Source organism: Talpa occidentalis, unplaced genomic scaffold (genome assembly GCF_014898055.3).
Source record: "Talpa occidentalis isolate TD23 unplaced genomic scaffold, MPIMG_talOcc4v2.1 talOcc4.7, whole genome shotgun sequence".
Lineage (NCBI taxonomy): Eukaryota > Metazoa > Chordata > Mammalia > Eulipotyphla > Talpidae > Talpa > Talpa occidentalis.
Window position 1 is genome coordinate 135,750,517 of NW_023605083.1, and position 67,241 is coordinate 135,817,757.

At 70.9% G+C, this 67,241-nt stretch overlaps 1 protein-coding gene across 1 annotated transcript; it reads left to right on the top strand.

Moving 5' to 3' along the window:
* Positions 1 to 26,838: 26,838 nt before the first annotated feature.
* Positions 26,839 to 53,998, top strand: BAHCC1 (BAH domain and coiled-coil containing 1). The gene is given in 27 exon segments (XM_054689739.1): positions 26,839 to 27,268; positions 33,796 to 33,918; positions 35,612 to 36,025; positions 36,028 to 37,362; positions 37,523 to 37,631; positions 37,845 to 38,053; positions 38,131 to 38,289; positions 38,459 to 38,670; positions 38,753 to 39,083; positions 39,755 to 40,561; positions 43,151 to 43,350; positions 43,435 to 43,571; positions 43,917 to 44,045; positions 45,894 to 46,011; positions 46,458 to 46,744; positions 47,287 to 47,453; positions 47,533 to 47,831; positions 47,956 to 48,060; positions 48,135 to 48,273; positions 48,350 to 48,464; positions 48,539 to 48,614; positions 48,691 to 48,799; positions 49,224 to 49,343; positions 49,469 to 49,642; positions 49,733 to 50,895; positions 51,615 to 51,851; positions 52,139 to 53,998. Coding segments are annotated over 27 exon segments (7,647 nt in total). The 5' UTR covers positions 26,839 to 27,102; the 3' UTR covers positions 52,346 to 53,998.
* The last annotated feature ends 13,243 nt before the right edge of the window (positions 53,999 to 67,241 follow it).

Consider the following 67,241-nt stretch of genomic DNA (forward strand, 5'->3'; position numbering starts at 1 on the left):
GCTTCCCTCCGGCGCAGCCTCATCAGGGCCCTCTGTCCCCCGGGCGGGCTGACCAGGCAGCCACCGGAGGCACAGGCGGCGGGCGTGGGAGAGGCCCGGCGCGACTGCCCCAGAGACCAGTGGGGCCGGCGGCCTCACACCCACCCGTGTCTGCAGCTCTCGGCCGAGTGTCACCCCCACGGCGAGCGAACACCCGAAAGTCAATAAAAAAGGACAAATACCTTTTCTTACAAAGGACGGGCACTTCACAGGTCCGCAGGCACGCACGGCCATGGGCCACAGGCGGAGGGGTGGCCGGGAGGGGTCCCTGCGTCCACCTCTGGCCCTGCCCCAGGCTGTTAGAGTTGCCAGCCTGGGGGCACTGGCGAGTGGGGGGCCCTCCACGGGGCCTGGGGGGAGGGCCCAGTGCCCGGGGCCCGCGAGGGCATGTTCTGCGCTCACCCCATTGCAGGCCGCCCTGCCCCAGGAGCCGCTGTCCTGGCGCTGCCTACTGGCCAGGGCGTGGCGGGCGGGCGGCGCGGGGCTCTGGTGCGGGGTGGCGGCCTCAGCTGGGGGACCCCGGCCAGCTCCGTGGACGCCCCTTCCCGGACCTCAGTGCTCTTGGCCTTTCCTCATTGGGCTTTTGTTTTCCGGAGACGTCATTTGGGGCCTGCGGGGCCCGGGCGTGGCTGCGGGGAACCAGGAGCGCCCCACTGGCCCCTGCCTCCCGGGCCCTAGCAGGCACTGTCCCTCCCACGGCCGCACCCCACCAGCTTCTGGCTGGGGCAGGAGAGCGGCGGATGGGTAACCGGCCGGTGTGTGGCCTCTGCCGGGGAGGATGGAGGGACCAGACACTCCTCTGGAGCCCATCGCCCAGGGGACACTCAGGACTGACCGCTGGGATCGGAGGCCCCAGAGCAGTCGGGGAAGCCCCGCCCCACCCCCGCCTGCTGTGTGGCCCGTCACCCGCCTCCGGCCTGGACGCCACATCCTCCTCAGGGGCGGTCTCTTCACCCTGAGGGTGGCAGGAGTCCGGTCAGATGGCAGCTCTGGGAAGCCCCAAGCACCCCAGAAGAGTGGGGGCGGAAGGGCCCGTCAGGACCCCTGTGGGCACAGACAGGCCTGAACCAGCAGGGACACTGGGTGTGGGTCACACTGACCCACCACCGCAGGGGCCTGCCCAGCATCTGCCCTGAACATCCAAGGAGGGCGCTGCATAGAACACCGGTCAGTCAGGGAGGCCGTGTAGGGCCACGGCAGGCCAGGGTGACCCCGCTGCCCGGCGAGCCCCCAGCCCTGGCCTCCGACCCTGCTCTGCCTGTGGCTGCAGCTGGCAGGAGGCCCCAGGGTCTGGCACGGGCCAGGTGGGCTGTGGCCCCAGAGGGAGGCAGTGCCTGCCCCACACTCAGGCGTGGACAGTAGGAGAAAGGACGGGGCTCCTGGGCCTGCACCCAGATGCCCCACAGGCTGGCCCGCCTCCCTCAGCCCTGCCAGAGACACATCAAACTGGCCAGGACCCCGACCCAGGTCCTCCCACCTCAGCCCTGTCACCCGCTGGCCACCCCTTCCCTCCAGAGGGGGGCCCTGCATGCTCTCAGGAGGAGCTGCTCCCTGGCCAGGGCCAGCTCGGTGCCCAGGAGCTGCCCAGGGCCACACGCCTGGCACTGAAATAGCCCTCAACCCCAAGGCTCCACACAGTCTGCCCGGCCCTCAGACTGGTGCTCTGGGGCGTCCCCGGCCAATGCCCCCACTGCCGGCGTCCTGCCTCCCCCTTGGCTAAGGACAGGTGCTATGTATGGGGTTTGGGGTGCCCTGGCTGGCCCAGGATGGCTCCATCTTGAGATCCTGACCTCGGTTCCACCTGCAAAGACACTCCCAATAAAGAGGGCCCAGGCGGACATGTATTTTGAGGGGCCACAGCTGGGCCAGAGCTGCCGCTGGTCCCGGGGTCACAGCGGGGGTGGGGCTGAGAGCCTGAGAAGCCCTGGCTCCGCACTGACGCTGGCCCGGTGGGGCGGGGGGTAAGGAGGGGGGGCCCCGACCTGCCCCAGTACTTGGGACCGCCCCACCTCTGGGGATCTCCCACCAGCTCTCAGGACCCAGAGCACCCAGTCAGGAGCCGTGGCCCACAGATGCCCCGTGGGGGTTCGGGTCTGGCCCAGGCGGAGCCCTTGGCTGCTGGCCATGCTCGGACTGTCAAGGGGGAGCTGGCCACGCTTGGGCCAGCGGGGGGGGGGGGTCGCTGGGGGAAGTGGGTGCTGAGGGACAAACACCCATGGGCCGAGATTGTGGGGGGCTGGTTCAGGCCTGAGCAGCTCCCCGCTGGCGGGTGGAGGGAGCATACAGGCCCTGCCCATGGCCGATACCTGCTCGGACCTTCGCCCTCAACGTGGTTTATCGATGATGTGAATCACCAGACAGGAGGAACAGCAGGGAGGGGCAGCCTGCTCCCCAGTGCTATGCCCCCATCCGCCCCCTGGGGCTGGGCCCCACTAGGTGGAGGCGAGTCCCCAGGTGAGGACAGTGTGGGCGGCAAGAGCATAGCCTCACCTGGGCCAGGTGCCCTGGAGCACCTCCCACCCATCCCTGTCCCCAGGCCTGAGGCGCTTCAGGGCCACAGGGAGGGGTGCAAGACTCAGCGCCCCAGAAATACTGCACAGGTTACCGTGAGGGCGGTAGCCAGAGCTGAGCTGGGCCCTCAGGTGTGTTGGGGCTCAGGTGTCTTTGAAGGGTCAGCCTGTGGTGCCCAGCGGGAGGCTGCAGGGTGGACCCCAGGCTGAGCTCTAGACCCTCACTTCCTCTGACTCTTGGGGGGCCATCTTCTGGCACTCCCTGGGTGCACAGGGGCCTGGGCCTGTTCAGGCCATACCACCCAGGACTCTCGGTCCGCATCCCCTCACCCGCAGGGTCCCCAACCCTGTGGCTCTGGGTACTCAGGCCAGGAGGGGGCGGGAACAGCCCAGCCTCATGGGAGGAGCCCACCAGCGCCCATGCTGGCCACCCCATCCTCAGAGTCCACTCACCCTGCCTGTGGGGAGGTTGGTGTCAACCCAAAGACTGAGCCCCAACGCCCCCCACCCCAGGGTGCCCTGCAGGCCTCTCAGGACAGGGCCTGGCCATAGCGCTCGCCTCAGGGAGGCCACAGGAGGCTGCCACGCAGCTTGGGGGTGCGCAGACATGAGCTGGTGGCCTTGTGAAGCCTGGGGAGGCTGGGGCTCCTCCGGGGGTCCGTGGCTGGGGTGGAGTGGAGAGGGCTCTGGAACAGGTGAATTCACAGCACAGCAGGGCCCTGGGCTCCCCACGGCATGGCTGGATGGGGGCCTCTGGGCCTGGAGAGTTTGGGGGTGCTCACTGGTTTTGTTTTCTCTGATTACATGATGAATCCTTTTCAATAAGGAAAACTGGAAAATACAAAAAAGTATAAAGAAAAGCTCATGCCGCCACCTGGGTGGCCTCCCAGCCTCCAAGGCCACCTGCCTATTGGCCACAGCAGGGCACAGTACGGGACCCTCTGTACCCCCCAGTGACTGAGAGGAACCGCCGACTCAAAGGGAGGCCTCCACTTCCTAGAGGCAGCTCACACGACCAGGTCTGCAACCCCCCTCTCCTCCACCTCCTCCAGGAAGCACTCCCGGACTGACCCAGACTGCTCGGAAGTCACTGCGAGTCTGGCTTGAGAAGCCCCACAGGTGCCCCCTCTCTGTGTGAGGTCCTCGGGCCTCCCCGTGGGGGCCAATCCATGCCCAGTAAGGGCCCTGCTCTGGAGGACTCCCCAGCTGCAGGTGCAGGGATGGCTGCTGTCCCCGCCGGGCTGAGCGTGGGAAGGCCCAGTGTGTGTGGGAGTTCCCTGCCGGGGCCACTGGAGCCCCACTGGCACCACCCCAACACTGCAGCCATTTGACAGAAAAAAATGGGGTCTAGTGAAGCTGTTCAGACCTTGGGACCTAACACTGACTTGTATGCTTCTCCAGCATGCCCTGGGCCCCAGAGACAGCAGCCGGGAGAGACTGGCCCGAGGCCCACTGAAGGGCTCACGGAGGCCAGAGGCAGCCTCTGTCCTCGGCCCCGGCGGCACCGAGTGTGGGTGCACACAAGGCTGCGTTCATCAGCTTCGGCCCGATGAGAGCCGCACAAGGACCCCATTCTCTGCTGTCCCCAGCTGTGTCCCCTCCCCCAGAGGTCCCGGGAGGCCCGAGGGCGCAGGCTCAGCTGCTGGGGCTCCTGCAAATGCACAAGGGGCCTTTGCTGCGCTTCTGCCTGGAGGTGCGGACAGCTGTGCTGCCCGGGCCCGTGGGCGAGGCGCCTGCGCGGCCACAGCTGGTTTTGAACCTAGAAGTGGGCGTTCACAGCCAGCGGTGAAGGTGCCTCGCTGGTGATGGGGTCAGCCCAATGTGCCCGCTCAGCGCCTGGCTCTGGCTCCGCCATCTTGGTCTCTCCCCAGACACCCTGACTGCCTCCGGGACAGGGCAGCAGCTGGGCCTCGGAGGGGCCTCCCAGGAGGGGCCCCGCGTCCTTGGGGGCCCATGGGCTCTGGGTCTGCCGGGACAAGTGCTTGTGGGAATCGGGCTGCTGCAAGTGCGTCCAGCCTCAGGGCTGTGGGCCCCACACACCGTCCTGGTTGTGCAGAAGAGTGGGGTGCACTGGGCCCATCCCCACAGCTCACCTGTGACAAGGCCTGCCCCCCAGGACATCATGCCCTGCCCGGGGCCCTGGGCATCTGGATGGCATCTGGCAGGCAGACGCCCACGCTGCAATCCCTGGCCTGGCCCTGGGGCCCGTCTGGCCCAGCAGCTGCCCCTGACCCCTGAGCTGGGGCCGCCTGCCAGGGTGGTTGGTGGGGTGGGTGCGTGTCTGGGTGTCCTCCCCCACCACAGGGTGCTCCCATTCATGCTCTCCCCAGTCCCACTGGCGGACATGGCCTTTGGCCCAGCTGTGCACCCCAGCAGGACAAAGCTTGAGGGGCCACATGCACTTGTGGAGGGGTCTGCTGGAGCCAGGCTGCCTCCAGGCCAGCAGACTGGGGGAGGCCAGGCGGGATTTTGCTGGGGTGGGGGGTGGGGGTAGAGGGGTGAAAGAGGCGCCCTCTGCGCCCCCCCCCACCGCCCCCTCCCCCTGGCGTGAACTTCTCAGCTGAGCGGACAAAGGCCAGCAGGGCAGGCGGCGCCTTTAAGAACTCAGCACGGCAGGTTCGCTGCCAGGAGGCGCGGGTGCGCCCCAGGGGTTCATCACGTGGAGAGATCAGGCACTGGGAGCCAGTGGAGCACCCAGTGTCAGCCACACCAGGCGCTCTGGCCCCACTTGCTGGAGGGAGGGCGGCCGCGGTGGGGGTGGCCTGGGTGGCAAACCCCCTCTCCCCGACCCCAAGGGCAGCTCCGCATCAGAAGGTGGGCTCCGCCGAGTTGGGGCGCCGAGCAAGTGCACCCCCTCCCGCGACCTGCCGGCCCAGCCCCTCCCGAGGGCGAGGGCGAGCCGCGCGGCCAGAGGGGCGTCCTCTCCGACCAGCAGTTCTCTCCTTCCTGTCGCGGCCCATTGTGGGAGGGGAGCGCCGCCCCGGCCAGACATCCGCGGCGGGGGCGCCTCGGCCGCCTCCCGGTTCCAGGGGCCGCTGCCCGGGCCGCGGAGCCGCCGGCGGGGGCTGCGCCTTCCCCGGCGCGGGGCCTCCCGGCGGCCTTTGTCTCGGCTGGGCCGGCGCTTTGCTCCCCGGCGCGGGCGGCGGGATGCGAGAGACACACCGAGCCGCGCCCGCTTCTGGAGACAACCGCCTCCCCGGGCACCGGCACCGGCGCCGGCCCGAGAAAGGGGCCCCGCGGGGCGCACACGGTGCGGGGGGGCTGGGAGGCCTCCAAAGGCGGGAGGGAGCCGTGGCCCAGGCCCACCCTCAGGCTGCTCTGCCACCCTGGCCCGTCGCTGGAAGAGGGACTTTCCTGAAGAGTCGCCTTTGGAGCCGCGCTCCCAGGACTGCGTCCTCGGCGCCTGCAGGGCCGGCCTCCGGGGCTGGGCGCAGCGCGTGCGGTCAGGGAAGAGAAGGGGCTGGGATGGCTGCTCGCTGAATGGACTGTCCTCAACAAAAGAGGCCGTGGCCAGCCCCGGCTGGCGCTGGGGGTGTGGGCAGCCGGCGGCCCGAGCCTCTGGGGGCTGGGGGCACAGGCCTCTGTGCTGTCTGGACTTTGATGCCACCGTGATTTCTGGTCTACAGATGTGCAGGTAACAGGTGAGGACGCCAGCTCCCCCGGACGCAGGGAGCGCCCCGGCCTGCCTGCCTTCCCTGCCCTGTGCCTTTCCCAAAGGAAGCCTGGGAGCCAGCCCTCTCACCCCCCCCCAGCAGAGATGTGGGGGCTGCGGGACAGGAGGGGGAACCGGTGGGCCACCCGCCCCCAGGAGCCAGGCGTGGGGCACCGGGAAGCTCTCGAAGCGGGCGCAGGGCAGCCAGGCCCGGCGGGGTGGGCCAACGAGGGAGGGTCTGGCAGGCGCTGGGGCTCCAGGTCTGGGGAGGGGAGGACAGTCAGCAGGGAATCAGCTTTGAGACCCCAGACGCCCGCCCCCTGGATGGAGTGGGGGCAGATGCCACGCGGCCCCCAGCTCTGGAATTGGCGCTTAGACTGGGCCTGGGTGCCAGCCCCTGCCTCTGGTGGCTGCCCCAGACCTGCCCACTGCAGCTCCGCAGAGCTGGGTAGGGTCAGGGGAGGCCTGACACCAGCCCGCACCCCTCAGGGCCGCCTACCATGATGGGGGTGGGCAGACAATCCCTGACGGCAGCACCCGGGGAGGACAAGCGGGGGTCTGCTGAGTCAGCACTTCTCGGCTGGGCTATGGGGCTGAAGGCAGGTGCCTGGGGGGCTGCCAGGCTCCATCTGCACCCCCCTCGCTACTCCCACCCATCCCTGGCCCCCCCAGGAGAGCGGCTCTGGCCTGGAGGCTGTTACCCATTGCCGCAGCTGCTCAGGCTGAGGTATTAGCAGGGCCCTCTTCACGAGGCTGGAAGTCTGAGGACTCAGTTTTGGAGTCAGTCTCCTGCAAGGCGAACCCCTAAATCACATCCCCCTTGTTTGAGCCTAGATCCCCAGGGAACCTGCTTCCTCTCCCTCTGCCCTCACACATACACCCCAGACAGAGCAGAACAGGCTTCCTGTGGGGAAGCACGATGGTCTTGGGGGGCCTGGTGCAATTTCTCTGAGGCGCCCCTGCCTTTCTCCAGCTTTCCTGAGAGTGACCAGGAGGCTGGGCAGCCAGGCGGAAGGGGGGCCTGTGGGGAAGCTCCTCCCTGGGGTCCCTGTGCCCCCTCCTTTATTTCAATGCTTTGACAGTAAAAACAATCATATTATTGTTCATAAAAAGGGGAGCCTGGTGAGGGGCCCGCTCTTGCCCGGCCGTGGGAACCCCACGGTCGCCCTCTACGCTGCGCTCCAGCACCTGAATTAAACCTTCTGTGTGAACACACCGGGTTATATTTAGGCACAAATTACACCGCGCTCCACAAACACCTTCCAGGTCGGGAGGGGTCCAGCCGGCACAGCACCACTCATGAGGGGGCAGGCCCTGCCGGCTGCATCCGAGCCGCCCCCGCCGCTCTTGCTGCATCTTTGAACTCCGGCACCCCCAAATCTGTCTCAGAGCATATGGCCAGCAGGTGCAGCTGTGCCTCCGAGGAGCCTGAGCCCCGGCCTTCTTGGGAAGGACCAGGCCTGGGGTGCAGGGCCCAGGCGAGCCAAAGGGAGGCCCCTGGGGGGCACGTGACCCCTGGCCTCTGGGCCAGCTGCACGGCTGAGACTGGGGCTTCGCTGTCCTGGGGCGGCCCCCTTTGCGCTGGGGTCCTGGCAATTGCCTTCACCCCTCACAACAGGTCTGCCCCGTAAGCGTCACCTGGGGAGACAGCACAGCGAGGACCAGCCAGCAGGTCTAGGCGCCAGCCCTGCAGCATCTGGGGGTGCCCGGGGGGCTGGCCTCCTGATCTGATGCCCACAGCAGGGCAGGGCCCCTGGGAAGCTAAGGGCCCAGGCAGGTGGTGACTGGGAGCCTGGGATGGGGGCTCCTTGGACGCAGGCTGGCTGGGGTGGTGGCTGCTGACCCCAGAGAGCGCCCCACAGCTGGCCCAGAGGCCAAGGGGGAGGCTGACCCTCTCACCAGCCCAGGAAGGATGTGAAGCCCCCACGCCCCGCTCCGTTTCCTTTGGAAGTGCTGGGCAGCCAGACAGGAGGGGCACGTGATGCTCCCTCCTACTGGAGGCCGTGGGTGGGGTGTGGCACCTCAGCTCCCCTGCGGCCTGGCCTGCATGTGTCCTGCAAGCCCGGTGGCCGGCGTGGCGCGGGTCCCCAGGTGCAGGGGCCGCGTTCTGTGGGCTTGTCCCTGGCCCCTTCAGAAGAATTAAGTCAGTTTTTGTCAAGAAATTGTTTCTAATTTGCCTTTTGACTGCCGGCCTGGGAACAATGGAGACGGCCGCAGGCAGGCCCAAGCAGGCGCTCACCCAGGCAGTGGCTGAGGCCCCATTCTATGTAACTCACCTGACCCCCCACCGTGTGAAAGGACAGTTTGTCACGACTCTGAGCGCCGGATCACGGTCTTGGGGAGCAGGAGCCCCAGATCTGTGCCACTCTGGGGAGCAATGTCCGGCGGCGGTGGGGCTCCAAGTGCATGCACTGTGCCTGGACGCATCCCTAGTGCGTGCGGTGGCGGTGCCACGCGTGCGGTGCTGGTGGGTGCCGGGGCGTGGGTGCGTGCGTGCACAGAGAACCCGTGCATGCCCAGGTGCCAGGGCCAGCTGGCTGTGGGGGTGCCCTTCTCCCAGGCCAGGGCAGCACTGGCAGCAGTGCCTGGGGCTTGTAGCGCTCGGCTCCGGCTGCGGCTGCCCTGGCGCGCCTCCAGCTGGGTGTGTGGGCCCAGCCCGCTGGGAGTCCACCGGCTTGGAAACTGTAGGCCTGGCCGAGGCGGGACCCTCCCGTCACCCCTGACCTCCTCGCTGCCCCTCTCGGGCAGTCCCAGCCCGCCCTGGGCGGGAGTCTGCAGGGCCTACTCCCTGCCCCTCCAAAATTAAAAGCGTTTGTTAGCTCTGGACAGCAGGGAGAGTAAAAAAGGAAACGGGAGGTTCCCTCGGAGGCGAGCGCCGGCCCGCAGGAGCCTCTGCCGCAGGCCGCGAGGGCCGGGGAGCTTATTTTGGGACTCGGGAGCCAGCCGCGAGGCCGAGGCTGGGCAGCTGCCAGCCCCCGCCGCATCCAGCAGCCCGGCCGCAGCTATTTGCTGGAACAACTGTTTTGAAACGGAGTGGAGACAGGGCCGCGCGGCTTGTTTTGAGTGACGCCGGGGAAGGAGGCACGTGGGGGAGGCGGGAGGCGGGGCGGGGGCTGCGCGGCGGCCGGAGGCGGCCCGGGACCCCCGAGCTGGGCCGTGGGCGCGTCTCAGCCCGGCTCTGGCCGCGGCTGCCCGGGGACGGGGCCCCCCGAGTTCTCGCCCCGGGGCAGGGGCAGGGCCAGGCTGCGGGCCCTCGACTCTCCTGCCGGGGCGGGGCAGCGTGGGGCCTGGGGAGCCCCCGGCGGACCCTCCGCGCGCGCAGGGAGCGGGGCCGGGCGGGGGGCGCGGCCGGGGCGGGGCGGGGCGGGGGCCGGGGCGATCTCGCGCCCGCGGCTCCGTCTCTTTATTCCAAATGGAGTTTTTGAAAGCGAATCTTAAAAAGAGGCTCCCGGGCGGGAAACCAGCTCCCCGAGGAAGGCGGGGGCTCCGCGCCCAGACCCCGGCGGCGGGCGGCGCGCGGGGCGGGGGCGCAGGCCGGGGTCCCCCGGGGGCCGCGCGCGCGTGGATAGCGGGCGCCCCGCGCCCGGCCTCGCCCGCCCCCGCCCGCCCGCCCGGCCGGCCGGGGGAGCCGCGCCCAGGGGTGTCCCGCCCCGCTCCCGGGCCGGCGCGCCGAGCCCCCTTACCTGCGCCCGCCCGGCCCTCCGGAGCCCCCCGCCGCCCGCGCGCGCCCGCTCCCCCGCGCCGCGATCCCTTTGATCCGCGCGCTCGCCGCGGCGCCTCGGCCCCGGGCGCCCGGCCGGCCGCGGGGGTCCTGGAAACGGCCCCGCCCGGCGCCTTTCATCCGCGGCGCGGGCGCCTGGAAACCGCCGGGCCCGTAATTGCTTTTTTCCAGGAGGCCGGTGCGGACTGGCCCGCAGCCAATCAGCGCCTTGTTTACACTCGGTGACTGACAGCCCGCGGGCGCGGCGCCCACCAATCCGGGCGGCCCTGCGGGGCGGGGCGGGGCGGGGCGGGGCGAGGCGGCCGCCGGGTTAACCCCTTCCCCGCCGCGGCGCGGAGGGCGGCCGGGGCTCCGGGGCGCGCCGGCCCGGGGCGGCGGGATCGCGCGGCCGCCGCCACCAGGCCGCCCCGGACGCCCGGGCAGGAGCGCCGCGCCGGGGGCCCGCGGCCGCCGACAGCGGGGGCCGGCCTGGAAGGCTCCACCTGCGCGCGACGGCGGCGCCGGCTCTTCTGCACCCGCGCGGGCTCGGCGGGCCCCGGCGGCTCCGGGGCGCGGCGCGGCTCTCACGTCGCGCACGTCCAGGCGGCGCCCACGGCCGGCCGCAGGGGGAGAGCGGCCGGGCCCGGCCCGGGCCCCGCGCGGGGCTGGCGGAGCGGGGGGCGGGAGGCCGGGGCGCGCGCCCCTGAGCCCGGGCCGGCCGGCGGGGCGCGCACGGCCCGGAGCCCCCGGGGGCCCCGCTGGCCGCCCCGCGCGCGGGCGGCGTCACCTGCCAGGTAGGTGCCGGGAGCCGGGAAGGCTGCCCGGGGGCGTCGGGGGCTCCGCCGCGGCTTCTGCGCAGGACGGCGGACCCGCCGGGGATTGTATAAGCCCGCGCCGCCCCCCGCGCCCCCCGCGCCCCCGCCCCGGCCGCCCCCCGCGCCCCCCCGCCCCCCCGCGCGCTCTCCCATTCAGCGGCCGACCTGCGCAGAGCGGCTGCGCAGTGGCCGGGCTTGAATTCGGCGCCACCGCGCGCCGTAGTGGCCCCGCGGCCCCCTGATTGGCAGCTCCCTGGCGCGGCGCCAGCCTATGGGGACGCCTGTTTACGCCGAGCGAGTGGCACGAGCGCCCGGCCGCGGCGCGCCGCGCGGCCAATCAGCGCGCCGCCTGCCCGGGCCGCCCGCACGCGCTTATTAGTATGCAGGGCCCGCGCGCGCCGCGCCGGCTGCGGGGCTGTAGCCGCTCCGGATGGGCTCGCCCGAGCCGCCGCCGCGCGAGCGCCGCCTGCACCGCGCCCCGGCCGGCGCCCCGCGCGCCCCGCCAGCGGCCCCGCGCAAGGTCACGCCGTCGGGGCCCGCCGCGCCGCGCCCCTTTGTGTCCGGGCCGCAGCCCCCGGTGAGTACGAGCCCGGCCTCCGCCCGCGGCCGCTCGCCTCTCGCCCCGGCCCGCCGCGCGCGCGTCTGCGGCCGGGCGACGGGGCGGCGGGGCGGCCGGGCGACGGGGCGGCGGGGCGGCGGGGCGACGGGGCGGCGGGCGGTCGGGCGGCGGGGCGGCCGGGCGGCGGGGCGGCGGGGCGGCGGGGCGGCCGGGAGGCGGGCGGGCGCCGGGCCGCGGAGGCCGGCCGGCGGGGAGCGGGTGCTGCCCTCGAGGGCCGGTGCCGACCGGCCGGGCCCCCGCGGCGCGTCCCTCCCCGCCCGCCGCGCGGCCGCCGGCACCGCGGGGTAAACCGGCCGCACCGGGCCGGGCCGGGGCCGGGGCCGGCGGCGCGCGCGGGCCCGGCGGGCAGCGGCGCGCCCGGCTCTGGCGCTCCCCGCCCCGGCTCGTGCGCCCCTCCCGGCTGCCGGGCCGGCCTCGCCGGGGCGCCGCGGCGCAGGGAACCGGGCCGCCCGCGAAGGCCGCGCGCGCCGAGGGACTTCGGGGCCGGCGGGGCGCGGGCCCCGAGCGGGGGAGGCGGTGGCGGGTTTTCGGGTTTCGCTCTGCGAAGCCTCGTTCGCTTCGCGGCGCTCGAGCTCGCTCCGGGGCGGGGGCGCCGGGGGCGCCGGGCCTGGGCGCTCTCGGGCGGCGCGCGGCGCGGGCCACGGCTCCCGGGCGGGCCGGGCCGGGGCGCCGGGGCGCGGGAGGCCGCGAGTCGCGGGCCGGGCCTCGCGGCGGGGGTGGCGGGCGCGGCCGTTTCGCCGGGAGCGGGTTCCGCGGCGGCGCCGGAGCAGCGCGCGCCGCGTGTGCGCCCGGCCCGGCCCGGCCCGGCCGGCGGGCGCCGCGGAGCCCGTGCGGGAGGCGGGCGCGGCGCGCCGGGGGCTCCTGCCCGAGGGAGACAAAAGCGAAGCCGCGGGAGGGGCCCCGCCTCCCGGAGCGGCGGGCGCGCGGCGGCCCTGGGCCCGGGGCGCCGCCGGGGTCGGCTCCTTCCGAGCGCCTTTGTCGGCGCCTCCCCGGCCCTGCGAGGCCCTGCCCGCCCGCGGCGCTTGTTCCTCGCTCGGCTCTGCCCCACGCGGGCTGCGGCGCGGTCCTCGGCGGCGCCTCCTGGGGCGGGGGGGCGCGGAGCCCCGCGGCTGGCGGAGCCCGGGCTCGGGGCTCGGGGCCCGGCCGCGGCGACCGCGCGCACCCCCGTCCGGCGCGGCTTCCGCGGGCCCCGCGCGGCCTCTCCCCGGGAGCCGAGAACACAAAGGGGCCCCTCCGGGCCGGCGGGCGTCGCCGCGACACCGCCCGCCCGGGACGGCCGTGGCCCCGCCAGAGCCCAGAGCGAGCGCCGCGGGCCGGCGGGCGAGGCCGGAGCCCGGGCCGCGCGAGACGGGGGAGCCGCCGCGCCCGGGCCCGCGTCGCGAGAACCGCGAGCAGCTCGCGGGGCGCCGGAGGACGCGCTCGCAACCAGAGCGGAGCCCCTCGACCTCCCGGCCGCGGGCCCCGCTCCCCGCTCCCCGGCCGGCCCGCCGCGCCCCCGAAGCCGGGGGCTGCGACCTCCGCGCCCGCTCCCCCTTTGTCCCGCGCCCGCCGCCCCAGCCCCCCCCGCCCGGCCCCCCGCCCCCCCCCCCGCCCGCCCCCCGCCCCGCGCGCCCCCCCCCCCCCCCGCGGCCCCCGTCCCCCGTCCCCGCCCCGCAGGCCCGAGCGGGCGCGTTTGCAGGACCCGGGAGAGCGCGCGGCCCCTCTGGCGTGAAGGCGGAGACAAAGGACGGGCCGCGCGGACCCGGGTTTCACGGTGGCGGGAACGTGGGCGGCGCTGGTCCCCCGGCGGGCCCGCGGCCACCGCGCCCCCCGCTGCCCCGCGGGCCCCGCGCGCAAAGCGCCTGCGCCCGGGCCGCGGCCCAGTCGGCTCCGTCCCGGCGGCCGGGAACCCGGGTCCTGCGGCGGCCGGCGCCCCGCGGTGCTGCGGGCCGGGCCGGGCGGCGGCTCCGGGGCCCCGCGCGGAAGCCCAGCCGGCGCGGGGGGGGGGGGGGCGGGGGGCCGGGGTCCCGGCCGGGCCGGGGGGCATCCGGGGCCGATCGGGGCGCGGGGAGGCCGCGATTTCTGCCCGGAACGCACCCCCGCCCGCCCCGCCGGGGGGAGCCCGGCGGATTTGGGGGCGCGGGGTGGGGCGGCCGGGGCCTGGCTGGGTGCTGGGTGCTGGGGGGGCGCGGGGCGGCTGGGGGGGCGGCAGGGGCGGGTCTGGAAACCTCCGGAGTCTCCGGCGGCGAAATTGCCCGCGTAGTGGGCGGCGCGGGCGCGGGCGGGCCGGGCCGGGCCGGGGCGGGCGGGCGGCGGCGGGGCTCGGGCTCCGGCGCGGGCCGAGGGGACACGCGGGGGCCGGCGCGGCGGCCGCAGTCACCATGTCCTGTGCTTGCCTCCGCAGACCATGGACGCGCCCGGCGGCCGCCGGCCCCGCGCTCGGCCGCCCGCCCAGGAGCCCCGCCCGCCCGCGTGCTGACCGCCCCGCCGCCCGCCCCGCGCCGCGCGCCCCGCCGCCCCCGGGCCCCGGCCCTGCTGCTCCCCGGGGGCGGCGGCGGGGGCCCGGGGCCGGCGCCCGGCATGGATGGCCGCGACTTCGCGCCGCCGCCGCATCTGCTGCCGGAGCGCGCGGGCCTGGGCCACCGCGGTGCCGCCGCGCGCCTCGCCCCGGCCGGGCCCGCCGCGCCGCCCCCCGCGCCCTTCCCGTCCGGAAAGTTCTTCGCGCCGCCGCCGCTGCCCGTGGCGCCGCACGCAGGTCAGTGCCGGGGGGGGGGGGGGTCGGGGGGCTCCGCTCTCGGGTCCGCGCGGCCCGGCCGGCATCCGCCGCAGCCCCGCGCCCGCCCCAGCGCCTCCGCCCCGGCCTCCTTGGGCGCCGGGCCGGCGGGCGGGGAGGCGCGGCCGGGCGCGGGGCGGTGCCGCGGGGCGCGTCGGACGAGCGAACCCCGCTTCTGTGCAAAGCCCGGGGCGGCGGGGACGCTGGGGCGGGTGGCCGCGAGGGTGCGGGCCGGGCCGGGCCGGGCCGGGGCCTGCGGTCAGGTCGGCCGCGGCGAGCGCCGCCCAGGCGGGCCCTTTTGTTTACGCTGGTCCCGGCAGCAGAAACCTTGTTTGCCGCTTTTTTTTTTTGTTTGTTAATTTGGCAGTAACAGTGACTATTGCGCGCGTGATGAACTGTGAATACTAATAAAATTATATCTGCTTTAATGGGATCACAATTAGCGCGTGGATGAAAACGGATGCGGAGCACTCGGCGGGGTGGGGGCAGCGGGGAAGGAAACGTAAATTTCCTCAAAAGAAAAAAACATGAGAACCGGCCTGAAGGGGTGGGCTGCTGGCGCTCAGCGCGCCCCGGCCCGGCCCCCGGCCCTGCGCCCCCCCAGCCCGGGCGCTCTGGCCCTCGCCTAGATTTATAACTCGCAGGAGGAAAAGCCCTTGCCTGGGCAGTTGGCGACGAACCGCTGTCCTGGCCGTCCCTGCCGTGTCTTCCTGTCCCGCCCACCCAGCTCGGCCCACGCGCGGCTGCAGGTGGGGCCCGCGGCTGTCCACCCGCCCGCTCCTGCCTCCGGCCAGGCCCAGGCGAGCGGAGCCGGGAGCAGCGGGGGCGCCAGCGCTCACGCCCAGGCCGGGGCCTGCAGCCCGCAGGTAACAGCCCCGCAGAGGGCTTGCCATGGGCCCCTGCACGGAGGCTCTCCCCGCTGTGCCAGGCCAGCTGCCCCCCTCCGCCCCCCAGATGCCGCCTCCCAGTCCCCATTCACTGCCCACAGCCCCGCTGGGCCTGGTAGGCCGCCGCCACCTTCCTGCCACTGTTTCCAGATCTGGGGAACGCAGTGGGGTGACCCACCATTGTCTCCCTGGTCCAAGTCTGAGCACGCGGCTCTGGGAGTGGAGGCCCCCGGGGTTGGAGACTGGGGCTGGGCTCCCGGCCGGCTGTGCCCTTGACCCAGGCCCTTCCCCAGGGGCAGGGGGCTCCAGAGGGCGCTGGAGGGCCACGTGTCCCCTGCTCCCTGACCGCCCCTTCCCGGGGGACCAGAGAGCCTCGCTGTGCTTGGGGTGCTCTGCCTTGGTGAGAGGGAGCCAGGCCAGTGAGAAACAATGGCCTGGAGCCTCTGCAGGTGACCCAAAGCCAGAGGTTGCACTGGCTCTTAAAATGCTGCAGTGTCAGATTTTTAGAGAGGAATTATCCCGAGGCCGCGCTGCCCGTGGGGACGCGCCTCTGGTCCGGAGAGAGCTGGGGATTAAGTCTCCACTCCCCCGACGGCGGCGCAAAGGGCTCCCCGGCCTCCCCACCCACGTGCCGCCCCCGCTGCCCCCACTGTGCTCTGCCCGGTGTCCCTCCGGACCTGCCTCCATTGTTTTCTAAAAATGAAAGTGCCGCAGCGTTGGGAGCGGCAGGGGCTGCGTGTGGAGCTGCTCCAGTAACCTTGTCACCAAAAGGTGCAATTAAAATGTTTGGAATCATTATTTTTAGTGCAGCGTTAGGTTTTGCCTCCAATGCAGATGGTCCGGAGGCAAAGCTGTGAAATCTGGGAGGGGGCAAGAAGAATCAGCACAGCCACCCCAGATTTCCCCTAGTCCTGCCGCGCGGGGAGCCCCGCCTGGGGAGAAGCCTGCCCGCCCCCTTCCCCCGGCAGCCCGGCCCCTTCGGCCCCCCAGGCCCCAGGCCCGGCCTCCGGGTCCAGCCGCTCTGCGGCCCCCTCTCCTCTCTGCCCCCCTCTCTGCCCAAGGCCATGTGGGGTGTGCGGGCCGGCGGGGGCGCGTGAGCCCCCCGGCCAAGCCAGCCCCCGCCCCAGCGCCCCGCGCCCCACGCCCCGCGCCGGTCTCCAGAAAGGTAGAAAACCCCGCGGAGGAGGGAGAGAATTTCCTAGTGTGAAAAGACCCCGTCCAAGGTTCCCTCCCTCCTCGTGTAATATTTTTTGTCAAGAAAAAATGCATTTTTGTAAATACCTCGTTAACTCGGTGACTCGAGTGTTTCTGCAACAGTTACCAACGCTAAGTGGGTGTGAAAGGAGTGACTTTGCGAGGAGCCACCACCGGGACATCAAAGCCCGCAGCCGGCCTGGCCCCCCCCCTGCGGTTCTGGAATGTGGGTTTCCCCACTGGGGCCGGTGCGCCCGCGTGCCGCCCGCCGGGTTGCTCCTCGCTGGGTCGCGCTGGGTCGCTCCTCGCGGGTGTCCCCACGGCCGTGTCCGGGTCACATGGGCGGCCGCGGGCGAATGAGCGGGGGCCGCGGGAGCGCCCTGCACGGGCGGCACATCCCCCAGAAAGCAGCGGCGCCCCCCGCGCTCTGGTTATTCTTAGAAACCTTCCTCCCCTCGCCGCGAGACGGGGTTCAGCAGCCCGCACAGACAGGACAAAACGCATAGGAGGCTGTTAGAATAACATGGATGCGGCTAAAAATACTCCTCAGAAACACACATAAAAAAGCCAAATCCAACAACAGAACGAGCTAAAAATATTCCAGGCTTTGGCAAAGAGCGCGGAGTTAAATAAATTATACAAGAGCCATTCATGGGAGCAAGTTGACTTTCTCTCTTACGGGAACTTGGTTCAAGCTAATAAAAATAATAATTTACTGGCCACTGAGCTTTGCATGAGTTTAAATTTAATTGGTGGGGCTTTCTTGTCGCTTCTCGGCGGTGAGCAGGCTCCGCGCGGGGCGGGCGGGGCGCGGCGCGTCCCTGCAGGAGCAGGCCCCGGTGTGGGCCCGAGGCCCGCGGGCCGCGGGGAGGTCGGGGAGCAGGAAGGGAAGGCAGGCACGCCGCGCCTGTTTTAATTTGATGAATGACGGTGCACCTTTAGGAGTGTGTTTCAACAGTCGAGATACACTCCAGCAAGTTGATAGGATGTTAGCTGTCAACTTACATATGTCATCGGGGCGGGCTGCGAGCGTAGCTGATGTGCAGGAGCAGGGGCTGCACGGCAGCCTCCCCGAGCCCGGCAGGGAGAGCCCCCCGCCAGCCGTCTCGGTGTCTGCGGGCGGCGAGCAGAGAGGACTGCAGGAGTGGGGGGCACGGGGTGCTTCTTTCAACCTGGGTACTTTGGTGGGGATCCTTCCTCTCTAGGGAGTTCCCAGGTTTCCCCACCAAAATAAGAGTACCAGGTAGACTAATCAGAGAGACCACTGTGGTCCCCCGCCAAAATAAAAGCAGGAGACACCCACTTGGAGAAACCAGCGAGGCCCCGCCCCGGGCTGGAATCGCAGGGAGGCCTAAGTGTCTTTTCAGGCAGCAGATGTCTGGGGTTCAGCTGCTCCCCAGACACTGTGAACTTCCACTCTGGAAGTATACTCTGAGGGTCAGGGTAGCCCCCTTTGCTCTCTCCTCTTCTGGGGTGGTTCCTTACAAAATGCCCCTGGAAATCCCGGCAGGCCCTCCTCACCCCCAGAGGACTCCACTTCCCACAAAGCCCAGTCCCGCGCCAGGGTCTGAGCCCGGACCAGCCCTGAGATGGGAATTCCCGGAGGACAGCTCGGCCCAGAGCGAGGGCTTTCTTGTGGCTGGGCCGTGCCCCCCAGCGCCCCTTCACCCCTTGCCCCCTCTCCTGGCAGGACCTCGGGTCCCTCCCCACCATGAATGCCTGAGTAGAGGCCCCGCGAGCTGGTGCAGTGCCCAGAGCCCACCAGCCCACTGCAGTGCCCCTTCCAGAGGGTCCCAGTTGCACACTGGACCGGGGCTCAGTCTTTGGGGTGCTCCCTGCTCCCACCCTGGCGGCTCCTGAAGGGGCCACCCAGGACAGGTGCCATGGCCCCGCTGACAGAAGGACCTCGGCTCAGCTGGCCGCAGCCTCCGCGCCCTGGGCAAGCGCCTGGGTCCTCTGGCCTTGGGTGGGTCAGCGCCTGCTGGGCAGCGAGGGGCAGAGCAGCGCCCTGTCTGCTGCAGGCGGTGCCCGGCCGTGAGCTCTGGGGCCGCCTTTCTCCCGCGGCGAGGCCCTGCTGACGTTTTTATGGGATAATATAGCGTTTAGCTCACCAGGCCTATTTGTCAGTGGCCGCCCCGCCTGCGGTGATAGACGGCCTCGCTGTGGCCCCGGCACTGCCTGGGGGGGGCCGCGGGGACTGTCCAGGGCCCACGCCGGCCGCTGCCCTGCGAGGCCCGGTGGGGTCAAGGGGACGCGCCGCCGTCTTGGGGCGTGGTGACGAGGCGGCAGGGGTTTCGGGTTCCCCGTCCGCTCACCCGGGCACCGAGCCTCTGGTGTGGGACAGCCGAGGCGAGCACAAGCCCCAGGCCCCGATCCCGGAGGACCCGCTGTCTGTCCCCGCGGCAGCAGGCTGTGCTGCGTGGCGGCGCCCGTGCCCGGGGCGCCCCATGTCCCCCTCGGCGTGCCCCGCGGGCAGGCCATGCCCCTCATGCTCGCTCACGGTGGCCTCAGGAGTGACATTCTCCCGCTGGGACAGCTGTGCCCCGTGGCCTGCGTCGCCCCCACCCCTGGCCCCGCAGCCTGGCCCCAGCCCCCGCCTTCCTTTGCCGCGGCTCTGGGGCTCCCACTTCTGCCAGCACCAGCCGGGCCATGTCCACCCGCATGTGCGCCCCGCCCCACCCCACCTGTGCTCCACGATCGGCTCCTGGACCCCTGGACCCCCCCCCGCCCACACCGACTGCTGCCCGCGCCCCAGGCTGGTCTTCAGTCACCCAGAGGGTCCTGGCCTCTTCTCGGGTGCTGCCCAGGCAGAGAACGGCAGGCCAGGCCCTGACCGGGGCCCCGACCTCAAGGTCCTGTCCCGGCCAACCTCTGGGGTCTATGCCTATTGCCCGGGACTGCGGGGTCCAGCCTGGGGTGGCCGTTGGCTGCCGTGGCCGGCCTCCCACAGACCAAAGGGCCAGGGGCTGCAGCTTCCTGGAGGACAAGCAGGAGGCGTCGTGATGTGTGCCTTGAGGTCTAAGTCTGGCCGTGCGATCAGGAGGGATGGCCTGGACGGTGGGTGGGGAGGAGACCCCCAGCCCCAGGGCACCCCGATACCCTGACAGCTCAAAGCGGGGCCCTGGGGCCCGTGGCAGGGCTGAGCTGACCTGGGCCGGGCAGCTCCAGATGGGGTTGGGGCAGGACTCGCCTGCGCTGAGGCTCCGGTCGGCCCGGCAGGAGAGCCAGTGGTCACAGCGCTGGGCGGGGCGGAGGGCACTGCCCGGCTCGGGCTGGGCGGCTCGGGGTCGTCCTGCAGGCGACCTGCTTCAGGACTCGGGGCCAAGGCTGCCCTGCACACTGGCTGGGGGCTTCTGATGGGCGGCGGCCGCCCTGGTCCACCCGTCCTGGGCTGCGGGCAGTGACTGGGGGTTGGAGGAGCACCTGGTGGCGCCTGAGAGAAGCCCTACTGGGCTGTCTCGGGTTTTTAAAGTATTTGAGGGGGCAGGGCCCCACTTTGAGCTGAGTGTGCCCCCCACACGTGGGGCAGCCCTAGGTCTCCCCAGCCAGCGGTCCGGGGGCCCCCCCCCGCCTGGTCCTGAGGCCCCCAGCAGGCGTGTGCCCGACCGGCCACCTCCCCTTGCCCCTGCCCTACACCTAGGCCCTGCGCAGACGGGCGGTAGTGCCCACCCTGCGGTCAGTCCAGCCTGAGGAGCGAGGCTGGGGGAGTGGGAGGACCCCAGGGAGGCCGGCGGGGCCAGCGCTGGGGTCTTCGCTGGGTGGCTGGGGTGTCCCAGGGCCGGGAGGGCAGTCTGGCCCCTGCTCGCCCCGCCCAGCTTGAGGGCCAAGGAGCCCCTGGGCGGCAGGGCCTGGGGCCGAGTCCCCCAAGGCTCTCTGACCCCGAGGCCCTTCCATGCTGGGCCGCCCCTGCCCCCTCGCCACCCGCCCCGCCCCCAGGGCCCTACGCCTCCCAGCCAGCCCCTGCCCACCCTGGCCTCGGCGGCCCCGCACGTGCGGGCTGGGGCGCAGCTCTTGGTGAGTGGGGGCCCTGCTCCTGCGCCCCAGCACACCCAGGGTGGGGACTCCCACCCTCCTGCCTTGATCATCTCGGGCCGCGGCGTGTCCTGTGTCCTGCGTCCCGGGCCCTGCTGACTGGAACGGGAGGATGCACCTGAGGGCCCCGGGCGTGCCCCGCAGCGTGCCCGGCAGCCCCCCACGCTGTGGCCACCCTGGCCCAGGGTCACCGCTGGGCAGTGTGCCTGAAGCCAGCCCCCTTTGGAGGCGTTTACGTTCCTCTGGGTCTCCTAAAAATAAGCTTTTAATTTATTTTAAATTAATATTAAAATTAAACCTAAATTAAACCGTAACGCATCTTTAGGCGAACCCTAGCAAGGCCCGGCGTGCGGGCGCAAAGCAAGCCCAGGCGGCTGGCGCGCAGCAGAGACGGGTAGTGAGTCCAGTGCCGGGCGGAGGGGAGGACAGGCCGTGGCCGGGTGCCCAGCAGGGGAGGGAGGGGGCACGCCTTGCCCAGCCCACCCAGGCACTGCCCATCAGGGTGGGGGCCAAAGTGTCCTGGCCGGGCTGTGGGAGGGTGGCCGGGCGGGCAGGCAGGTGTCGGGCTCAGGCTGCCTGCAGAACGGGGGGCAGGAACTGCCGGGGGGCGGGTGGGGCCTTCACCTGCGCTGACCGGCCTTTCTGCAGCTGCAGGCGCCGCCTCCCCCACCCGCCCTCCTGAAGGCTTGTCTGGCGGCTCTGGCCTCCACCCCTCACGGTCCCCCTGCTGCTCCACGTGCTGGGGGCCGGGGACGCACCCCAGAGCACACACATGCCTTCAGTCGGCGGGGTCGGCCGGCGCAGTACCCTGCCCAGCTGCCCCGGCCCTCGTGGCCACGTCCGGGAGGGAGCGCCGCCGCTTTGTCCGTTTCCCTTCCCAGAGGCACGTCGGGGTGGGAGTGACCCAAGGCGTGAATCCAGGGCCGGGTCGCTGGGGCCCAGCTCCTGCTGACCCAGCAGGCAGGGCCACCCCGACCCCTCCTGAGGCCGGGCCTGCCCCCTGGCCATGCCAGTTGCCGCCGGGGCTGGGGTTCCTGCCAACCGCCTAGCTCAGCTTGCACCCCAGCCTCCTCGCGAGAGGCTCACCGGGCCCCTCCGTTCAGTCCCCTCTGGGTCCAGCCACGTCCCCCCCGCCCGGAACTGTGCGACCACATCTGCGCCAGTCACCCTCGCCAGCCTGTCCCCTCCCAGGCCAGAGCCCCACTCAGCGGAGGGACCCCCAGACTCGGGTGGACCTACCACCCTTGCCCGCACCGCCATCCGCACGACATAGCGCGGGGCTGAGTCGCGCCCCCCCAGCAATCCCACAACAGCCATGAGGCCAGTGCTGGCGGCCCAGGGCCTCCAGGGCCCACGCTGCGGCTACCCCAGGCTCTGCTGGACCAGAGTCGGGCAAGCCTGGGAGGGGCCCACTCCGTCCCTGCTCCGGCGCTGGCAGCACAGTCTCCTGCTGTCCCCAGCCAGGGGCAGCAGATGCTGGGCTGACCGGGGTGTCCCTGCCGCCTGGCCAGGCGGGTCCCAACAGCCACGGGCAGCCACACTGGGCCTGGTCCCCTTGGCTGTCAGGTGGTGGCTCCAGCCAGGCCATTAGGTCATCTTGGGGTCTCTGGAACCCCTGAGGCTGGGGGCGCTCGTGGTAACCCGCACTCCCCAAGTTTAGTGACAGATCCTGTCCTGCACACGCCGCCTGCTGGGCACTGAGTTAAACCGGGCCCTGCTGCCCCACGCTGGGCTGGCCAGTGCCTGCCTGCGGCCGCGTGGGCATGGAGGGGGCGGCCAGCGCTGGCTGCTGGGCCTGCTGCTCCTGGGGGGCTGCCTCTGACTCCTGCCTGGAGCCCCGGACCGTGGGGTGCTGCTCCCTGCTCACCACAGGAGTCCCCAGGAGCCCTGGACTCCATCTTGGAGGCCCAGCTCCCCGCCTGGCGGCTCCTCACCGTCCTCGGGAAGTGGGGGGTGGCCTCCTGAGACGACGCTTGCTGTGAGGAGGCAGAACCCCCCCCCCAAACTGCTGTCCGAGAGCCCCCGCCCCCAGGGGGGCCTCCACAAAGGGGAGTGGGCAGCAGAGGTGCTGCCGTCCACCCCGTCTGGGGGCCGACACCCACAGCACCACACACGCGGGGGGACAGACGGGGGAGGGTGGGGAGCGGGGAGCAGTGGACTGATGGAAGGCAGGGGGCTGGGCAGCGGGTGGATGAGCAGCGGAGGAGGGGCGAGTCCACAGTGGAGTGCGTGGATGATGGCCAGCCTGCGCCCTTCTAGTCCTGCTGGGCTGGGCCAGGAGGAAGAGCCCACTGGATCCAGGCCCGGGCCTGGGGGACACCAGCGGGAGTCCACCACGTGTGGGGAAGGGCTGGCCAGCGAGCACACCCCTTCCCATGGACCTGGCTCCACTGAGGGCCACCCTGGCCTACGTGGCCAGCCCAGCCCAGCCCGCGGTGGGCCTCCTTGCTAGGCTAACCCCGGCCTCCGAGCGCCAGGGCAGGCTGCAGCGGGCGCCCACCAGGCCTAGCCAGCCCGTCCGTCTCGCGGCACAATCATTTCACCGTGGCAGGAAGAGGGGCCCGTGCTGGCCGAGGTGCCCCTCCAGCTGGGGGCTGGGGTGTGGCACTGACCGGCCCTGACCCACCACCCAGGTGCTGGGGGCGGAGGTGCTGGCTGAGCGGGGCCGATGGGCACGAGGGGCCGGAGCCTGAAGGCCCTGAGTCAGGGCTCCGCATCCAGGCGCCGGCAGAGCGTCACCCCGGCCCCGGCCCAAGGGCTAAATTTCCCCTTGTGGCGAGGACAGGCCGTGTCCCATCTTCCCCCTCTTTGTTAGCTCTGGGCTGCCGGCAGCACCGTCCCGCCACCCTCGCCTCCACGCTGTGGACTCGGCCACCACAGCTCTCCCACTACAGCCCGAGGGAATCCACCTTTGCCCAACCAGGGCTTCTGGAAGGTTCTCCCGGCTGCCAAGAGGGCTTTCCGCCACCCGAGGTGCCATGTCTCTGGGCTAAGCTGCCTTCTCAGCTGCCCCCGCAGAGCCACCGAGCCCCGCGGCCTCCCTCCCGGGGCCTCCTGTCTGCATCCAGCACCTTCTCCTGGTGGTGGGGACCCTCAGACCCTAGGGTGTCGGGAGTAGAGGGGTGTCTGGGAGCAGGTGGAGCCTGCGTCCACGGAGTGAGAGTGTGTGGCCGGCCGCCGTGGGGTGGTTCTGGGCCCCTCGGCTGGCCCAGCTTGGCGTGGATGCTGCGTCTGATGCGCTCCCCACCGCGGGGCGGCAGGGCTCCCTGGGGCCGCCCTAGGGTGGGGCTGGGAGCAGCGCTGGGTTCCCTCCCACCTCGAGGGGCTGGACACGCCCAGTCCAGGCCCTGCTGCCCCCCATGCTACCTCAGGGCTCACAGAGCAGAGGCCAGGAGCCTATCGGGGTCTGGACGGCGAGGGCACCCACACCCGCCTCTCCTGCCCGCAGGCGCACCCACTGTCCACACGTCCCCTGCACCCCACAGCATGGCCTGCGGCCACCCAAGGGCCTGGCCAGCAGGGAGCACCCCAGGGGCAGTGGCCTTGGCCGGAGGCTCCCGCCCAGCCGTGTCTCCCGTCCCTGCTCCCGGAGGCGAGCGACTGCTTGCTGGCCTCCGGGCCCCTGTCCACGCAGGAACCAGCGTGGACCTTCTGGCCACTCCCGCCCGCTCCCGGAATGAGAATATGGGCCAGAGCCTTGGTGGCTGTTTATCCTTCCTGCCGCCTCCGCCGGCCCAGCTCCCTGAGGCTCGGCTGGGGGCTGGGGTCTCCCACACCCCTGGCGTCCTTGGGGGCGTGGCGGCCGGGGGCCCGCGGGGCAGGGGTGGGGGGTGGCCGCAGGAGCGCTGGGGGCCGGGTGCCCGTCGGCGGCTGTGGAAGCTGGGAGCCTGGAGGGGCTGCTCCCCGGGCCCCGCCCTCTCAGGGAGACCTTTTTTTACAACCCATTTCACAGTTTCCAGAAGAGGAGGTGCCGGCCCTGCCCCCGCTCCAGCCTGCCCCCCGCCCCGCCCCTCTGCCCTTCCCGGCACCCCTGTGGGGAGCCCCCAGCAGGCCGGCGGGGGGGAGTGGAGGGCGCCGGATGGCCCTGGGTGCCGGACAGGGGCCAGGACAGCTGCGGTTGACTCCCCGGGGCTCAGAGACTGGGCTCCCGCCCAGGTGCCCCGGGGCTGCCCGGCATCCGTTGACCATCTTGCTCCCGACAGGTGGGCCTAGGGGGCAGGATGGGGGAGGAAGGCCGCGCTCCCCGGGCTCTCCTGGCCACACAGGGTGGCCTCTCCCGAGGCCGGTGGCTTCCCGCCCGCACAGCGGCCCTGTGGGTGGGGGGCCGGGCTGGGGAGAAAAGCAGTCGCCGCGGCCATGGTCGGCGGTGGGGGGGACAGGCCACCAGGGTGTCGACAGCCCTCCCGGGCGTGCTGGCCTCCGGCTCCGCTCTCTTGGCCAGTCGTGCGCCCAGCCAGACCTCGGCGCCGCCTGGAGCTGGACCCGAGTCACGCCCGAGTGGACACCTGGGCGGGCACCTAGCCGGCGGCGGGGCTGGCCTCTTCCCCAGAGAGCCCTGGGCGCCGTGTCCCTGGGTCAGGGACGTGCCCCAGTGCCTTGTGTAGCCACGGCCGGACGGACACTGAGGGCCACCCTGCCGCCCACGGGGGCCCGGACCGGGGTGGCAGCGTTGGCCGCGAGGACGTGTGTGTGGAGTCAGTGCGAGGGACCGCTCGCCCGGAGGTCCCGCCCCGCCGCTCAGGCCCCACCGGCCCTGCCGTGCTCTGGACGAGGGCCTTGCCAGGAGGAAGGAGCCTCCGGCCCAGTTCCCGGCCAGACTTGGCGGCTTGCTCCGGCCTGGCCGCGGCCCAGCAGCCTCTGCACAGCCCTGTCTGGGGCTGGCTACTGGGCGGCGGGCAGGGGCCAGGGAGGGGGCAGCGGGTCTGCCCACTGCTCCGCTGGCTGGGTGTGGGGCAGCCCCAGGCTCCTGGGCAGGGGAGGTGGCCGGGAGGCTCTGGCACCGCAGTCCCAAGCAGGCCCACCGGGCCCAGCCGGCAGGACCCGAGCCTGCCGCCCTTGCCACTGAGCTTGTGAGGGAGCTGTAGAGACCGGCCGTCCGCGGACAGGCGTGGCCACTTGCTCTTCTGTCGCTGAGGTGGGGCGGAGGAAGAGGGACAGGCCTGGGCCCCAGCGGCCCCAGCGAGGAGACCTGGAGTGGCCCCACTCCCCACTTTCCGTATCCGAACCCCACTTCAGTAGACTCAGAGCGGGCAGCTGTGAGGGAGCCCCCAAGAGCCCCCCAGGGGTCAGAGGCAGGGGAGCTGCCCCCAGATCTGACCCCCTAGTGGGCGATGTCACAACGGAGCCAGAGCAGGCCCGGGCCCAGGCTGAGCTTGGGGGCCTGGCGGGGCTCCGGTGGCGGCCGGCTGCGCCCGCAGGCCCGCGCGGGAGAGCAGGGGAGGGCGCCTCCTGCGAGCCTCGGTTTCCCTCTGGGACGCCCAGCTGCCTTTCCCGCCAGCAGGCCTGGCCGGCCGCCCCGCTCGCGGGGTGTGGGAGAGCCCACGGTGCGGGGTTCCCAGGCCGGGCTCCTGCCTTCATCCAGCCCCGGCGCTGGCTCTGCTTCCCACTGTCCCGGGAGGAGCAGGCCGGGGACTTCCCCAGGAGGGTGGGGGCGGCGGAAGAGGCCTGGCCCCCTGCTCCCCGGGACTGGCGGGGCTGCCCTCCCCCTAGAGCTGGGGCCGCCCTTCCCTCCCAGCCCGCGGTCCCCTCCCCTGGCTGGGCGCCTGCGGTCTGGCCAAGGCCTGTGGCCATCCCAGCCCAGGGTCCGGGAAGTCCCTGGCTCCCGGGCACCTTCACCCCCGCTCCTGGGACCAGCATCTCCTGACACGTGCCCCTGGCCAGCGCTCGCAGGCCCTTCCGTGTGGCCTGTGCCCAGCGGGGACCCCTCGGCGGGAGCCCCCTGTCAGGAGCCCCTCGGCAGGAGCCCCTCGGCGGAAGCCACACACATCCTGTTCACACACACGCGCGGGGGTCCCAGCGGGGCAGCCCCTCCCGCCCCCGCTCCGGGTCTGGCCGCCGCTCCGCTGAGTCACGGCTCTGGGAAGCACCGGGCCAGGCCGGCTGCATGGGGCACCGCAGACTCGCAGCCCCACCTCCTGGCAGGAGACGGCCCCTGTGCCGGGGCTGCGGGCCCCCCAGGCTCTGTGCACTGCCGGACTGGGCACGGCGCCCCCAGTCCCTCTTCTGCCCTCTGAGATGGCCCCGAGCCTGACTCGCTGTCCGGGGGACAGAGGGACATGGTGCCAGGGCAGCCTTGAGTTGGGGGCTCAGCGGCCACTGCCGGGGGGACGGGGTGCTCTGTGCACAGCCTGCATGGTGCGCGCCTTCCTGTGCGCGTGCAGGTCGCCACGGAGACTTTTGGCCTGGCCTCGGCCACTGGACTTGGGCAGAGAGGCCGCAGTCGAGGGTGCAGGTGGGCAGGCTGTGCGGGTGGCGAGCAGCGCCTCTTGTCCCCGACCGCTGGCACCTCTACACCAGGCCTGACCCTGAATGGCTCTGGGGCGCATGTCTGTCCGCAGCCGGGCGAGGCTACCTCCGCCTCCTCGGGCAGGCAAACTACTGCCGGCTGGGCCCCGGCCCTTTCTGGGGGGTGCGGCAGAGCCCTCTGGCAGGGAGGCCTCAGCTGGGGGTGGGGCTCTGCCGCTGGAGGGGCCACATCCGGGGCGCTTGCGCGCACAGCCCTGGCTCCCCTAGCTCCTCTCTTGGGGGTCCAGCCATGGCAGGAGGGTATCAGGGACGTGTGAGGACAAAGCCCAGGAAGTGTCCTGAGCATCACCCTGGGAGGCGGCTCTGGCGGGGCACATCCTGGCCGGCACCTGCCCCCGGTCACCCCCTTCCCTGTGTCCACAGCCGGCAGCCGTCTGATGGCGAACGCGCCCGCCGCCGCCTTCATGGGCAGCTTCCTCAGCAGCAGCCTGGGCTCCGCAGCCTCCGCGCACCCCAGCGGCCCGGCCCCTGCCCCCACGGAGCAGGCCTACCGTGGCTCCCACCCCACCGCCTCCCAGCTCTGGTTCTCCCACTCCCACGAAGGTAAGGGCCCGGCTTGCTGCTACCAGGGGCCAACCCAGGGCTGGGAAAGGGTCGCACCCGGGCGCTGGTGAGGGGCTGCCCCTGCCCAGGAAGCCCCGGGGAGGTGGTAATCGGTTGGAGGCGGGGGTGGGCCCCCTCGGCAGTGGCCTTGGCCAGATGTGCAGGCAGCTGGGCTGAGCGGGAGAGGGGTGGGGCGGAGGGCTCTGGGGAGCGGGGAAATGTGGAGCGCAGCTGGACGGGCGTGCGGCCTGCATCCTCTGGCAGAGGCTGAGCCCGCCCCCCAGATTCCGGAGGCGTGGGCTCCAGATGTGCCAGCCGGCAGGGAGTGGAGGCGTCTGTGGACCCGGTGGCCACCATGGGGCCTGGCCGGGCACGGAGCCCCTCCAGCGCCCACTGCCCTGGGGGTGCTGCCCTGCGCCAGCCATGCCATGGATATGAGTGGCCCTCAGGTGGCATGGCTGGCAGGAGGGGCCCCCACCATCTCTCGGGCCCCGGAGCTCCCCTGGCCATCCCGGGGCTGGGTGCCCCACCGGCTCCCCACAGCCTGTGTCTGCCGGGCTGCCGTCCCTGCGGTGAGCGAAGGGTTAAGCCGGCGGGGCTGGCACGCCGAGAGGTAATTGCAGTTGGCAGCGGGCACAGAGGGCTCCCCGCTCCTGGCACCGGCCCCGCCGCGGCTCAGTGGCTGCTGCCGGCGGCCCTGTGTTTGCAGAGCGCGGACCCACACGCCGCCCGCGCTGGCGTCCAGGCGGGAGATTAGCGCCCCGCGCCGCCGGGGAGCCGGAGAAACCTCTCTTTGTGCGACAAAGAAAAGGGCTGTTTTCCAAACAGGACAGGTGACGAGTGAGGGACGGTTGTTACAGTAATCTGGCCTCGCGCGCCGTGCGGAGCGCACATGTCGGGCGGCCGTGGGGCAAGGGCCCAGGTGGGCAGAGCCGGCCCTCGGCCTGGCGGGGCGTCCGGCCCCCAGCAGGTCTACAGGCGGGAGGAGGGGCCAAGTGCGGGGGGCTGGCGGGGAGCCTGCAGTTGCACGTGGGGCCCTCTCAACCGAAGGAACGCCTGCCTGCCACAGGTGCTCCGCCCGCCGGCCCCTGCAGCGGCGCCCAGTGGGCCGGCGCGGGGCCTGCCCGAGCCCCGTCCCGCCCTCGGGGATCTCGCGGCCAGGAGGGCCGTTTGTGGGCAGCGCCACCTGGCTGGGCGTGGGAGAAGGCGCCCCCTTCCCACCCTTTGGGGGCTGACGGGGGTGGGGGGGCAGACGGAGACCTCAACGGCCTCCAGCCACCCACTTCCCTCCAAGCCAACGGCTGCTGTGGGGGTGCTCACAGCCTGCGGGCACCTGCGCCCACAGCTCCTGCCGCCGGCGCCCACCCGGCTGGGAGGGGTGTCCTGGGGGGACCTGAGGGGGGTGAGGCGGGGCCCCCGTGATGCATCCTCCCGCACCCCCTGCCCGAGCACTGGCGCTCACCTGTCTACCTTGCCCTGAGCCGCTGGCCTCCCGGGCTGGACGTGCCCAAAGTCCGCAGGGTCCACGTTTGGCCTCGGCTCTGTGGACAGGCGCAAGTGGACGTGGGACAGCAGAGGCCAGAGCCTGCCCGTCCCCCCCCGGGACTGAGCACAGGCACGGGGCGGCTGGTGAGAACACCCGTGCCACCTGCCAGGCCGTGCACCTGCAGGTCCCCGCCTCGGTTGACCATGGTATCTCCCCTCTCTGCCTTCAAATGACCGCCCTCCCCAGGATCCCCACCGACGGGGTTCCCCGCCCTCCGCCTCTCCCGGCCGGCCGGCCGCGTGGTACTGCCTGGCGGGTCTCTGGCGGGCGGGCGGGCGGGGCGGCGAGTGGCGGCGCTGGCTGGCTGGCTGGCGGGCGGCCCTGGCAGTGTGCCCGGCTGCTACTTGACTGGGCGCCAGCTGGCTCCCGCGTGCCGGGGCCTGTTTCTCGGCCGTGTGTGCTCGGGAAGGGGGGCGAAGCGGGCGGGGGCACGCGACTCGGCGGAGAGCCGGGCCGCGGGCACCCGGCCGCCTGGGCGGGCTGCTCGGAGGTCCAGAGCACGCCCTCCCGCTTCCGTCCGCTACCCCAGGGGGGCGGGGGCTGGTGCCCGGTCAGTGCCAGGGTCAGGACAGCGTGGCAATTGTGGGCCCGAGCAGGGAGGGGGCCTGGGAGGCCCCGCCCCAGGCAGGCCCCTCCGCCCTGTGCTGAACCCAGCCCGTCATCTGGGGGGCAGCCGTCGGCACAGGCGCGCAGCTTCCTGCTTCCCTGGTAGGGCAGCAGGGGTGCGGGGCCACCCAGGACATCTGGCTGGGGCAGGGTCTGCCTGTCTGGGCCTTGCCCCCCAGGACTCCCACCAGCTGCCGGACGCCCCCTCGGGGACTCAGGGCCAGGGTGGGTGGTGGAACTTCCCAGCAGGCCGAGTCTGTGTCCAGCCACCCTACCCAGCGGGCGGGCCCCACAGCTGGCTCTGTGTCGGCAGCCGGACCCTCCCCCGCTGCCGGCGGGGACCACCCACGGCTGATGAAAGGCAGCTCTGTTCCTGGGGGCTCCTGGGAGGCCGGCCTGCGGCGTGGCAGCCGGGTCTCGGGGGACACTGCGGGCGTGGCAGGCGCACGTGCCAGTGGCTGGTTGGGGCCACACCTGCATGGGCCTGTCTCTACCTAGGCTGGACCAGCCTGCTGCCCGCTACCACTCCAGCGCCCCAAGAGCCCAGGCCGCCACCTCTGTGTGCCCTTGGAGGCCCTGGCAGCTCCATCTCCCCAAGCAGAGGGGCCCCCTCCTCCTGAGGGGTCCCGGGCACCCTCAGCTCCCCTCCCACTGCCAACTCCTTTGCCCAGCGGGGAAAGTGGCCTCTCGATCTGCTCCATCGCTGTCCGTGGCTCCCCAACCCCCGACTGAGGGGCCCAGGCACCCCTGCCCCTGCCCCCTGCCCACCCACAGCACACACCGAGCCTGGGACTGCGCACTGCCAGCCTGGGCAGGCGGCCCGGGCCCCGACACCTCCTCTCCCATGGCCAGGCCCACGCCAGGTGGCCGGGGCCATGTGTGGGGGAGCGTCCGGTCCAGGCCCCTCAGGCCAACTCTGAGTGGATGGGGCAAGACAAGAGCCGAACCCAGAACCCAGGCCCTGAAGGGTGCGCCCAGTGCAGAGAGCCCCGGGTAGGAGCACAGTCTGGCCCCCAGGCCCTCTGGCCACCCAGGGTGGGCCTGGCCAGACGGACTAGGGGTGTCCAGGGAGCAGGCCTGGCACAAGCCATTGGCCAGTCACAGCGCTTGTCAGGGCCTCCTGACCCGCAACGGGTGCCCCGGCAAGACCTGCTCGGGCCTGGGGTCATGGAGGGCATCACTGGTCCTGGCAGCTGCGGGGGGCCCCGAGGCAGGACCCGGCGGATGGTCCCCAGCGGTCAGCTCAGACGGTGGGGAGAACTTCGGAGCAGTTTGAGCGGGTGCCGCCGACGTGGCACAGTCGTTCATCAGAGAGGCCCAGGGAGTGGGGGCTCTGCCCTGTCCTGCGGGTGGGGGCGCTGGAGCCCCAGAAGAGCCGGCCATGCCGCAGGGTCTGCCTGAGCTCCGTGGGTCGGCAGCCTTGAGGTGGGAACCTGGCCCTCTGGTCGACCGGCCAACCCCAGCGACCTGGCCTGACACCCCGCCGGTCCCCAGGCCTCGGGTGCAGCCCGTCTCCCCCAAGAGGGCGGGAAAGGGGGAGGGCTACTCCCCCTGGCTGGGCCGAAGGACCCCATCCCTCTCCCAGCACCCCTCCTCTGTACATGCCAGGGCCCAGCCTCCCGTCTGTCCTTCAGACCCTGCCCGCTGGGTGGCCCCTCCAGGGCTGGCCGCCCAGCGCCCCTCTGGCCCGCGTCCCGGCGGGTGTGTGGCTCCACGCTGGCCCTGTTGTCCCTGGTCCTCGGGACGGGTCTGCCCTCTGGCTGCTCGGCAGGGGGCGCGGCCAGGGTGTGTCGGGCCAGCCTGCTGCTTGTGCCCACCCGGGCCCTCACGCCGCCCCCCCGGCCAGCCCGGCCACCGCTCCTGGGGCGGCCGCGCTGATTCACGGGCCTTTGGGGGTTTTCTTCTTCGCTTCCCACAGCCTGGCCCCCGGAAAGGGAAAGGCCCCTTCTGTGGCCGCACTGGGCATCCTCATCTCCCCGTCTCTCTGCTCCCGGGACCCCCAGCCTCACCCTTGGCTGCCCGCCCTGGCCCCGTGGCCGTGCCCCTCCTGCCGTGTCTCCGCCCCCGGCCCCTTGTCCCCTCTCCTGCCCTGACTCCCCGCCGGGGTTTCCAAGGGCAGCCTGGAGGGGACGAGCCCCAGGAGAGTTCTGCCCCCGCTCCCCGGCCTGGCCCACGGCAGCTCAGTTTCAGAAGCGAGGGCTTGGCCCCGAGGGTGCCGGCAGGAAGGAGCTCTGCTCCCCCAGAGGGCGGTGGGCGGGAGGCCCGGACCGAGAGGTCACAGGGGTCCGTGCCTGGGAAAGGCGTCTGGGAAGGAGGAATTTACAGACTTCTGTTTACCAAAACGAGGCCCCGTAAAACATTTAACAGCAGCCAATTAAAGGGGGACAGCTGTGGGGGCTTAGCCACCCCCATACGACATCCACAGGCTCTGCCCCCGCCCGGCCGCTCTTGGCTCTTGTCAAGTCTCCCAGGAGCTGCGATTAATCTAGGACACATCTGCTCCAGATGTGTCCCCGCACACAAAGCAGGCGGCCAGCCAGGCTTCCCCCTCAGCAGGAGGGGCACCACCAGGCACCGGGTGCGAGCGTGGCCGGCTGGTGGCACCAGGCCTGTGGTGCACGCGCCAGTCCCCCCACAAGGGGCTGGGGAGGGTTTGTGGGGTCTGCACAGCACCACTGGCTCCGGCCTGCTGGGCCAGAGGACGTCAAAATGCACGCTTAGGGGCTGGATGGTTGCCAGCTGCGGCCTGAGGCCTACAGGATTGGGGTGCTGGGACACCGCCGGGGCCTGTTCTGAGGATCCCGGCTCACTCTCTTTCACACTCTGCAGCTCCTTGTCCGTCACCCGAGCTAGGCCTCCCGCCCGCCTGCCCGGGGTCCGCAGAGGCTCCCCGAGTGTCCGGGCCGTGCCGGCCGCCGCGCTGTCCACACAGCCTCGGCCCGGGCCAGTCCGTGCGCCCCAGCTGGCCCTCCCAGAGGCCCAGCAAAAGGGGAGCCATGACAGCCCCGCCACTGAAGGGCGCCGGGAGCGGCGTGGAGGAGGAGCTGTGGCCGCAGGATGGGCCGGGCCGCCGGGTGCTGGCCCACGGTGCTTCCAGCCCCTCTACAGGCATCGCAGATAGGCACAGCCTGGAAGTGTGGGGCTCCAGCTCCCTGGTCCCTCCAGGGCCCCACAACGCAGAGGTTGCTCCCAGAGGCCAGGAGCCCTCAGAACGGACCAGAGGAGCCCCATGGGGGGTGTTGTCCACGGGGAAGCGTTCAGGGATTTCAGGGTCAGAGCGCGTCCTGCCACCCCAGCCCCAGGGGACTCAGGCCCAGGGGCCTTTTCCTCTGCGGGTGGAGGGCAGCCTCGCAGAGAGTCCCTCAAGGGGCCTGCCCCGTGCCTCCCCCTTTGCCCCCATAGCTGCCCACACCTCTGTCCAGGCTTCATCTATTCACTGTGACGAATGCGGGGTCAGCCGGTCACCTCCAGCCCCATGCGAATGCTCGCCCTGACTAGGACAGACTTCACCTCGGCCCAGTCCCATCTCGGGGCACCCCCTCCCCATTTCACAAACACCATCCAGGGAAAGGCCGAAGCCCTGCCCTGGGGTGGGGGCCTGGGAGGGAAGGACACCCGGGCCCATGTCAGGGAGCAGGCGGGGGCGGGAGGGCTGGGGAGGCACCTGTGGTCTGAGCCCTGGCCTGGCCCCCATCCCTGCTGGACCCGCCGGGGCAGGGCCAGCCATGGGAGCACTGGGTGCCGTGCCAGGACAGGCCTCTGGGCCTGTGGTCACTTTTGTCTAATCCTCATTCCTCTGGGGGCAGGGGAGTGCCCAGGTGCCCGCTTCCCCCAGGCACAAGGCCAGTGGATGGGCAGCTCCAGGTCGTGGCTGGTTCTCCGTGGTGGCGGATCCCCTGAGGCCTGGGGCTGCCTTGGAGGGACACAGGGGTCTGTCCGCATGACTGACGCCCCCGGGGTCTTGGGCTCGGGACCAATGCAGGCCTTCCTGGGGGCGGAGCTGCTGCCTCGGGGAGCAGATCTCCGAAGGCAGGAGCGGTCTGCCCCAGCGAGGTGGAAGCCCATGCCAGCCCGGGCTGCCCAGCAGGAGGCCAGCGCCCTCGGCCGCCCCCCAGGCACCTTGGTGGCCCTTTGCTGCTGTGCCACTGCTGCGAGCTGGCGGGAGAGGCATCGAGGCGCCCTCTCACCTGCAGCCTCCTCCCAGCTGTCAGCACGGCCGCCGCAGGGGGACGCACCAGCGTGTTGTCAGCGCGGCCGGCAGGCCTGCCTCTGTGGGGCGCTGGGGGCCACCCCAGGCTCTGTGCCTCCGGGGTTTCGGCACAGGCGTGGGCCAGGGCTGGGGTTGTCTCTGCAGCTGGCCTTCTTGTTTCTCTAGCTCCAGGGTACCCCAGATTTTCAGGGAGCCTGGCATCCACCTTCCTACCCATGAGCCACCTGGATCACCATGGAAACAGCAACGTTCTCTACGGGCAGCATCGTTTCTATGGAACCCAGAAAGGCAAGTGCTGAGTGGGGCTGCAGGGACTGAGGTGCAGGGCAACCCAGGGCAGGGTGGCGGGGGCTGGGCGCTCCTGGGTCTCCAGGTCTCGGGCCACTTGGGGGTGGGAGAGCTGCAGGAGAGGGGGGCTGAGGAGTTGAACTCGTGCTCAGGACACAGCCTGGCAGCCCTGGCCTCTAGGGCTCAGGTGACAGCAGCTGGGAGGGCCCTGCCCACCGCCCCAGCAGTTCGGGGTCCCCAGGAGGAGGCTGGGCGGGTGCAGCCACTGCAGGAGGCGCCTCCAGGGGCACTCCCAGGGTTCCCAGGAGGACACGTGGTGGGGCCAGCAGTGGAGGCCGGCATGGCCACGGCGGGTCAGGCGCAGCTCCAGGAGCCGGGGAGGGGGAGTGGGGGGGGGGCTGCCCTGAGCTGGGTGCAGAGGGGGTGGAGACAGAGACCCAGCAGGGCCTCAGGAGGAAGTGGTTAAGCCTGGGAGGGCCCAGCAGGGGTCTCAGGGAAGGAAATGGACCCTATTAAGGCAGTTTTGGGGCCCTGCCCTGCCATCCCTCCCAGCACCTCCAGCAGATCTGGGCCTACATCTGCCCTGGCAGAGCCCATGGGCTGCGGAGGGGCCGCCCAGGGAGGCTGCCCGCTGGGACTGTGCAGACCCCGTCCCTCCAGGGGACAGACTCGAGTCCCTAGAAACCTGGTCGGCCGGGGTGGGGCCGGCACTCTGTCCAGGGGAGCCCCAGCTGCGGGCCGTCTCCTGGCCCCCATGTCCACCCCGGGGTGCAGCAGGGCCCGTGGCCTCGGCTTTTCACGCGTCCCAGACACTTTGGTTTTGGAAATGGAGCCAATTAATTAGGGTTCTCCCAGGCTACTCCCTGCCCCTTGTTTTAATTAGCAGGAAATTGGCGGGAATCACACAGCCGAGGACAGCATTACGAGTCCCAAATGTTTCCCTGTCCCCCAGCCTGCTCTCCCGGCTCCAGGCCTTCCACCCTGCTTGTCCAGCCTCAGCTGGACCCCGCTGGTCCCCAGCTGGTAACCTGGCCCTGACCCAGGGAGCAGGGGTATCCCGGGTGGCCGGCACCACGTGCTGAGCGGAGTCCAGCGCGGGGTGGGTCCAGGGCTGCAGGGGTCGGAAGCCAAGAGCGAGAGGAGGGGGCTGGCCAGTCGGGCCGCATCCTCTCCTCCATCTTTTAAGGGCTACCCAAGCCCCCCAACCTGGCCTGAGACGCCCAGTTCAGGTGTGGGGAGGGAGGAGTTGGGGGTTTCAGACCCAGCCCACTCCCAGACGTGCAACTCCACTTCCTCAGGGGGTCTTAGCTCATGGGAGCCAGCCGGCGCTGGCTGCTGCACGTCACCCTGGCACAGGGTGGGCAGTGGCGGCACAACACACCCGCTGGCCTCTCAGGCACCCGCTGGGGCAGGGTCCTTCCACTTTAAGGTTCTGATGGCGGTTCCTAGACACCCGGGGAGCGGGGCAGTGCTGGCGACCCAGGACCTTGCCACCCCGAGGACACGCCCCGCCCCCCCCACCGCCCCCGGGCCCTGGACAGAGCTCGGAGTGGGCAGGCATGTCTGCCAAGCACACATGCTTTGCCAGGCAGGCCTGGGGTTAGCCCGGGGGTGCGGGCCTGGGGCTCCGGCTGGCGGGCAACTGAGCCTCCGGTGCCGGCTCCCCGCCAACCTTCACTGCTTGGGCCCACAGATAACTTCTACCTGCGCAACCTGCCCCCCCAGCCCGCACTGCTGCCCACCAACCACGGCTTCCCTGGCGTGGCCCGCGCCGCCCCCGGCCCCTCCATCAGCTCCTGCGGCCGCGAGCGGGGCGAGGCCAGCCCCTTGCCTAAGGGTGCCAAGGAGCTGGACCGCTTCCTCATGGGCAAAGACCTGGGCAAGGACAAGGCCGGCAAGGTGGCCGAGGGCAAGGAGCGGCCGGCGGCGGACGAGGACGGCGGCAAGGAGCGGCACCGAGTGGTGCTGGCTGAGCCGGCTGGCGGGCTCTGCAAGGAGAGCGGGGTGTCCCGGGGCGCCTGTGAGGGCCGCCCCAAGCTCCTGGCCCCCTGCCTCCTCAGCACCAAGGCGCTCAACGGCGAGCTGGGCAAGGCCGCGCCGGCCAGCTGCACGGGGGGATGCTGGGGCGGCCTGGGACGGGCGTGGCGGCCGCTGCGCGCTGCACCAAGGAGGTGGTGGGCCCCCCGGAGGCCGGGCCGGCCTTCAGCGAGTGCCTGGAGCGGCGGCAGATGCTGCACCACGCCGTGTCCTACACGGTGCCGTCCGGCCTGCCTGCGGGGCCCCCGCCGTCCCTCAGCACACCCGCCACCTCCTTCCCCTGCCTGCAGCTGCATGGGGGCCCAGACGGGCTATGCCCGCTGCAGGACAAAGCCCCCCGGGACCTGAAGGCCAGCGGGCCCACCTTCGTGCCTTCCGTGGGACACCTGACCGAAAAAAGCCGCCCCTTCACAGCGGCCGAGGCCTGTGCTGTGGCGGGCGAGGCCAAGGAGCTGCACCTGGACGGCACCGCGGCCTCTGAGCACGCCGCGCCCTACTGCGCCCCCTACGCCCGCCTGAAGGCTGAGGCCAAGGGTGAGCGCCGGCCAGGGGGCTTCGAAGTGGCCCTTAACCCCCGGCTCAAGGGCCTGGAGTACCTCCACAGCGCCGGCCCCGAGGCCCCCTTCCCCGGGCTGTCCAAGGGCGGGCTGGACAAGGGCGGCTACTTCGAGTTGCCCGCCCCCTCCCAGGACTGTGCTCGGCCGAGTCACCAGGACCCGCTGGGCGGGAAGGTCCCCCAGACCTGCTGCACTTTAGACAAGGCTGCCAGCAAGGAGGCAGCCCCGTGTCCCCCAGCGGCCCAGAAGGTGGCCCGGATCCGGCACCAGCAGCACGTGGTGGCCCCTGAGGGGGAGCAGGGGGGCGGTGGGGCAGAGGCCACACGCAAGGCCCTGGAGCTGGCGTCTCTGGGCTATGGCGGGCCTCCCCTGCCGCCATGGGGTGTCCAGTCGGGCCAGGGTGCCCCTGCAGCCATCGGCGAGGAGCGCAAGGGTGGGCCCTACCTTGACCCTTTCGGGGGCAGCCTGCAGCAGGCGGCCTTGCTGCCCCAGGAGCTGCCCGCACCGCCTGACGAGGTCTCGGCCATGAAGAGCCTGCTGCAGTACAGCAACCAAGCGCTGGTCGGCGGGCGTGAAGCGCCCCTTGTGGGCCTGGGTGGCCTCAGGGCCAGTTGTGCCCAGCAGCAGGTGAAGTTCCCAGCCACCAAGGGCCCGGCCTCCGGGGAGGTGGTGCGGCCCGATTGCGCCCGCAGCCGCGAGCACGACACCCTGCCTGGTGATGGTGAGGTGCGGCAGCCGCCCGTGGGCATCGCCGTGGCCTTGGCCCGGCAGAAGGACACCACGAGCCGGCCTGACGCAGCCTATGGCACCCACAGCGGGCGGCCAGGCCGGGCAGCCCCTGCCTTCAAAGGTAGGGGAGGGACCCACCAAGCTGCCCCTGGCCCCGAGCGCCCCTCCCAGCGCGGCCCTGGTATTCCCACACCGGCCGGTCAGGCGGGACCCCACTGGGGACAGCGACGGCTTTGGCCACGGCCCCCGCCTCAGCCTGTCCTTCCCTCTGACCCGAGCAGCTGGTGCTGCGCCCCGAGCCCCCCACGCGTTGGACCTCGAGCCGGAAGAGGACCGGACGCGCCTGTGTGAGGACCGCCTGGGGCTGGCCGGCCGCGAGCTGCTGCTACAGTAAGGGGGGATGCAGTCTGGGGCACCCCCAGCCCACGGCTGGTGCCTACGAGCGGTGTAGGGCCCGTGTTCTCTTGCGCTCCTGCCTGTGCTAGGGCTCTGCCGACTCCCTTGGGTGTCAGGGTCTCTGCGGGAGATGGCCGTGAGCCAACGCCTCCTACTGGGGGGGGTAAGGGTGGGGGGCTGTGCTGAACCCCACCCCGTGACCTGCAGGGACAACAAGGACCTCGTGGAATTCGCCCGGATCCACCCGTCAGGCAGCTGCCCTGGAGACCTGGCCCCCCACCTCATGATTGCCGGCAGCTCCTCCCTGCAGAGCGGCCAGCTGGGTGGGGAGCCGGCCCCCCACCCGCACCCTCCCCACCCACCCTGGCTGCCCCGCACCCGCAGCCCCTCCCTGTGGATGGGGGGACACTCCTACGGTCAGTGCTGCCAGGGCAGTGGGGTGGCAGGTGGCCGTGGGCACGGCGGGCCTGCCCTCACTGTGCCTTGTCCCCAGGCCTCGGGCACCCGGCCCTGCATCAGAACCTGCCTCCCGGCTTCCCCACCTCTGTGCCGAGCTCCATGCCCCCCGTCTTCCCCCTGTCCCAGGACACCCCCACGCAGCTCGTCATCCTGCCCTCGGAGCCCACAGCCCACGCCGCCCCCCACGCGCTGGGTAGGGGCCTCCCGGGCTGGGCTGTGGGCACCGGGGATGCCCGTGGGTCTGAGGAGCAGTGCAGGGTGGGGCTGTGGAGGGCCCCCAGCCAAGGCCTGGAGGGGCAGGGAGGGGGCAGGGTGGGGAGGCCCCGGGGGCTGGGCTGACATCTCCTTGCCCCTGCCCGCAGCTGACGTCATGGACCAGGCCTCTCTGTGGCCCCCGATGTATGGGGCCCGGGGCCCCGCCCCCCACATGCAGCACCCGGGCCAGCTTCCTGTGTACGCGCGACCCCAGTTTCTGCGGCAGCCTGAGCTGTATGCCCTGCAGCAGCCGCAGCCGCAGCCACAGCCACAGCGGCCAGCCCAGGCCCTGGAGCCGCAGCGGGCCGCCCCCTTCCAGGTACCCGCCCGCCCACCCCCCCACCCCCACACCTGTGGTGCCCTGAGAGGGCAGAGACACTGAGCCCGGCCCCACCCCACAGCGGAAGCCCGAGGACCACCACCAGGAGCCGGAGGAGGCCGCCCAGGAGAAAGCCCTTAAGTCCACTCACAAACCAGTTGCCTTACCCGCCTCGGCCAAGGGCGCCCCCTCGCCCGACATCACGGGCCCTACCAAGCTGTCGCCCTGCTGCCACTCGCCCCCCCGGAAGCCCCCCGCCAGCTGCCCCACACCGCCGCCCCACCCCGGCGCCTCCTGTACTTTCTCCGTCTGCCCTGCTGCCAGCTCCGGGCCTGGCCCCAGGGTGCCCAGCGCCAAGGAGAAGGGTGGGGAGGGCCGGCGGCCCAGCGCCAACCTCAGCTCCTTGGAACCAGGTGAGAGCACCTTCCCGCCCGAGTCCCTGCGTCCCAGCGCCCGTGGGCGCCCTCTTCCCGCCTCTGCCTGCCTTTCCATGCCCCTCAGAGTGACCCAAGGGGAGGCACCCGGGGTCCCCAGTAGCTCCTTCCCAGCCCTGGAGCCCCGACCAGGCCATTCCCGCAAGGGGGAGGCAGCTGGCAGGCGCAGGGACGGGCGAGGGAGCAGGCCGGTCGCCGAGCTGGAGCCACCACCTGCTCCCCTGAGGCAAGAAGAGGTGCCTGGGGTCCCGTCCCGCCCTGGCACCCGCCCGCGCTGTCCGGTTCTCCCGGGGAGGCGGGTTCACACGGTGTTTGCGCCGGTGGCGAGGGGCGTGCGGAGACCCGCCCCAGCTCCACACGAAGGAGGCCGGCGGCAGGAGCTGCGGGGTTTTTTTGGTTTTTCTACTTTTTTTTTTATTGCAGTTAATGGGGCGTGATGCCTCCGCAGGCTGCCGCTCGCTCTGGTTCAGGGGAAACCCTGGCTCGAGTGTCTTGTTTTCAACCCCCTTTTCTGGTTAGCCAGACCACATGGTGCTGGAGGTGGCCCCCTAGGACCCCCAAGGTTGCAGCGGGACGGGAGGGGGCTCGGGGCCCTCCCGGCCGTGGGTCCCGGCAGGTGCCGGCTCCCTGACGCGGCCGCTCCTCCGCAGACCTGCCTCCCGGGTACTCGTGCTCTGCCACCAGCTCGGGCTTCTCCCTGGCCGCCGCCTCTGACCTCTCGGACCCTGAAACTATGCAAACCGCCACCCCCAGGGCCCAGCCCGAGCTGGGAAGGACGTTTCCATCCGGGGAGCCACCACCCTGCAGCCCCAAGAGTCTGGAGCCACCCAGGCTACCCTCGGGGGCCAGGGAGGCCACCCAGGACCTCACCGCCACCCCCCACCCTGCCGAGCGGGGACCCCCAGGGAAGGCAGTGGACCTCAGCCTGCTGGAGGGGCTGCGAGAACTGCAGTGTGGGACCCTCCTCAAGGGGGAGGACCCTGAGGCCACTGGCCGGACTAACTCTACTCAGGGAGGGGCCCGGGAGGAAAGGACCACGGCGGGAGACGGGGAGCCAGGGCCCTTGCACGGGGCCGGCCTCCAGGCCCCGGAGCAGCCAGAGGGGGGCCTGGGCGCTGAGGAGGCCGAGCGGGTAGAGCGCCAGGCTCCCGAGGAGGCCGAGCCTGAGCCGGAGGATGAGCACCGGGACGAGGGGCTGGAGGAGGGGGCCCGGAGGGCCGCTCCCCACAGCGGCTGCCTGCCCAGGGCCCTACCAGGCCTGGACGCTCTGGTGGCAGCCACCGTCAACCTGGGGGACCTGCCTGGAGTCGACTCACGGAACCTGCAGCCCCCTGCCGTCCCGGGGCTGCCCAGCACCGCCCCCCTGCCCCGTTGCTCAGGGACCCCTGGAATCGCCCTGCTCAGCGAGCTGGCCGACCTCGAGCCCCAGCAGCAGAGGAGCCCACCTGCCCTGCAAGGTGAGCCCCACCCTCGGCGGCGCCAGGCCAGGCCCAGGGAGGCACTGCGCCCCAGGCAGTTGAGGACACCCCAGCGGGCCAGCCCGCCGTCACCGAGGATGCTGGGCCAGGAGAGGGGCTGCTCTCTGTGGGCCTCCGGCCCCCTCCCAGGCATGGAGGCCGTGGCCCAGGACGGCCCCACAACCCACAGCCTCCCGGGGCTCCAGGCCCCAGGGACGCAACCTGGCCCATCGCCAGCCCCCCACCGGGCTCTGGGGTCGGGGCCCCAGTCACCCCGGCCCAGCCCAACATCGAGGGACCCCAGGAAGCCACTCCCCAGCAGCCGGTGCAGGCCTTGCTGTCTGCGGGGCCTGCCCAGGTGAGCGCTGCTTCGGGAGGGGCCTCCCAGGAGGCCTCTGTGCCCCTGGTGCCCACCACCGCCAGCGGGGCGTGGGGCTCGCCAGGGCACAGCCACTGGGCTGCACGCGGAGGCTGCGGGACGGGCTGCTCTGCATGAGCTGGAGACTGTGCGGGCGGTGTGGCCGCTGGCCGGGCAGGGCGGGGGCGCGTCGCCTGCAATCACCTGCCCCAGGACGTGGCCTCGTGGAGGAGGGGGCGCTGGGGCAAGGGGAGCGATCCAAGGGGCCCTCCTCCCCGCGTCTCCCCAGTCAGGGCAGCGCGATTGGTGAAAGGTGGATGGAGGAATGGGGGGGCACGAGTCCCCAGGTGCAGCACCTCCGTGGGCAGCCAGGGCAGCCGGAGCCCCTCCAGCAGGCCTCAGCCACGGGGCCCGGCTTGCCCGCACCGGGCTCACGTCCAGGGAGCGTGGGGGCGGGGACTCGGCCCCCCGGCGGTGGGTGCCAGGCAGAGGCCTGCACCCTGCGGTGGGTGCCAGGCAGAGGCCGGAAACGCCTGGAGCTCCGCTCCGCCTCTGGCGCGGGGGGAAGGTGTGCCCCTGGGCTCCGTCCACCCTGGGATTTGGGGAAACGCAGGCCTTCCCGGGGCACAGACGCCTCTTTGTTCCAAGATGAGCCTGAACCTGGTGCCGCCCCGCCCAGACCCCCCGTGTCCAGCCGGCCTCCAGCCCTGGCCTTTCCCTGCCTGTCAGCCCCCACTGGCCCGGCGGGGCTGGGGACAGCGAGACGCCACCACGGCCTCGGCAGCAGCCCCTGCCTTCCAAGGACAGGAACCAGAGATCCCGAGACGGGGGCACCCCATGGCCCCCGCCCACATCGCCCGCACCACTGCCCCAGACCAGCGAGGCTGCGTCTCAGCAGGCTGAGCCTGGGGAATGTGCGGGGGGCTCTGAGTGGTCCTGGGGCTCCAAGGAGTAGCCCCTGCAGCGCGGGCCTTGGTGGGCGACGGCAGCTGGGCCCGGCACTTGCCTCCCGAGGTCTGTGCTTAGGTGTCTGGCCCCAAGGGGGGCCCCCCAGACCCCTTCCCATTTGCAGCTGACGCGTGTTTGTGGGGAGGGGAGGGGCTCTGCAACGCCCCTCCTGAACCCACACCCATGTGACGGGGCCTGGCTCTCCCGGCCTCTCTGCCAGCCGCCTCAGCGCCAGGCTTCCCCATGGGCACTCCTACCTGCCCGGCTATTCTCCCGGGACAGAACGGCGGCCAGGAGTGGGGTGCTAGGTGCTCTCATTGCTGTCAGTGGAGGCACAGGACCCCACCCCGGCTCGGGGCTCCCCGCCCCAGTGTGTCCCGGTGGGAGCAGCCTGCCCTTGCATTGCAGCCTGTCTCCGCCACACTCTCTCCCCCCGAGGCTGCACTGGGAATCCCCAGGCCCCTCCAGACCTCCCCCCCAGACATGTCCACGACCTCAGTAGACCCCACACAGGGTGTCCTTCCACACCCCACTGGGGCTGTGACCCCAAGCGGCACCCCGAAGGGCCAACCCTGGGTGGGGTGGAACACAACTCAGGATCACGCGCCTCCCCGCACCCTTCCGTCCCTGCCTGACCTGGACCAGAGGACACCAGAACGTTCCCTGCCTGAATGCAGGGTGGGTAGGGGCCAGGAATGCCCTCTGGGGCCTGAGAGGGAGCCCCCAGGCCTCCGCGTGAGAGTGGAGGAAGGAGGTGCCCCTCAGAGAAGGGTGAACCTGGAGTGAAGTCTGCACGGGTCCAAGCAGCCTGTTTCCCAGAACCTGACAAGGGCCCCCAGCCCCCTGCACTTGACAGTGGCCCTGTCCAGCCCCTCGCGTCAGCCTGCAGGGAAGTGGAGGCACAGGCCACGGCCCCGCCACAGCCACACGTGGGGTAGGCGGTTGCCTGCCCGGCCACTCGGAACTGGGCTCGCGCCGACCCCACGTCTTCTGTTGGAGCGAGGATCCAGGGTGTCTGGGCAGCGCCTGGCACTTCCCGCGTGTCTGCGGACTGGCACGTGCACCATGGGAATGGGCCGATGCAGGCCAGTCCTGCCAGGGGCTGGATGCTTACTGGCCTGTGCAGAACCAGCCGCCCCGCCCCAGGCTCGGCTGTCCTGGCGCTCTGACATGGGCAGCGGGTGGGGGAGTCTGGCCGCACTGCTCGGCAGGCTAACGTCAAGGGCCTCTTTGAGGGGCCATGTCTGACCGCCCGCCCTCGATGATCCTGGTGTCCCTCACAGAGGCGGCGGATGTGCTGGCCTTCAACCTGCAGCGCCTGGCCACGCTGGCCTCGGCCTGGTCCCTGGTGGAGGCAGCCGGCCTGGACGGTCCTACCTGCTCGGCCCGGCCCCCCACCGTGGCCCCTGGCAGGACTGCCGCGCTCACGCCCCGCATGCAGATCCTGCGGCGCAAGGACACCTGGACGCCCAAGACCAAGCCCGTGAGTGGGCCTCTGCGCACCCCGGCCTGCTGCCTCCCGCCCCAGGGCCTGGGCTGGACTCAGGCCCGTGTCCCTGCCTGACAGGTATGCCCACTGAAGGCTGCCATCGACCAGCTGGACACTCAGGAGGTGGCAATGCGGGTGCAGCTGGCAGAGCTCCAGCGGCGCTACAAGGAGAAGCAGCGGGAGCTGGCGCGCCTGCAGCGCAGACGTGACCACGAGTAAGTCGTGGGGCTCGGGCCAGTGAGGGGCAGCCCCATGTCCGGGGAGCTGGGGACCCGTGGGGCTGGGGCTGAGCCTGTCCCGAGGCTGTGGAGGGGTGACGCGTCGGTCCAGCGGAGACCACCAGGCAGCGCCATGCAGGGCAGAGGCCACCCGGCCACTAAGGGAGGGGCGCAGCCTCAGTGAGGCTGGGGGCGGGCGGCAGCGGGGCTCGTTCCCTGTCCCGCCCTCCGGCGCCAGGCTCCCCATGCCAAGCTCTGCAGGGCCTGCCGCCTACCCCACCACCCCTGTGGGCAGTGCCCTCGGCTGGCCTGTGCCTCAGACCGCCCCTCCCGCGGCCCCAGGAGAGACGAGAGCTGCAGAAGCCCTGCCCGGCGGGGGCCTGGACGGCCCCGGAAGCGCAAGTACACCAGCCTGCTGCCTGCCCTGCGCCCCGGCGCCCCGCTGCCCAGGGGGGACAGCAAGAGAGTCAAGTGAGTCGGGCACAGGCGCTGTGGGCGGGCTGGTCCCAGAGGCCAGCATGGCCATGCCCCCCGAAGGTCCAGCATCCCCCTCCCGGAACGGGGCCCGCGTCCCTGGAAGCAGCGCCCTCCACGGCCGGCTCCCGCCAGCCCCCCGGCCGGGCCGCCCGGCCCCCCGCGCGGCCGCGTGGCGTGAAAGCTCTTCATCTCGCTGTGTAAAGCCGTTGGTCACGCTGCGGTGCTGCTCGTGGCTGCCGCGCGGTGTTATTATCCATTACCCGCCCGGCGCCTCGTTGGCACACTCCCGGGCCTGGTATAATTGTCCTTCTCGCTACAAATTGCCTCTCCCGGCAGGCCCATTTGCATAAATCCTCCGAGCTCCTCCAGACACGATTGGCGCGCGCGTGTGCGCACTGCATCAATCCTGATGATTTGGTAATAATAGTTAAATCGGCACTAAATGGTTCCTTCAATTAAGACAGAGGCAAAAAATTAATCTCAGGGCTTTATGTCACAAAACATTAGCGAGTGCAGGGAAGGTTACGGGAGGGGAGCGCGCACGGCGCAGGCGGCGGCAGGCGGTGCCATATGGCCGGGCTCAGCCCTGCCCCGCCGCCCTGCCCAGTTGTCCTGGCCAGGCTCCCCGGGGCTCCCCTGGAGGACCAGCCGGCGCGGGGGTGGGGGCCTGCCAGGGAGCGGGGGAGGGCAGCCCTAGGCTGCGCTGGAGGCCTGGCCCCAGCCCTGGGAGGTGGCCCGGGGCCTTCCCTGCTGGTCATCAGGCACCGAGCAAGGGCAGCAGCCTCCAGAAAGAGAAGGAAACCCTGTCCAGGGTCCTTTCTTCCTGAGGATCGGGGCTGCCCCACCCCCTCCAGCCTCCTCTGGAGCTGGAAGGTGAAAGGGTGCATGGGGCAGCCCCAGCACTAGGGTGCTGCAAGAGGAGAGTCCAGCCCGGTGCGGCCCAGGACAGGGGCCGAGCTCCCTGCTCGTCCCCACTAGAGCGAGGTGAAGCCGTGCAGCTGGGTGCGCCAGGGTATAGGACCCCAGCCCGGGTGCAGGTGCAGGGTGGGGTGCATCTGAGATCAGGGCAGCGGCCTTGGGGTGTCTGGGGACAGCTGCTGGCCCAAGCAGACAGCACCCAGAGGGCCCCGGAGCAGCACTGGGCGTCAGCAGGCGTCTGGGAGATGGGCGGGCGTGCAGGGGCCTCCCACAGGCTGGGGTCTGAGGACGGAGCCCCAGGGAGTACACCCAGCTTGGGGGAGCCCCTGTGCTAGGAGCAGAGCTCGGGCAGCAGCTTCTCTGGACGCCGCCCCTCCTCTCCCTGGCAGCAGCAGAAGCCGGGTAGACACACATCCAGGCACCTCCCCAGGTCTTCTCTGCTCCTGCCCATGTTCCCAGCTGCCCACTGCCTGCTGAGGGTCGGGCGGGACCTGCAGGCCCTACCGAGCACTGCAGACACAGCCGGCACCGTCCTGTCTGGCCACGGGGAGGCCGGGCATGGCTCGGAGCTCGAGCTGCGGCTAGAGCCCTGACGCCCGAGCACAGGGCCAGCCCCAGCCCCGCCTGCGGCCTCCGGGTCTGCCCATCCTGTCACACTCGTCCAAGAGCTCCCTTCCCAGCCGGGTGAGAGGAGGGGGCAGTGAAGGCGACGCCCCACTTCAGCATGGCAGCAGCCCTCCTGGTCCCCTGCAGTCCTCTGTCCCCGGAGCCCAGCATGAAGGCACAGCATGGGGGCCTGGACATGCAGCTGCCCCCTGCAGCCCACCAGGCACCCAGGCCGCCACCAGGCAGATGGGCTTGGGGGGATGGGCCAGGGTGCCCAGGTGTGGGGCCAGCCCACACCCCTTGCATGCCTGCCCCCAGGGCGGTGCGGTCCAGCCTGAGCCTGCTGTGTGCTGAGCTGCGGGGCGGTGACGAGCCCCCAAAGAAGCGGAGCAAGCTTCAGAGAGGCATGTGCGCGGGCCTGCAGGCCACCTCCGCGGTGAGTGCCCCACTCGGCCAGGCAGGTTGGGAGCAGGGGCCCCACCGCCCAGCCTTGCCTGGAGGAGCTGACCTGTCCCGGCGGCAGAGGCCATTGGTGGGGTGGCCTCCTTGCTCAGGACGGGGGTCCCGAGTCAGGGGTGAGGATCATGTGTCAGGTGCACCCTGGGTGGAAGTGGCTCCCCCAAGGGTACCAGCACCCCTTTCCCTCTCTGCACGGCAACTGCCCCCCATGCAGGGCGCAGGGGACAGGTGAGAGGCGGCTCCTTCCCAGTGCAGGAGTCTGTCCCCATGCCCAGGACACAACCAGCCGCCCAGAACCAGCCTCGCAGGGGTGTCAGGAGCACGGCGGCGGGGCAGGACTCCAGCAGGCAGGCCCTGTGCCCGCTTTGGAGGGCCAGGCCCGGCAGGCACTGCGGGCCGTGAGTGCAGCGCGCCCCTTTGCAGGAGAGGGCGCGGTACAGGAAGGGCGGCGCGCAGGAGCTGGCATCCGCGGTGGCCCACAAGGCTGCCCAGCTGAAGCCGAAGGTCAAGAGCAAGGGACTGCCCGCCGGCCTCAGCCCTTTCCGGCGGAAGGAGGCTGCCGCAGGTGGGCGCATCCGGAAGAAGCTCTCCCGAGCCAAGAGCGCGAAGGCAGCCGGGGGGGCCCGGCTCCCACAGCCCGACGGCAGCAGCGGCGGCAGGGAGACGCCCAGGTTCCCGGGCCGGCCGGCCGTGGCCCGAGAGACAGGCAAGTGGGTGGCCTGAGCACCACAGCGGCCCTCGGGGCGGGGGCAGGCAGAGACAGCTGGTCCCCAGAGCCAGGCCCCGACAGAGGCTGGGCTAGGCCCTGCCCCCCGCAGGGCCAGGGGAGGAAGAGGCCCCGCATGCATCCTGGAAGAGGGTAAAAATAGCCACACGCCTGCCTTCCCACGGCCGCCCGCCGGGCTGACCTGGGCTTATCTGGCCCCAGCAAACACACCCCTGTGCAGAAGCAGGAGCCGCGGAACTAGACACTTCCCGGCCCTCCACCGGGCGGTCCCGCTCCAGAGACAACAAAGGGGCCTGCGGGGGCCAGGGGCAGAGGAAGCAGGGTCAGCACGGGGGCGCGCTGCCTGGGCCTGAGACACAGGGGCTTGTAGGCGGGAAAGACTGGGTCCCACCACCCCCCAGCAGCCAGAGGATGGTGGTGTGGGCTCCACTCAGACCCCAGCACGTCCACACAAGGAAACAGCCTGTTCCACCCCAAAGTGGTGCTTCTCCAACCGAGTCACCTGTCTCTGCGGCCCCCAGGCAGCGGCTATGACAGCGAGGGCTGCGAGGGTCTGCTGGGGACGGAGGCCCCACCCAAGGAGCCGGGGCTGGCTCTGCACCCTGCTGCGCTGGGGCCTTCGCCCTCCTCCGTGGTCAAGATGGAGGCCAACCAGAAGGCCAAGAAGAAGAAGGAGAGGCAGGGCTTGCTAGGTAACCGGGAGGCGAGGGCGCGTGGGCCGGCCGGCAGGGCCCCGGACGCAGGCACGCTTCCCACGCCCTCCCTCCACAGGGGCCTGCCGCCTGTCCAGCCCAGAGAGCGAGGTCAAGATCAAGAGGCGGACGGCGAAGACCAAGGTGAGCGCCAAGCTAGAGCGGCCCCCGGGGCGCCGGCCCCCAGGGGCGCCGGGCAAGAAGAAGGCCAAGGGCCAGGCCAAAGGCAGCCTGCGGACAGAGCCGGGGGCCGCCCCCAGCAGGGACGCCCTCTTCAGCCCCGCCCGGGCCTTCTGCCGCGAGGAGGGCAGCAAGCTGGCCAGTGAGCGCCTCAAGAGAGCCACCCGCAAGGGTACCCTGCTGCAGCCCGGCCTGCGGGTGAGCCTGGCGCCGGTGTGCCCCGGGGGTGGGGACCAGGCAGGGAGCCCCCGCCAGCTTCGGCCTGAGTGGCCGCAGCTGGCACGGCTGGGGCTGGTGCGGTGACTGCCCACCCACCCCGCAGCGCAAGAACGGGGCCCTGTCCATCGCCCTGTCACCCCGCAATGCCAAGGCCATCCTGGGGAGCAGGAAGCTGGGCAAGGCGAAGGGCAAGGCCGCCGGCAAGCAGGTAGTGCCCCGTGTCCCCACAAAGGGTCCCAGGCCTCCCCAGCCTGGCCCGGAGCTGACCCTCCTGCCCTCCAGGGTCAGGGCCGGGCGGTGAGCCGGCTGCTGGACAGCTTCGCGGTGGAGGACGACTTTGCCTTCGACGACAACAGCAGCTTCTCGGAGGAGGAGGCGGCGGCCGGCGGCCCCCTGAGCATGGAGCAGAGCGCCGCCCTCGGTGAGCACGGGCCAGGCGGGGCGGGTGGCCGTGGGCAGCCGTGGGCGGCCATCTGACCCTGCTGACCCGCCCGCAGCGCGCTCCTGCACCATCCACAAGGAGGACCTGCAGGACGGGCTGCCCGTGCTCATCCCCAAGGAGGACAGCCTGCTGTACGCGGGCAGCGTCAGGACCCTGCAGCCCCCTGACATGTGAGTGGCCGGCGCGGGCGGGGCGGCCGGGCGTTGTGGGGACCGAGACCCTCACGCTCCCGGACGCCCCTCAGCTACAGCATCGTCATCGAGGGCGAGAGGGGCAACCGGCAGAGGATCTACTCCCTGGAGCAGCTGCTGCAGGAAGCGGTGAGGGGCGCCCGGGGGGCCTGGCAGCGCCCTGACCCCAGCCCGCCCCGCCTGCTCACGGCACCGCTGCCCCCAGGTCCTCGACGTCCGGCCGCAGTCCAGTCGGTACCTCCCACCCGGCACAAGGGTCTGCGCCTACTGGAGCCAGAAGTCCCGCTGCCTGTACCCCGGCAACGTGGTCCGAGGTGAGCCTCAGGGCCGGCCAGGCACGGCTTTGTGCGCGGGGCCCTGCTTCCGGGCTGCGGCCGGGGCCAGAGGAGAGAGGACGCCCCAGCAGCCCGGGGAGGGGCTGGGAGGCTCTGGCTGGTGGGAAGGGGCCCCAGCGCCCCACTCCTGGGCTCCAGAAGCGGGGGACATGCCCTGGCCGGGTGTAACCTGCACTCTGCGCTCTAGTACGGGCAGTGGGGCCGGGCCCCGGAGGGGTAACGGACTCGGTGGAGGCCGGCGGGTCCTCCCCACGCGCCGTGGCAGCTCCTAGGCCAGATGGGATCGGGGAGTGGGTCCCCCGGCCTGTCTGTGCGGGCCCAGAGCCCCTCCCGGGACCCTCCCCGTCCTGGCCGCCCGCGTGGGCCCGAGCGAGGGGCGCGTGCTGAGGCGGCCCGTCCCCAGGCACCTCCAGCGACGAAGAGGAAGACCTGGACTCCGTGGTGGTGGAGTTTGACGACGGGGACACGGGCCACATCGCCGTCTCCAACATCAGGCTGCTGCCCCCCGATTTCAAGATCCAGTGTGAGCCTTGTCCTGTTCTGCCCGTAGCCCCGGGGTGGGGGCGGAGCAGGGCCTCCCTGGGTCCCAACGGGCCCCCAGGGGCGAGGGTCCCCGCAGCACTGCCCTGAGGCCACTCCCGCCCGCAGGCACAGAGCCCTCGCCCGCCCTGCTGGTGTCCAGTGGCTGCCGGAGGACCAAGAAGACACCCCGCGAGCCCACCGCTGGCGAGGCCGCTGCCCCCAGCCCGTCCCCCAAGCCCCACGACGGCCCTGAAGCCTCCAAGACCCCAGCCAAGAAATCCATCGGCAAAGACAAAGCTGGTACTGGGGGGCTGAGAACCCGGGGCCGGGGCGGGGGCAGGGGACGCGGCCTGGGGGGTCAGGTCCTGACTCGTCCCGGCCTCCCCCCAGGCAAAGCGGAGCTCCTCCCCAGCGGCGCCAAGCCCGCCCCCGGGCCCGGGGACCCCCTCCTGGGCCGGCGTGGCGGCCCCCTGCTGAGCTGGTCGGCGGTGGCGCAGGCCCGGCGGAAGGCGGCGGCCGCGGCGGGTGGCAAGGGGCCGGCCGTGCTGCAGAACCTCTTCCAGCTCGGCGGCGGCGCCAGGAAGCTGCGGGCCCGCGAGGCCCTGTTCCCGGTGCACGGCCTGGCCGCCCCCGTGTTCGGCAACGGCTTCGAGGCCGGCTCCTTCGGCAGCCTGGCCGGCTCCTACGTGCCCTTCGGCGGCGGCGGGGCGGCCCACAAGCTGCTGCGGGCCAAGAGGGCCGAGCGGGCGGAGGCCGACAGGGCCGGGCGGCGGCGGGCCGGTGGCGAGTTCTTGGTCAAGCTGGACCACGAGGGCGTCACCTCCCCCAAGAACAAGAACTGCAAGGCGCTGCTCGTGGGGGACAAGGACTTCGGGCCCAAGCTGGGGCGGCCCCTGCCCAGCCCCAGCTACACGCACCCGGCCCTGGCGGGCAGGGACAGGAGGGGGCGGGCGCCCGCGCACCCGCTGCCCGTGGGGCTGGCGCTGCGCAAGTTCGCCGGCCAGGCCGAGTACCCGCTGCCCTGCGACAGCGACTGCCACAGCTCCTACTCGGACGAGGAGGAGGACGGGCCCGGGCTGGCGCCCGGCGTGCCCCCCCGCTTCCTCGCCCGCCTGCCCGTCTCCTCCTCCTCCTCGGGCTCCTGCTCGTCCTCCTCCTCGGGCTCGCTGTCCACCTCCAGCCTCTGCTCCTCGGACGACGAGGGCTCCTCCTGCAGCTCGGACGACGAGGACCCGTCGCTGCTGCTGCAGACCTGCCTCACCCACCCGGTGCCCGCCCTGCTGGCCCAGCCTGAGGCCCTGCGCGCCAAGGGGGGCGGCCCCCACGTGCACGCCCAGCGCTGCTGCCTGCCCCGGGCCGCGGGGGCCAGCGGGGGTGCGGGCGCCGGCCCCAGCGGCGGCAGGTCCAAGCTCAAGTGCAAGGAGCCCCCGAGCTTCTCCAAAGCCAAAGAGCTCTCCCGGAGGCAGCGGCTGCCCTCCGTGGAAAACCGGCCAAAGATCTCCGCCTTCCTGCCCGCCCGGCAGCTCTGGAAGTGGTCGGGGAGCCCCACGCAGGTAGGCGGCGTCTCCCCGCAGCAGGGCGCCCCTCTCTCTCCCTTCTGGCTGTTTAGTTTTTTTCCAGAGATTTATTTATTTATGCACACAGGGCTGGGGCACAGACCAGAGGTGCGGGGGGTGAGAGGATTCCACAGAGACAGAGCAGGGAGCAGAACAGGCAGCCTGACTGAAACCCACGGCTGAGGGGAGCAGCGGGGAGGCAGGAGAGGTCTGCTGCGCCCTGTGGGTAGCTCCCTGGCCAGCCAGGGATCGAACTTGTGCTGCAGAGGCGGCGGACAGCTTCATAGTGCGGTGCTTATCCCCTTGTGCCCCCAGGGAGGCCCCCCTTCTGGTTGTTTTGATTCAGTTTCAGCTGGGGGGGGGTGAATCCCGAGCGCCCCCAGGGCAGCGGGGCAGGTCTGTGCAGCACCCCGCCCCAGAGCAGTCCTGGGCTCCACCCTCACGTGGCTCAGCCCCGTTGGGCGAGATGCAATCCACCGGCATGGGAAGGCGTCTCCACCGAGGCCGCGGAGCCCTCCCTGCCCTCAGGTCCCTGTTCCTTTCGAGCCAGTTGCTGCATGTGACATCACACTTGGGTGACGTCACACTCGGGTGACGTCACGGCCATGATGTCCAGGCAGGCAGGCCCAGCCCAAGCAGCAGCAGCACGGGGGACCCTCCCCCAGCGGCCCCGCCCGGGCCCCTGCCCACCCCTCCCCCCGCGCTGTCCCCTGCAGAGGCGGGGCATGAAGGGGAAGGCCAGGAAGCTGTTCTACAAGGCCATCGTCAGGGGCAAGGAGACGCTGCGTGTCGGCGACTGCGCCGTCTTCCTGTCGGCCGGGCGGCCCAACCTGCCCTACATCGGCCGCATCGAGAGCATGTGGGAGTCGTGGGGCAGCAACATGGTGGTGAAGGTCAAGTGGTTCTACCACCCGGAGGAGACCAAGCTGGGGAAGCGGCAGAGCGACGGGAAGGTGAGGCGGGTGGGGTGGCCGTGGGGCCCAGCGGCCAGCGGCGGGCGGGGCCGAGCAAGAGCGGGGGGTGGGGGGCTTCAGGGACACCCTTCCCGCTCCCGGCACCCACGGAGCCCCCGGTCCTGTGCCTGCGGGTCCTGGTGAGGGGCGGGGTGCGGGCGGCGCTCAGCACGGGCAGGCCGCGTGGCCCCGCCCCGGGCCCAAGGGGCGCCCCGGCTCCTGCTGCCAGCCTGGGCAGGGCCCCCCAGGACCGGGCGCCAGCGGGGCTGACCGTGCCCCTCCCCCAGAACGCGCTGTACCAGTCCTGCCACGAGGACGAGAACGACGTGCAGACCATCTCCCACAAGTGCCAGGTGGTGGGGCGCGAGCAGTACGAGCAGATGGCGCGCAGCCGCCAGCACCAGGGCCGGCAGGACCTGTACTACCTGGCGGGCACCTACGACCCCACCACCGGCCGCCTGGTGACCGCCGACGGCGTGCCCGTCGTGTGCTGAGCCGCGGGCCGGCGCCCCAGGGGCGCGTCTGAGCAGACTCACGGCCGCAGCCGGGCTCTCGCTGTCGCCCTGGGCCCGGGCCCCGGGGCTCCCGAGATTAGAATCCAAGCCATATCCCCTAGTACCTCCGACCGCCTCCCACCAGGGATCGCGGAATCAGGTGTGTCGTCTATTTATTTCTCTCTGTAAATACGGTATTTCCACGGGGAAGTTCTGAAAGAGTGGAGAGGATTTCCCCACATGCGTGGCGAGGCTGTGCGTGTGTGCGTGCGTGCGTGTGTGTGTGAGGATTTTTGTTTTTGGGGGGGTTCTTTGAAAATGCACTGTTTTCCTCAGCCGAGCTGAGTTCTGACTGTGGCGTCTGCGAGGACAGGCCGCCGGGCAGGGCCCCAGGCGGGCGTCCACAGGCCCCTCGGCCACCTGCTCGGCCCCGGGGGGCTGTGCGAGGAGGAAATCACACCCAAGTGGATTTCCTTTCACTTCATCTCCTAGGAAAAAGTATTGGGGGGCTGGACCATGAGGCTCCCTCGGGAGAGAAGGCATTCCAGCAGCTGCAGTGAACACTGGGGCCCGTGGCCTCGCCCGGGCCAGCCCCGCGTCCCTTACCTCTGTTTAGAACAAAACGAAAACGAACCAAGTGTTTAAGGTGTTGCTACAAGGAAGTGACGTTTTGTTTTGTTTCCCGAATATTCCGAGTTGTGATTTCCGCTCCCACGGCCAGTTTGTCAGGCCCCAGCATGGCCGGAGGCTTCTGGGCCCCCTGCAGGGCAGCCAGCCGGGCGGGGGGCTGGTGCTGGAGCAGAGCGCGGGCCTGCCCCGCGTGCAGGGCCCCCAGGAGCCGCTCACCCCTCCGCCCCATCTGCGGGGGGGGGGCAGGGGACTCAGAGCCCCAGCACCCAGCACCTCCCTCGGCCAAGAGGGACAGAGAGGCGGGCCCAGCAGCCTTGTTTCTGAAACGCACTGAGGGGCACGTGCCCCCACATCTCACTGCACGGAGGATCCCGAGCCCCCCGGGAGGGAGGAGAGCCCCCCAAGTTAGCACTGCTCCTTAGGGCGAGCTCCTGTGAGCCACAGACACAGCCCCAGTCCCCAGGAAATAAGGGGATGTCGTAGGTGCCCAGCACCCTACCCCAGCCCTCTCGGCCCCCTTTCCACCCAGGAAACCCCCACCCTGCCCGCAGGGCCCTCCTGCCCTCCCGGCAGCTCCGCAGTAAGTGCAGGGACAGGGAGGCCCCGCACCCCACGCCCACCCGACGCTCCCCTTTGTCCCCCGCTCGAGTGCAATATTCATCCCTGGTGGTCGTCCTGGAGACGGTGGCCGGGAAGCAGCGTGCTGTGGAGAAGACGCCCCGGAGCCGGCTCCAGGCGGGGGCAGACGGGCAGGCACCCTCCGGCCTTCCCGACGACCCCGTCTCTGGTCTCGCCCCCCTTCTCCTGCCTGTGTGTGTGTGAATGGGGTCCCCTCTGACCGCGGCCCACGCGGCCACAGCGTGACTATTGTAAATGTGTAAACTAAGAGGATGGTTGGATTTTTTTTCAATGTAAACACTAAAAACAAACAAACAAAAAAACAAAGGTTTTATGAACAGCGAACTCTATGTAAAGCATTTTAGTATTAAATTTTTTATGGACAACTGGCTTAAGAATAAATCTATGGACTCGCGCAGGTCCCCGCTGTCCCCGCTCTGCTCTCGGCGGCGAGTGCCGGGGCCCAGGAGACCCCCGGGGCTGAGGGGCGCGCGGGAGGTTGGGAACAGGCGCGGGGCCTGGGCCCCAGAAGCAGACCACAGCCGAGCAGGGGAGCAAGCTGGGGCGGTCCTGACCATGACGTGGGGTGGCAGATCGGGGGGCTGGAAGCCGCCCCCATCCCCGGTACACGTTGAGGCTGCGGGCCCCCGAGGGCTTTCGGGGAAACCTAGCAGCAGGGAGGGGGCGCCTGACACCCTCTCCACCCCTGAGCGGCCGAGGAAGGGCCTGGGCGCCAGGCCCGGCCGGGGTTGGCCGGAGGCGCGCGGTCAGCAGACGCCCCGCGAGTGAGGCGCCGTGGCCGACGGCTGGGTCTGCGCACGGGCACCCGCGCCGCCCGCCCCACGTCCTCCGCTGGGCCGGGGGAGCCCAAGGCCACCGGCCGGAGCCCGGAGCACAGCGACCGGGACAGGGTGGGGGTCAGGCGCGGGGCCGCGTGTCTGCTGCAAGTGGGCCCCGAAAAGGCGGAGGGCGGGACTCGCCGGCTGAAGGCAGATGGCCCGGCTCCCGGCCCCGCGGGCTCAGCCGCCCCCTCCGCGGAGGTGGTCTGGCTCCAGCCCCGCTGCCCAGAGTCCCCGCCGCTCCAGGCGCTCCCCGCTGCGGCGGGAGAGGGAGGGGTGCCCAGGCTGCTCGGGTCACTGGGCCAGGAGCGGGGACTCCGGCGGAGGGAGCAGCTGGACAAGGGCTGGAGGCCACGTTGGGGGGAGGGGCCGGGGGGAGCCAAGTCCTCCATGGCCCCGTGGAGCCCCGCAGGACAGGGCCAGGGCCTCGGGCTTCCGCGCAGGGACTGGGCGGGAACCGGCCCTGAGGGCGCACGGGGTGGGCAGCGGGCAGGTGGGCCCGGAGCTGCGGGCGCGGGCCTGGACGCATCACTGGCTCTAGGCAGGGGGACGCCCCCTCGCGCCCACGGGTCAGTGGGGCCAGAGAAAGGCTCTAAGGGCCTGGGGCGGGCACGGGCACCCCAGAGCAGGCTTGGTGAGCCCCCAAGGGCCCGTTCCCCGCAGCCCCATCTCTCTCCTGCCCCCTCCCCCAGGGCCTCCCTGCCCCTCTCCGCCCATCTGAACTCAGGGCCGCCTGCCTTCCAGGACCCCCCGCCCCTCGGCAGCCCCGGGAGGGGCGAGGCAGCGCCGGGCATGAGGGCGCGGCCCTGAGGCTGCTGGGGCAGCCCCCGGGGGCAGCGCAGGGCCCTGGTGACCAAGGCAAACGAGCCATCACGTGACAGGCTGGGGCGAGACACACGCGGCCCACGGGGCGCTTTCCCTGGGGCCGGACGGCGCTGGCGGCGCTTCCGATTCCACGAGCTACCGGGCACCGGGCTGCAAGTGCCGTGCCCAGGCCGCGAGCGGCCGGACCCAGGCCCACATGGGGGCATCGGGCCTGAAGGAGAGGGTCCCGTGCCCCTGGGAGAGGCTCCTGGGAGGAAGGCCTGGCTCCGGGCTCCTGCCCACCGTGGGGGTCACGCAGCGCCAGCAGCCCCACCCAGCCCCGCGGGGAGGCGTCTCTCCTGCCCGAGCTCAGCACCCTCCCGGCCATGCAGGCCCGGCGCCATGCTGTGGACCCTGCCCTTCGCCCACTGGGTCCGGGTCCAGCTTTCCTGCCTGACAATCTTTGGGGCACAGGGGACTGCCCCGGAGCAATGCCACCGAGGGCCCCCCACAGCACCGGGGCTGGGCTGACGACTGGCGGAGGCTTCCAGAGGGGCGCCCCCTGGGCCGCTGCCTCCCTCCAGCCGAGTGCTGGGAGGCGCGGGTTGGCAGGAGAGCACCCACCAGCTGCTCCTGCTGCGGAGCCTGGCAGGACCCCCAGCCCCGTCCTCCCTCCACATGAGCCTGAGCCCCAGAGGTCCACCTGGACAATGGAGTCCCCGGAACCCTCGCCCGAACCCGAGGACGGCGGGAGTGTGGGGACCCCCGGCGCAGGCCCCGGGACAACTGGAGGTAGACTGAGGCAGAGCGGGGCTGGCAAGGGGATCCCTGCAGCAAACGGGGCGGGGGGCAGGCCTCCGCTCCAGAAGGGGTGGTGGGGAGCGCTCACGTGTCCAGTTCCAGCGCCTAAGCTGGCCCGGGCGCCCCATCAGACTGCAGGAGGCGCAGACGGTGCTGGGGTCCCCTCCTCGGTCAGTTCCGCGGCGCCCACAGCGAGCTGGTCACCCACAGATCCCCGACGCCACCACACCAGGTGACCGGCAGGGCCAGCGGAGAGGCGGAGGCCCCAGGTGCCCGCACCTGCCTCCAGGGCCAGGTCCGCAGCGCCTCACAGCCCCCTCCTCCCCCCACCCCCCGCACCCCGGGCGCAGGGGGCCCAGAGACAGGACAAGCCGCCGCCAGCCCACCTCGGCGACCGCGGCACAAAGTGAGGGAGGCCGTGCGGCCTGACTTATCGAGGGGCGCCTCACTGCAGCCCCTCCTGCCCCACGGTTCCCTTGCACCCACCAGCCCCGCCGCCAGCCCCCGACGCCACGGCTGCTCAGCACACAGCGCGCGTTTACGGGCCGTGACCGCGGGTGCCAGGGGTGCCAGGCTGTGCTCGGCACTGCCCTCCCATTCCCTCTCTCAAGCTGCCTGATGGCCCCGTTATCACCACCCTATGACGGGCCGGAGCGGAGGTGGGGGCCTGACAAAAGCCCCCTGACCCCCAAGTAGCAGAGACGAGGTAAGCCCACGGCCAGAGCCCCCAGTTTCACCTCCTTACCCGGCCTTCCTTCACCTCCTTCGTGGCCCCAGCTCCCACCTGGCCTGCAGCGCTGCCCCAAGAGCCCCTCCCGCACTCGCCCCCACGCTGCCGGCCACGCCGGGCCTCCCGGGCTGCGCGGCTGGACCAGGCACTTCAAACCTGCAGCACATTCTTTCCTCCCTGGGGCCCGGGCCGCGGTCCAGCAGAGCAGGGCACCCTTGAAAGGGTTTGCTGGGGGAATAACACCCTTGGCCCCAGAGGAAAGTCCCACCTCTGACCGCGCCCCCAAAGCGCGAGGCCACCCTCCAGCGAGCCCCTCCAGCGAGCCGAGGCGGAGGAGGCCGTCCAGCTCCGCGGCAACAGCCTCTCGGAGGGGCCGACCCTGCGGCCCACAGCCCGGCAGGTGCGCTCTCTGCCCCACCTGGCAGGGCACCTTTTGGGGGAGGGTCTCCCTACTGGAGGCTCCCGAGGGCCCTGCCAGGGCAGGCCCGGGCCTGCGAGGCGACCACGACAGCCGCGCCGGAGGGGCTTCTAGCCTCGCTTCCTCCGGCACAGGCCTGCGCGCCCAGCGCCCCGGCCCGGGCTGGCCTGCGGGCGGTGGGCACCCGCCACCCCCGCCCCGGCCCAGGGGGAGCCGCACGCGGCCGGCGCGGGGGGGAGAAGGGCGCGGACGGTCCCAGCCCCTGCGGGTCTCGGGCCCCTCCAAGGTCGCGGCGGGGACCGCGGTGGCCGGCGCCGCAGGCGGCCGGGGGCGGCACCCCGGGGCGCGGGGACAGCTGGGCGGCGCGGGGGTCCCGTGGAGGGCGGGGGGCGCGGGGCGCCGCGCTGTTCCCGGGGCGCTGCCGACCCCGAGCCCCGCCCGGGCGAGAGGACCGCGCCGCCCCACGTGGGGTCACCCGGGCCCGCCGCCCACGCGTCCGATTGGCCGGCGCGCGACCAATCAGAGGCCGCTGTCGGCGGCGACGGCGGCGATTGGCCGCGGCCGGGAGGGGGCGGGGCGCCCTTTTGTTCTGGCCCGGCGCCCCCCCCCCGCGCCCCCCTCGGCCCCGCCGCCGCGCGCCCGCCCCCCGCTCGCGCGCCCCGGCCCCCGCCGCCAGCGCAGCCCGGCCTCGGCCCCGCCCGTCGCCGGCCGCCGGGCAGCGCGGCTGTGGAGCGCGGCCCGGCTCCCCGGAGCACGTGGGCGCGGCGCGGAGGGGCGGCCCGGCCCGGGTTCCGCCCCCCGCCGCGGGCCCCCCGCGCCCCGCCCCGCCCCGCCCCGCCGGCCCCCGGAGCCCGCGGGCGCCCTCCGCGTGGGCAGCGCCGGCCCCGGAGCCCCGGAGCCCTGAACCCCTGGAACCCCGGAGCCCTGGACCCCTGGAGTCCCCGGAGCCCTGAACCCCTGGACCCCTGGAGCCCCAGAGCCCTGGAGTCCCCGGAGCCCTGGAGCCCTGGACCCCTGGAGCCCCAGAGCCCTGGAGTCCCCGGAGCCCTGGAGCCCTGGGGCGGCCTCGCCTCCGGCCGGGCCCAGTTGCCTGGAGCCTCACACCCGGGAGGCCGGCCCGGCAGGCTGCGGGCTCGCTGGGGACCTGGAAGCCGCCCCTGACCGGGGGGCCCCGTCCCTCCCTTCCACCAGCCGGGACCGCGGGGACCAGGGTCAGGGGCCCGACAGGGGGCAAGACCCAGGGTCTCCTCGGGCTCTGATCCGCCTGAGCTGGGGAAGCCCCGCCCGGGAGGTGCAGGGGACGCAGCCGCGAGGCCCGGGAATGGCGGCTGGACCAGGCGGCCGGGAAGCCGCCGGGCCTGGGAGTCCGACACCTGCCCCAAGGGTCCGGGTGGGCTCTGATCCCGCTCCGGTGCCACCCAGGGTGCCCACTGCCCGCTGGCGGCACCAGCGCCCAGGCCTGCGGGGGCCTCTCGCAGCGATCCCGCGCCCCGGCCGGCGTCCGCCGCGGGACAGACCGAGGCGGCGACCAGGCCCCGGCCGGGAGCGGCCAGCGGGCCGGAGGAGCGGAGCGGAGGGGCAGCCTGCCAGCGCCAGGGGCCTCCCAGGGGGGACGGGGTGCCGCCCAGAGCGGGAGGCGCCCGTGTCCCCTGCGGGCAAGGGTCCGGCTGGCCAGAGGGCACAGATCAAGGCAGCCGGCGCAGCGCGAGCGTCCGGCGGGCCCGGGGGAGCCTGACGGAGCTGATGCGGCCCGGCCCCACCGCCGCCCCGCCGCAGGCACCCTGGGCTGCCCCGCGCCCTCGCGCCACCCCGCGGCAGCCCCCACGCGAGACCGCCCCGGCCACGGCGCTGCGTGGCGCTCCCGAGGGTCTTGGGAGGCGGACGCCCCAGCCGAGGGGGAGGCCGCCCGGAGGCTGCGCCGCGGAGGGGAGCGGGGGCTGCGGTCACCCACCTGCCGGGAAGCCCCCCAGGCCGGCGAGGGCCCACCCAGCGCCGCTGCCCCACCCAGCGTGGCACTAGGTCACCTCCTCCGACGGCCCCCCCGAGACCCGGGCTGGGGTTGGGCAGCCCCCGCCCAGCCCCCCCCAGCGCCCTTGGGTGGCCCGCCCGGGTGAGGATGTCGCTGCCACCTGGACAGCCGGCCGCGGCCGCCCCTTGAGGTCACGTGACTTTCTCCGCCCCAGGCAGGTGGGCACCTCGCCAGCGAGCTGCCCTGGGGCGCAGCAGGCCGCGGGGGGCACTGCGCGCCGGGCCGGCCGCCGCGGGCAGAGCCGGAGAGGGCGGCCGGGAGGTGGGGGGCCAGGGTGCCGCTGCCCAGGCGCTGAGCCCCTGAGGCCTCCCGGGGAGGTGTCCTCCACGCCCGGCCGCCTTGGGGCCACCTTCACCCCAGGCCCGCGGCTGGCAGCGCCAGGGCTGCAGGGAGAGGCCGCCAGCGGCGTCCAGGCGCGCCCTGCGCGACCCCCGCGGGGGCGCCAAACCCGCCCCCAGGGCGGCCGGGGGAGCCCCGGGCTGGCGCTGGGGGACGGGCCGCCCCGAGGCCGGGGGCGCTCGGGGGTGGGGCTGGCCGGCCTCGCCCCGGGGCGCAGCGCTCGTGGGGGCGGGTCGCGGCGGCGCGCGGGGACGGGGTCTGAAGCCGCCGCGCGGCCGCCGCCCCCCTCGGCCCGCGGCGTGAACCAGGAGATCAACGCGGGCGCCGCGGGGCGCCCCACGCAGGGCGGCGCGGAGCAGGGGCGCCCTCCAGCGGCCGCGGCCGGGAAGGCCGCCCCGGGGCCCGCGCCGCTGGGGACGCCCCGCGAAGAACGCCCCCCCCCCCCGCGCGCCCCGCCGGTGGCAGGTACCCCGGGAGGCGAGAAGAGCTGCCCCTGGGGAGCGCAGGAAGCGAGAAGCCCCTTGGGGGGAGTCCTCTGCTCCCGGCCCGGGGGGTGCGCGGTGCCCGCGCAGGGAGCTGCTGCCCCCCGGGGCTCCCCACCCTGCGCCCCCCCAATCAGCAGCCTCTGGCCGGTGCCCGCGGCGGGCACCCGCCCTCGCGGCTGCGGGCGACGTGGCGAGCAGGAAAGCGGCGCCGCCGGCGCTCGGGAGGCGCAGCGGCCGGGCTCTGCCGGGGGGCGCGGCCGTGGGGTGCGCCTGCCGTGGCTGCGGAGGCGGTGACCACCCGCAGCCGGGCCGCCCCTGGCCGCTTCCAGAACTTTCCACCGCCCCACACAGGCCCTCGTGGCCCTCGCACCGCTCCCGCCGCAGGACCGGCCTCGGAAGGTGCCCACTGATGGGGGGCGCAAGTGGACCCCTACAGGGGCCGTCGTTGGCCGGACCCGCCCCCCAGGCCTGGACGGGTCAGCCTCGGCCCCCGGGCCGGCGCGAGCTCGAGCCCGCCCGGGAGCGACCCACACGGCGCGGCGGACCCTACAGCTCCCGCCGTCTCTGGGGCGCCCCCGCCCGCCCTGCCCGCGCCGGGAGCAGCCTTCACGGCACGCCCGACCCTGCGCCGCGCCCTCCTGCCCGCCCCAGCCCCGCGGCCCCTCGGGGGCTCGGCCGCGACCCCCGTCCGCGCGGCCCCGCTGGCCTGGGCGTCCGGGCGGACACGCCGGGGCGTCGCTCGCCGGGGCCGCAGGGCGGGGAGCGGGCGTCGGGCCCTCGGCTCTGCGCACCGGCGCGCCGCGGGGGCAGCCCGGCCGGGGCGTGGGGGCGCCGGGGGCGCGGGGCGGCGTCGGGCAGGAGACCCGGGACCCCCGCGCCGCCCGTTCCGCTCGCCGGCCCAGCCCCGCCCCCGCCGCGCCCATTGGCCGAGAGCGCGGACGCTCGGACCAATCACGGGCGACGGGCCGACGCCCAATGGCAGCGCGGGGCGGGGCGGCGGCCGGCGCGTGCGCAGTGGGCGCGGCGGCGCGGGGGCGGCGGGTCGCTGGTCCCCGAGGGCTCCCCCGAACCCTGAGCCGGGCCGGGCCTGCGCTCTGCCGCGGGGCTCTCACCACAGCAGAGCAGACGTCTCGTACGAAAGGGGGGACGCAGAGTGGGCAGCCCGCCCGGCGCCATCTGGCCGCGGCGTCCCCCGCCCCGCGGCCGGGCTCGGGAGGGGCCGCGGCTCCGGGGATAGCTGATAACTTCGGGGGCGGCCCGACCCCGCTTCGGCCCGGGAGACTTGCGGGGCCCGGGGGCACCGCATCCTCCCCGCGGCCGCGCCTGCACAAAGGGCGGCTGGGCCGGCGGCGGGGCCTCTGCAGGTGCCGCCCGCGCAGCCCCAGCCCCAGGGCACCGTGGGGTGGCGTCTCCCTCCCCCTTCCTGCCACCCCAGCTCCCCTTTCCTGAAGCAGCGCGGCCTGCAGGGACGATCCGGGAGCTGCTCTCTGCTCCCCCAGGGCTGCTGGGGCATGAAAGAGAAGCCCGAGTCCCTGGGGGTCGCCCCAGGGGGGCCCCAGGACTGGGGGGCCTCTGCCTCTAGCTGGCTCCCAGCCCTGGTGCTGTCCATGGCCTGGGCCTCCTACCGTTGAGGGCCCTGCAAGCCTGGCGAGGACCCGCCACCGCCCACCCTCTCACCATTCCTGGAATGCCCGCAGGCCCGCGCTCACCCCAGAGCCCTGGCCCTGGGTCGGCCGGCTGGGTGCCCCAACCGGCAGTCTCCCCTGAAGGCCGCCGGCTCTTCTGAATTCTGGAGCCCACTCCCCGGGCTGCCTGGCCCACCTCCCGCTCCCAGCCCCTCCAGGGCAGGTCTCTCGATTTAGAAAGTGCCGCTCCTCGGTCGAGCCCCGCCACCGTGTCCGGCGTGCGCCGAGTGTCCGCCTGCGTGAGGGCAGGTGGCCTGCCCCGGCCCTCGCGCCAGCCACCCCGGGACAGCACAGTCCCCGCTGGCCGCCCGCCCAGCCGGCCAGGGTGCGGGCTGGGTTCAGTGAAACAGGCCCAGTCGTGAGGCCTCCCGGAGACCCCTAAGGGACAGCAACGTCCCCGCTCCCAAACCCACATGTGCGCCCCAACCAGCGAGGGCCACTTCCCAGGGGCCAGCAGGCAGGGTGGCCGTGCCCGGCGTTGGTGGGATGCAGGGGAGGGTGCCCGGCGGGGTGGGTGGGTGGCTCTGCCTCCCACCGGAGCGTGGGGCCCACGGGCAGTGGGGGGGGGAGGCAGCCAGCGCCCCAGAGAATTGATCAATCACAGCACCCCCCACCCCCACCTCCGCCCGGCCGGTTCTCGTGGATTCGGGGAGAACCCACGGAAGAACCGGCCACTGGCCCATCTTGCTAACCCACGTGGCTGACTTGGCGGCAGCTGGCTGGTGGACAGGCAGCCAGTGGGGGCCGCCCTGTGCCACCCCATCCCGGACTCTGGGTCGGTGAGCCCCAGAACCGGCACCAGCGTGGGCCGCGGGGACTGCGGGGCCGCCGGGGCCTGGGCACGAGCCAGGCCGGCCTCTCGGCCCGCCCCGCGGCGCCCGTCCTGGCCCGCGGCCGCGGCACAAAGCGTCCCCCGCCGAGCGGGCAGCCGCCCGGGCACCCCAGGCCTGCGGGGCTGGGCACTGTCGTCCTCCTGGGGGGGACCCCGGGCTCTCCCTGGGCTGCGGCGCCTCTTCCCTCCGCCTCCCACGCCCAGACGCCCGCGCCCGCCTTTCCCGCCCGCTCTCCCCGCGCCCGCGGGCGGCCCCGAGCCTGGAGGGGTCAGGGTCAGGGGCCCCCGGGCTCCCCACCACCTCCGACCGGCCCGACGCCCTCCCGGTCCGCGCTGGGCAGGCAGGGAACCCGCGGGCCTCGGGGATTATTCGGGGGCGCGGGGCGGTCGGGCCCAGGGGGTCGCGCCGCGCTGTCCTTGGGGGCGCTGGCGGCTGCCTGCGCGGGAGGGGTCCGCACCCCGGCCCGTGCCAGTCCCCCGGGGCCCCCCGGGAGCCCCGCGTCGCCCCGTCCACACGGACGCGCGAGCAGGAGCCCCGCGTCAGCGCGCGGGGTCGGAGGGCAGAGGGCAGAGGGCAGAGGAGAAGCTGCAACCGAGGCAGCCGCGCCCGCCGCGGCGCAGGAAGGAGCCTGCGGTTTCCCTCCTGATAAAGGGCCGCGGGGAGCCGGGATCGGGGTCGGAGTCCGGCCTCAAGGGCCCTGCCCGGCCCCGTAGCCGCCTCCCGGGCCCGGGCAGCTCGGCCTCGGGCCGGCCCTCCCGGCGTTCCCCGCGCCCGCCGCGCCCGCCCCGAAGGTCAGCGCAGCCCTGCCCGGAAATGCCGGCCGGGCCTGCAGCGCCGCGCGGGGAGCTGAGGGGGCCGGGCTAGCGCTTGCTCGTGTGCGGGGGCTGCCCGTGTCACCCCGGGGCTGCAGTGAGGACACCGCGGCGCAGAGAGGCTGAGTGATTCGACAAAGATGACACAGCTGTCGTGCCTCTGGCCCTGCTTTCCTGCTTCCTGCCTGTTGGGGTGGCCTCCCATCACCCAGGCCCCCCACATTAGCCACCACATGCTGGGGTGCCCCTGCTCCCCACAAGTCAGTCTGATCAGCGCAGCCTCTCCTCCAGGTGATTGGTCAGACAAGCAGGCCTCACCCCTCGGGAGCTGGGTGTCAGGTCTGGCCCGGGCATCTGCCGTGCAGAGCAGACATGCAGATATGGGGACACAGCTGTCACTTTGCCATCTTGAGGGAGGGCAGCAAGTGCTCAGAGTGGCCACCTGGGACGGCCATAACTGAGAACCCAGTGTGCAACACTGATCAAACTGTGCCTGAAGCCTTCCTTACTTCCTGAAGCTTGATGACCCCCCTCTCATGCCTGCAGCCCGGCTGGCTGGCAGGTCAGATGTTTCCATTGAGATTTTCTACCTGGACGTAGTAACCAGATTCTTCGGATCAGCAGCACCTGCACTGAGAGTTTCGGACCCCACAGCAGAGGGTGCAACCCCCAGAGACCCTACAACCAGACTACCCTGGCACACTCGGGTTGGGTTCTTTCCCATCTGCAGAAAATGGCTCTCAGTCTCCCTGTGACTTTGGTGGACAAACTGACATCATCTCTCAAACTGTCTTTTCTCACTTTGTTGTGGAGGGTGTTCAGTGCAGATTCCATCAGAAGCTCTCTAGAAGCAGAGTTAGACTATCCTAGGATGAAAGACTAATCTAGACTCACCCTAATAAAGCTTTAAAATAGCATCAGAAAGATAACTGCTTTGCAAGTTGACTTCCTGTCAAAACAAACTTTAACACCAAAAAAAGAACAAGAAAAATCCAGAGACTCAACAATATAGCACTCAAAATGTCTAGCAGTCAATGAAAAATTACTAGATGTGTGGAAACAGGACAGTGTAGCCCACAATGTGTAGAAACAGGTCCGTGTAGAAGAAAAATCAGTCAATAGAAGCTGATCAATATATGCAAGAGATGGTGGAATTAGCAGACAAGGATTATAAATATAGATAGGTATGTAATATCTGCTTTAAAATGCATATATAATTGTGTTCATGAATTTTAAATAAAACATGAATCTAATGAAGTGAGAAACCAAATGGAACTTCTAAGGCAAGAAGATGTAATACTTGAGTTTCAAAGACACCCTGGAAACTCTAATTAAATCACAGAGAGAAAGAAAACTATAAAATTTGAACTGAAACGCAGTGACCTAGGGACAGTGGCGAATACTCGGATATACATGGAATTAGAACTCCAGGATGGCAGGGAGGAATGACAGGAAAAAATTATAGCTCATGACTGAAAATTGGGCCTCCCTGGCGGTGCACTGTGAAGCTATCGGCAGCCACTGCAGCACAAGTTCCAGCCCCGGCCAGGGGGCTACCCACACGGCGCAGCAGACCTCTCCTGTCTCCCCGCTGCTCCCCTCAGCAGTGGGTTTCAGTGGATCCGACTGTTCTGCTCCCCACTCTGTCTCTAGGGACTCCTCTCACCCACCCACCCCACACACCTCTGGCCTGCACCCCAGCTCTTATATGCATAAATAAGTAAAAATAGATCTTTAAAAATAAAATTGGTGGGGCCTCCCTGGTGGCACAAGGGGTTAAGATGCAACCAATGAAGCTCTCCACAGCCTCTGCAGCACAAGTTCCATCCCCGGCCAGGGAGCTACCCACATGGCACAGCAGACCTCCCCTGACTCACCTACTGCTCCCCTCAGCAGTGCATTTCAGTAGATCTGCCTGACAAAGTGCTCCCCACTCTGTCTCTGGTGGACTTCTCTCACCCCTGCCCCCACCTCTGGCCTGCACCCCAGCTCTTGTATGCATAAATAAATAATAAAACTTTTTTTTAAACAGTATAGCTAATGACTGAAAATTTTCCTCATTTGTTGCAAAGTATGATTTCCAGAGCCAAAAACTGACAGATCTCAAGCAAGATAAAGATCAAGAAAATCATGTCAGGACACACCAAAATAAAAATTTGAAAACAGTGATAATGAGAACTGCATAAAGCAGCTGGTTAGGTGGGGGAGACATGCTTTATTTAGAGAAGCAAAGACAACAGTAACTACTGACTTACTGTAAGAAACTGTGCAAGCAGGGCCTCCCCAGTGGCGCAGCTGTTGAGCGCTGGGTTGCAAAGCTGCCCGCAGCCTCTGCGGCGCCGGTTCGATCCCCGGCTGCTCCCCGGCCACCAGAGGAGGGTCCCACATGGCGCGCAGACCTCTCCTGCCGCCCGCTGCTCCCCTCAGCAGTGTCCTTCGGTCCTTTTGCCTGCTCTGCTCCCCGCTCTGGCTCTGGTGAATTCTCTCACCCTCCCGCGCTTCTGACTGTACCCAGTGCTTGTATAAAACAAACAGACAAACAAACAAACAAATAAATAAATAAAGCATGCCTTAATTAAAAAAAAAATTAAAAAAAAAAAAGAAACTGCAAGCAAAAAGACAATGAAGACATTTAAATTGCTGAAGGGGGGGGCAGGATCTGACAATTTAGAATTCTTTTTTTTTTTTTAAAGATTTATATTTATTTATTTGTACAAGCACTGGGTACAGTCTGAAGGGCAGGAGGGTGAGAGAATTCACCAGAGCCAGAGCAGGGAACAGAACAGGCAGACTGACGAAACACACTGCTGAGGGGAGCAGTGGGCTGCAGGAGAGGTCTGTCGTGCCATGTGGGACCCTCCCCGGTGGCCGGGGAGCGAACCAGAGCTGCAGAGGCTGCGGGCAGCTTCCCAGCCCAGCGCTCAACCGCTGCACCACCAGGGGAGGCCCCAATTTAGAATTCTTAATTCCTGAGAAAATACTCTTTGAATATGAGTAAAATGAAACTTTTCCAAACAAGCACACTGAGATTCAGATCTTCAGTATAAGAAATGTTAAAGAGAGAGCTACAAACTGAAGGAAATTGATACCAAGTAGAAATAAAGACTTCCAGAAATCAGAAATTTATGGGTAAAATTTTTTTGTTTTTAATTGCTTTTAAATATGATTAACTTTAAAGCAAAAGTAATAGCAATCCATTGTCAAGTTTTAATACATTTAGAAGTACTGTACGACAGAGGTAGTACAGAGATGAGAGGAAGGAAACAGAAGTACACTCTTATAAGGTCCTTGCTTATATGTAGACTGATCAAATAATATTTGAGGTAACTGTGAAGTGTTTAAAATGTATACTGTAAACCCTAGAGCAGGAACAAGAGCAAAAGAGAGAGAAGGAACGAAATAGACTTACTAAATAAGTCAATTGAGGAAATAACATGGAATGCTAAACCCACTCAAGAACAAGATGGAATACTTAATCTCAACCACATCACCAATTGCATTAAATATAAATGGTCTACATACTCCAAGTAAAAGTCAGAGATTGACATGCTGGATTAAAACACAAGAGTGAAATAGCTGATGTGTGCAAGAAACACACTTCAATTATAACTCGGCTCAAAGTTAAAGAATGGAACGTGTTTGTCATGCAAGCACTAATCATAAGAAAGAGGAGTTGATCACTATCAACGTAACCTTGAGGACAAGAGTCCAGCAATGAAGACATAACAATCCTAAAGGGAGGTATTCCTCTAACAACAAGACTTCAAAATATATGAGACAGGGGCCTCCCTGATGGTACAAGGAGCTACGCGTCAGCACTCTGAAGCAATCCATAGCTACTGCAGCACGAGTTCGATCCCCAGCCAGGGAACT